This window comes from Lagopus leucura, unplaced genomic scaffold, assembly GCF_019238085.1.
Source record: "Lagopus leucura isolate 7727_CA_CO unplaced genomic scaffold, USGS_WTPT01 Super-Scaffold_100157, whole genome shotgun sequence".
Lineage (NCBI taxonomy): Eukaryota > Metazoa > Chordata > Aves > Galliformes > Phasianidae > Lagopus > Lagopus leucura.
In genome coordinates this window covers 18,086,462-18,158,550 of record NW_024962334.1, presented here as the reverse complement: position 1 = coordinate 18,158,550, position 72,089 = coordinate 18,086,462, and the positions used below count along the sequence as shown (strand labels likewise).

At 41.2% G+C, this 72,089-nt stretch overlaps 2 protein-coding genes and 1 long non-coding RNA gene across 5 annotated transcripts in view; 2 read left to right on the top strand and 1 right to left on the bottom strand.

Moving 5' to 3' along the window:
• Positions 1-8,500, top strand: part of CREB5 (cAMP responsive element binding protein 5) — a 245,531-nt gene extending 237,031 nt beyond the window's left edge. For all 3 annotated transcript variants that reach the window (XM_042888951.1, XM_042888952.1, XM_042888953.1), the window contains 3 exons: positions 1-180; positions 781-889; positions 1,858-8,500. The exon at positions 1-180 is cut by the window's left edge and continues 48 nt beyond it. In XM_042888951.1, the coding sequence (XP_042744885.1) occupies positions 1-180; positions 781-889; positions 1,858-2,021 (453 nt within the window). In that variant the 3' untranslated portion in view covers positions 2,022-8,500. The remainder of the gene's footprint in view (positions 181-780; positions 890-1,857) is intronic.
• Positions 8,501-33,854: 25,354 nt separating this feature from the next.
• On the top strand, positions 33,855-35,302 carry LOC122189725. The gene is made up of 2 exons (XR_006181942.1): positions 33,855-33,991; positions 34,631-35,302. It is a non-coding gene; the product is annotated as an uncharacterized LOC122189725 (long non-coding RNA).
• Positions 35,303-48,284: 12,982 nt separating this feature from the next.
• On the bottom strand, positions 48,285-52,802 carry TRIL (TLR4 interactor with leucine rich repeats). The gene has a single exon (XM_042888628.1). The coding sequence runs from the start codon at positions 52,800-52,802 to the stop codon at positions 50,529-50,531; it is 2,274 nt and encodes a 757-aa protein (XP_042744562.1). The 3' UTR covers positions 48,285-50,528.
• Positions 52,803-72,089: the final 19,287 nt, after the last annotated feature.

Sequence of the window (72,089 nt, the reverse complement as noted above, 5' to 3'; positions counted from 1 at the left end):
CCACAGCCCACTGGAGGCCGCCGGAGAAGGGTGGTGGATGAAGACCCTGATGAGAGGAGGAGGAAATTTCTGGAGAGGAACAGAGCCGCTGCCACACGCTGCAGACAGAAGAGGAAGGTCTGGGTGATGTCACTGGAAAAGAAAGCAGAAGAACTCACCCAGACAAACATGCAGCTTCAGGTGCGAGCCACTGTCTATGCCCCCAAGGACACAGAGGCCCTCTTTGTGCTTGCTGCTGCCCCGGCACTACCGCTGCTGCGTGGGAGCACGGCACTATCAAAGGCGGTTAGTTGAGGTGTCTGTGCTCCAATTAGAGGAATAATTTCATTTTGGCAGGATAAGCCAGGAAAAAGCTGTCTTGGGATTAGAAGCCTTCACTAGACAGAGCTGTATTTATTTTCTTTTCTTGTCACTGTTTTGTTTTTTAAGTGCCATTACCTTGGCTATAAAGCATTTCTTCAGAGCAGGGCACGTAGCTAATCCCTAACTCTAAGCCAGTGAGATGGGAGCATAAATCGAAGGGAAGAGAATGAATATAAATTTGAGATTAAAAGCACAGGAATGGTGTCCTTCTTACAGTGTGCACAGAAGTTAGTTTGTGTGTCATCTTATGGCATCAAATCTGGGAGCCAAGTTGCCCTCAAAAGGAGTTTGTTATAAAATAATGTCAAGAACATTCTTCCCAAGTTGTGGATCATTTTTTGTTTTCTTCGATCTCAACTTTGTGTAACAGTGCATTTTATGATTTGTGGCAAACCAAACTCTCTATTTCTCTTCTAGAATGAGGTCTCCATGCTGAAAAATGAGGTAGCACAGCTGAAACAGTTGTTGTTAACGCATAAAGACTGTCCGATAACAGCCATGCAGAAAGAATCACAAGGATATCTAAGTAAGTAGCTAGTATGCTTACTCTGTCTCCACACCACCCACAGGAAAACACAGTTTCTAGTTCTTCCCTCCAGAATCCCTTGGCCATATTACAACATGAACCTCTCTTCTCAAACATCATCCAAGCCGTCCCATCTCCTGCCCCTATTTATCCAGCCCTGCTTAAAATCCAAAAAGCCACAGTTTGCACCCAGCCCAGCACTGCTGGTCCCTCCCTGTCCCTCCACCCCACAAGGCGATGCGTACGGATGGATGCTGGCTCCCATGTGGAGGATCCCTGTGGAACTCAGAGCTCCAGACCTGCAAGAGTCCTCCTGGGCACAGCGCTGCCAGCACAGTAACATAACTCTCCAAAGGGAAGTTATAAAGGAAAGCATTACAGCCCACTCCAGCGAAAACGGTACTGTGCTCTGACTGTGGCACAGACCAAGCGCGGAGCAGGCTTTCAAGGTTTGTTCTTTTTAACTCTTATCTTGCCTTTTTCTTCTTTTTTAAATCACATCTGATGCCAACATTGAATCAATTCTGTCTAGCTGATGCATTTTACAAGTACGGTAATTTATGGACAAATTCTTTGCTTGGCTCTAGAGTGGCTCAGAAGAACCTCTGGGTTAATATTTGCTAGATTGCGGCCTTCTCTTAAAATAGAGCCCATTTCTGTCTCGTCCGCATCACTATGCATCTGTCTCTTTAACGGTACTCAAATTAAAAATACATAATTGCATTACATGCCTGTCAACTGTTGCTTGAATTAGATTTTCTGTGATGCAGTGCACTACACTGTAATTCTGATTTCTGCTGGAGCGAATAGAGAATTTAGGCTTTGTAAACCTTAAGATACTAGACGTTTTGTACTAGGTGTTGGTTTCATAGCCATTAAGGTTTTGGTGTTTTTTCAAGGTGCTGGCTCCTACCATTGCGTTACCATCAGATGACTGAATGTGCGCTCTGTCCCCCGTCCTTTTCCAGGTCCTGAGAGCAGTCCTCCTGCGAGCCCGGTCCCAGCATGCTCCCAGCAGCAAGTCATCCAGCACAACACCATCACCACCTCCTCCTCCGTCAGCGACGTTGTGGGCAGCTCCACTCTCACACAGCTTGCCAGCCACAGAACAGACATCAACCCCATCCTTTAAGACGGGTTGATCAGAAACTGCTAGGGGAAAGTGGTAGCATATCAAAACATCCTCTGTGCTAAGGACATTTTTGACCGTAACTCAAGCCTGGAAGATTCCTCAGTTCTTGAAAGACTCTGGCTTTCATTTTTATAGTTATTAAAATGTCTTTTATACTTAGTTACATAAAAGGGAGTTATGCAATTAATATGCTATCAGCTTGAGAAATGCTTTGGTGCTTTCTCCAGTTTTTTTGGTACCAGTTACTTGTTTATAAACCTAACTGTCTCTGTACATAGTCACGTTTTCTTCTCACCAATCTAGCCTGAAGCCTCAGAAATACGGAGTTGTGTTAAACTGCAGCTTGTTAGCCAATGTGAGGCATGAAATGTATTAAACAGAGTCATATGTAGGTAACTAGGAGTAATTAGGCTATAAATATAGAGAGAGGGCATCTGCTGACAGCATCATAAAATGAGTTAGAATTGTGCTATCACCAGAACCTCGTCTTTCAACACGGTTACACAGTGTGTGGCTATCGGAACAAACCCAAACCCCAGTAAAGTGCCCTTTTGCCCAGCCATCCTCTTCCAGCTCTCTCCCACCCTGTCCTTTTTGTCCTTCAGTTGTTCTCACAACTCACTTCTCCCTTCCCTAGCCCTCTGCCCTTCTCTTAGCCAGGCTTCCCTCTCCTCCTCCCCCTCTCAGAGAACAGCGATAAACAAGTAAAAACTTCAAGCCTACCTAAAAACTGCCAGCACGGCTGCTGCTTTCACTAGCTCTTCACCCGCAGCTGGGCTGCACCGAGCTTTTCTGTTTTGAAAAATAGAAATGCTCCTGATTTAGTGCTTTTAATAAACAGGGAAAGGCAAAAGCAGTGCAGTTGCAGGTGAAGCAAGATTGAAAGCCAGCTGTGTTGATGCTAGCAGCCGTGTAAGCTGTTGAGGTAAATGGCTGTGGCACAGTGCAGGCATAGCAAGTAACACCTGAGAATTACAGCAATTCTTTAGCGCTGCCAGTCGTTAACACAGCAAATCCATGTAGTATATAATTCAGAAAAGTTCTGTTCCCTAACCTGCTTACATTGTTCTAGCACTGAAAGCTAACAGCCTCAGATTTCACAGGCTATAAATGAAAAATAAATCAGCGTAACCATTCTGACCAGTTGGAAAAATGCCACTTTTAATTACCAAGGCAAGTCCTGGTCTCTGCAGGCATCCCCTTGGATGTACATGGACTGGCTTTGAGCTGGCAGACATCAGTGGAGCTTCGCTGACCATAATGGCACTTACTCCAGTTTACAGCGAGTAAGAAATTGTCTCATAATGACATTAAAAAAAGTTTTATCGAGTGTGCAGCCACTAAAAAGTGCTGCAAGAAAGGCAAATTCCACTGCACTCACTGGATAAAATTCAGTCCTGTAAAGGGGGTCTGTAAAGGGGCTTTATGCCACAATTAAGGGTTTTGTTTGGACTATGTGCCTGCCCCTCAACACCACGGATTTGCATCCCAGAGTAGTAGCAGTGATTGATGGGGAAATCAGAGGGAGATGATGCCAGTTAATTATGCTTGCCTTTCAGTATCCTGGGACCTGGTTTTGCTCTCAAGGCTGGCAGTGGTGACACCTCCTTCATCTGCCCCAGGGAACAGGACTGGGCTCTGAATTGGTGATGAACTTTCAGACATTTCAAACTGCATCTTTAATAGCAAAAGATAATTCGTGCTATTCCTAGCAAACACTCCAGCCCAAAATACGCTTCATTCTGAAGTGAGGTTCTTGTCCTCAGCTGCTGTTTCTTGGTTGCGAGAGGAGTCACAGGTTTTAGTAGGGTGACTCTTGTCAGAGCAGGAAAGAGTTAAGCGAGTGCAGTGAGAGGCACTGTCAGGAGCAGGGCCCTTTTGGAAGGAAAAGCAAAGTTCTGAGGATTGTTTCTGAATTAGTTCTTATCTTGGTAACTAACTTTTACAGTATTCTTGAACAGCTCTCTTTCCATTTATGCAAATACATTCAAAAAAAGATTTTTAATGTACAGTGTAAATCTTGACTTGATTATATAGTCTAAGAACCAAAAAAAAAATTAAGAAAAAATACAAATGTAAAGGATTTTCTATTATATTTTAGACAAACATATACTTTTAAAGTGTTTTAAATACTGAATCTATAATTTTTTTTTTAATCTCTGGTTGTAATAGCTAAGTGGTTTTGCTTCATCATGGCTCCCAAAGGAAATTCTTTCAAATATGCAGTCGAGCAAAATGTTCCAGCTGAATATCCACGATGTGAAAGACAAAACAAGCCTTTCCCCTGTGTCTGAATGTCATCCTTCACTGTGAAAAATAAAATGCCATCACAGGGTTAATTTGCAAACTTTCCCTCTATATGGGTAGCACTTAAATATGTTAAAAAAGTAAAAATCTAAGTAGTTGATAACATTAGGATACCCAGTTGAGCTGCACTGCACTAGAATTACAGTTTAGCTTCATTTTGTTCAGTCTCCTCAATTAAAATATTTAGCTGTTAAACTGAAAGCCTCTACTTTAAAAAGGGGGGAAAAAAAAAAAAAGGAAAAAAAAATACAAAAACCTTGCCTAAGTTTTGTTAAATTCAGCAACTTGACAGTTTGACTGATGTGTATTATATATAGCTCAATTATTTCTTTTTTTAATGCTAACTAGGCAAGCCAACCGCACATGTTGGCCTAAATGTGTAATTACAATGAAATGTCTCCTCTCTATACTATTGGCCTTTAGGTATAATCATTGCTAGTGATGTGGAAATCAGTAAAGGATGAAAAGCTATTTGCTATTGCTTCTTGTAACTCTGTCACAGGTTCACAGGCCAAGCCAACACACAGCATATTTGTATCAGCTCTATTAGTGAAAGGACCAACTGTGCCAGGCACCTTATATCGCTCATCATTTTCACTTCCACCTTACAGCACTCTTGTTTTGCAGGGCAGGGACCCTGCAGCCTTTCCCCAGGCCTTTGGCCGGCTGTGTGCTGGGGCAGCCTGAGGAAGGACTACAGGACAGACCCTGCGCCTCCACCCCACCGCAGCCTTCCTCTCAGCACATCGTCACCGCGCTCCCCGTGCTCTTTCGTTTGAGGAGAAACCCTGCTTTTCCACCAGCTGCTGCTGGAGTCTGATGTGCTTTTCTCCTTCCTCTCAAGCCCAGCCTGTTGGCAGACTCTGGGCCCCGTCCCACCGCCAGGGACTTGGTGGGGAGCTCCCCTGCTCAGCTTTGCTCGGCACAGGCTTCCTTTGCCGGGAAGAAGCCTGCTCACCTCAAAGATATTTCTGGGGATGGCATTTCTTGTTGCGTGACAGCGGAAGTACGTTGGAAATCTCAGCCACGGACAATTGCAATACTTTTATCAGAAAGAAACTATGCTGTGATCTAGTTCCTTCTCTCCCGGCCCCTTCCCTGGGTAACTTATGCAAGCCATATTCATGACACTGCCTGTGGGAGACAAGTAGTTTGTGTGCTATCATGGTGTGTTTTATAAGGACGATGAGGATGATTTATGGAGAATTTTGTGCTGTTTGGAGTTAATTCCTGCTACAAAGCTAAATGTATGCTGCCCATGTTCTGAATAGTGGAAAGTCAATGGTTCAGTGCCTCGGTGCGTGTGGATTTTGTGTGTTAACTGACTCCGTCCTATTAACTAACAAGCCAGCTGTAAGTGTTGTTAAATGCCCAACTTTTGAGAATTCATATTTTTTTAAGCGACAATATTTAGCGTTTAAAGGTAGCCTTTTAGTTTAGGCAAAATGTGCTTTTTAGCAGCTAATACCTTTTTTTAAAAAAAAGAAAAAAGCGTATAGAGTGAATTTATGAAAACTCATGAGGACCAAAGCAATTTTAAAACAGGAATCTATTAATTTAGTATTCACATAGAATTTTATAAAGTATTTATTAATAAATGTTATTTTAACACATTCCATTTGAACAGTATTCTTGTACAGAATCTGTTTGGTTTTGTTTTTATTTTTTTTTTCCTTTAAAGTTACAATATTAGTTTTGCAATAAAGTGCTCTAGGTGTGTGTGCATCTTAATCTTTCAGGGTCTCAAGCAGAAGACGTCCATCTAAGATGGAAAAGTTTGCTGAGGTCATTTGTACAGAAATTCCTAGAATTAAATGTTTTCCTTAAAGCAGCATCTGCTTTTTTTTTTTTTTTTTTAATTACAGCAAAGCAAATTACAAACCTTCAGTTGTTTCCTTTGTGTTGGGAAATATGCTCTCTTGTTTTAGAAAGCATGGGTCAACATATAACTGGAAAGCCTGCCTTTTGTTTTCTCTCTTTTTTTTTTTTAAGACTGATTATGCCATGGAAGATCTAACACCATTCTTGTTTCTCTTCTAATATCACATAGTGAGTTGCACTATACTGCCTTATCATTGCTCCTTCTGTCCTCTTACTAAGCAGCGTTTCTTAAATGCAGACCATTGAAACTCCATTATGCATCAGATAAAGTTACCGAAGGGGGAAGAAGAAAAAAAGATTGATCTGTAGACATGAAAACTAAACTGTGCCTATAAAACAAAACCAGTTCCAACTAATTAGTTCCTTATTTCTATGTTTCAATTATTTATATTATTTTAAAATTGCACTTTAGCTCTCGCTCTCTTGCTCTCCCTTGTTAAGTCATTTATAATTCTCTTGTAAGATGTTTGCACCAGATACATTTATATGCTTTCACTGGTGGCATATCTACAACTTGTCTCTCACACCTGCCCGAATGGAGAAGCTGAAAACAACCAAGTCTGCAGTGTGACTTAGACTTTACACCCTCTTCATGATAGCATATAAATGTTTAATTATGCAAAGTGTGTGAGGCAGCATCTAAGCTACGTTTTTAATCTCTCATCCTGAGAACCAAAGTGTCCTGTGCGTAATAGCGTAAGGTCAGGAGACTGGCTCTGCGGTGCATGATAATGCACTTTGACTGTTGTCCAACCCACGGCAGCTGTGACGCTGCAGTGATAACAGTGGCCATACTGTGTATTAAAAGTCAAAATCAATAAAATACGTTGCCTTATAACTTGACTAGGGACAGCACCTTTAAAAAAAAAAAAACCTAACAAAAGAGACTAAAAACTTCTAAGGACAAATAAAGCAATAAAATTTCAAGCGATCTAAACACCAAAAAAAAAAAGGAAATCATTCATTTTTTCATCATCTGAAGTCATCGTCTTATTGCAAAGACTGTTTATATCAGTAATGTTTTTTTAGAGCTTACAGTTATCTGTTTTATCAGTGGCTTTACATATAAAGCTAAATTGCTTACTGTTGTTGGTTTTACATAGCTTTCAAAACTACTTTATAGCAAATCTTGAAACTCTGTGAGGCCAAAAATGTCAGTGTTTGCATACACTCACAATAAGATTGATTCACTAAGTGGAAATCTGATCCTTTCCCAGGCTCTCCTTGGACTGGAATCAATAATTGCAACTTGCTATATTTAGGCTGATGTGAAATACCTGGTATTCAGGATCTCCAGTTCTATATTTATGCAAATTAAGTGTTACTTATGCTAAATTGCCCTGGGTGGAACTTTTCCTGACCCTCCCCCCAAAACAGCGTGCCAGCTTATGTTGCAAGACCATGAGACCCAAATCTCTTTTTGGCTAAAATATATGCAGCAGTTTTCTGAATGAAGACTGTAAGCTCATTCTGCCTTTACAGCGATTGTAGCCGAGTCAGGAAAGAAGGGATGGGGGGCTGATAGTGTATCTGAAGGGAAATGTTTTCCTTGCTGTATTCTAGGAAATTCCAGAGAATTTCTTCCCCCTCACCCATAGGAGCTGGGGTTGCAAAGATATCAGACACAGCCTTTACCATGCTTCCAAAACATTTTGCATGCAAGGTGTGCTCACTCTTCTGAGTAATTGGCACTGAGGGCTTTGCCAACAGCTTTATAATCTGAATCCAGTGTTTCCCAGCCCATGTTGGTGAGCTCTGTACTTTTGTCTGTAACAGCTCAATTTAAACACTGGGTAGCAATCATCCGTGAAAGTCACTTCTTTGGAATATTGTCATTGTCTTGGTTTTAAGGAACTTTTAGCACTGCTTGGAGTAAGCCTAAACTATCGAAGTTTATATATAAATATATATATATTATATTAAAAAAGGTGCTGTCACAGTAAGTTTTGGGCTTGAGGTTGTTTGTATTGTATGCAAAGGTTTTATGTTTGTTTGTCTGTTTTATTCTGTAAAGCAACCACCTTCCTTACCGGAGGGAGATAATTTTTTTTTTTGGTACATAAGTGTAAATACCTGCTGCAGCATTTAATATGTTTAATTTTATGTTAAGCTTTTTGTTGCATTGTGAACCCATTATTGTTGCAAATGGACAATGAGTTCATTGAGACTGTTCAACTAGGTCAGATTTTTACATCTCTTTCTAGCTAGAAGAGACAGGATTTTTGTGCATTTGTACAAATGTTAATAATATCACTGCAATTCCAATATAATAAAGCACTCAAATACAAATATTTCCAGTAGTTTGGCTGTGTCTGTAGCCCAGACATTTTATGATACAGATAACTCCTGCAAGTTAACCACGCTACTCGTCCATTGTTTCTATTCTTAAACAGATCTGGTGGCTCATGCCTTCTTTGTACTTGCCTGACCATGCGAAATCTCTGATCTTCCCCAAAACTGCTGCAGGATTGGGGTGCAGGGCAGCACCCATGTGGCTGCAGGAGCAAGGCCACCCTGCTGACCACACTGCACAGGGCCACCGCGTGTCTACCAGAAGACCTGGGGCCTTGCAGGAGCAAGGTCTCTGAAGGTTTTCCAAGTGCAGAGGCTGCAAAGCCTCAAACAAATAGATTGATGTGGTAGAGCCTAACATAAGGCCTCCGCATAAGGAAGAAACAAGCTGTTATTTTACTTTTCCTTGCAGCTGGAGTGTGCTTATATCAAAATACACTCTATGCTTGTTATCCTGCCAACCTTGCCTCTTGCCAAAAGCTGCCTGGAAATGGATTTCCTGCTGGGCTAATTAGCTCTAATTGTGGTGCCCCTGTTATCTTGCCAACCTCATTTCTCACTATAAATTGGTCCAATGCAGACCTTGGCACAATGAACAAATAGTAACCTGAAATTTGTCAGGCTGAACCCATCCTTAGGTTCACACGATGCTATGACTGTGCTGCCGTGCTGGGGCAATGACCTGATGGCTGTGACCATGACCCATAATGTGCAGTCTTGCTGCAGTGACAAGCCTGCCAAGAGAACCTGGTTGTGGTGTCAATCTGCAGGAGATGTCCTAGGCAGTCTGCAGGGATGCTCCTTGGAGGCCTGGCATGGGTGCAGGTCCTGCTGCTCTCCCTCTGGGTTTTCGAAAGGCTGGATCTGGCCAAGAGCACTTGCCCTCCTAAAATGGGTAGGAAAAAGGCAGAGCCATGCCACTGTTCCCATTCTCTCTTTGTAAGTGCCAGAAAATGAGGCTGTAGATGTACGTGGCTCCCTCTCCAAGGGGTTCCTGAAGCCATTTCCCCACACATCAAGGCACAGCATTATCTAGAGTAATTTCTGAGGCCATAAACATCTGAACTGCCTTTTAACAAAGCTGTCACACCACTGCCTAACTGTTTTTATACAGCAGAGCTTTTGCTCTGTGACCAAATACTGAAAGAGAATCATAATTACTATAAAAATAGATGCCTCCCATGAAGGCATATCACAGGACTTTGTTATTGTCCTCACAGTTATATTTACACCTGACTGTATGAGCTAAGCAAGATGTATTCAAGCTGAGGTAACACTGCCCTTTGCAGCTGATTCATGGTTTCCCAAACCTGGACACAGCATTTGTTGCTCTTCCAAGCAGTCTGCTGTTACTACTGCTCTCCCCAGGTTGCTCTGGACAGCAGTCATCAAAACAAAGTTATTATTAGAGGAAAATGGATTGGTGATAGCGAAAGCTTCAGCCCCCATCCTTCCTTTGTGGGGAGACAGGCAGATGGAGGATGCATGGGCTCAGTGAGATAGATGCCCTGACTTGCATCAGCCAGACATAGTCTTCCAGCATGAGGATAAAGCAGAAAGCAAACATTTGTGCTTTTTTAGCTGATTTGGGGCTGATTTAAAAAAAAAAAAAAAAAAAAAAGCTGAGATAGAGAAGAACATGCTTGTGGACGCCAAGTCCTCCAATAGCATGTAGACTCTCAGGCAGCTATAAAAGGGCCACGTCCACCCTAGTCATCCTCATGGGGAACCCCTGAACACAGTGCTTGGGAAGAGGGTAAGAAAGAGTGTGGCCAGATTTTCTCCCCCACCAGCAACCCTTGCCACCCATAACTCCGGCACTGCACTGCAGGCCCACCTTTAGACTTGTTGTATGCACCCAAGAGCTGGCACTGCTCAGCTGAAGGCACATTATGGGCTCACTTAGAGGGAAAAAGCTTTATTCCCTGCAAATAGCAACTAGCCACTGAGGTCCTGCTGCAGCTTGGGGGCTACTGCTGGAATTACTCTACTGCACACATTTTCATTGCAGAAAGGCAATGGGAAATGTTCTCAAGGTTTAAACTAAAGCTTCCTGAGAGGTAAGTTCAAGGAGTCAAAAAATTAAGCAAGGGAGAGTGGGAAAGGAAGGATCCAAGTTAAAACAGGACCATCAGCACCCTCTTGATCAGAGCTAGCCAGGGAGGCCTCGGGGCCTCCTGCTGAATTCTTTGGTCTGCTTTGTTATTGCAAGTGGCCTAACTTCTTGTGCCTGACCTACCAAAACAGGGGCATGGGTTTTACCAATGGTAAGCAGGGCATTAATGCTTGTCATTTGCTTAACCCCCCTTCCTGCAGCACTCTTTGCACCATTTTTCCTCCAGCCTGCTCTGTCCTCCAGTGCAACATAAAACCACGTTACGAGGCTGACCCCACAAAGCTGATAAAATATTTAAGAAGTGTGTGCTGATCGTGTTAGGTAAGCAAATACCCTGAGAGACCCACCATTAGTGAACCTAATCAGCCTGTTTCCCAGGGACGTGCTGCAGCACCACATGAGCAGCCTCAGCTTGAGCTGCCCTTCCTAAAGCAGGGGCATGAAAGGCTCTTCAGCAGAGAACTGAGGAATTTGCAACCTACCTGCTCTGCTACAAAAGCAAGTGATAAAGCTGTAGGCAAACAAAGGGATGATATGGATAGATATACAAGATGCGGCTGTATGAAGTAGATACACAGATGGTACAGATGTGTGTGTATATACAGCAGGTCAGCAGGTGTTTCCATAGGGTGTTGCATTCAGCTGACAGCAGAGCAAGTTAAAAGAAACGCAAATACTTGACATAACTTGTCAGTTCATGTAGGAAATTGAGTCAAGAAATAAAACAAATAAAGACAGAAACAGATTAATTTCAATCCAGGGCCCTTTGGATTATGGTGGATCTCCCAGGGAGGCAGGCGGCTTTGTGCAGAATGGCTCTACATCCTCCTTTTGCTTTCCTTTTGGCTTCACTAATCACTTTCATTCTGTGCCATGAGATCACACCAGACCAAGTCTCATACCGTAGCGCGGGCTGCTGCTCCAGATGAGTTTTCTTGTTTTGCTGTGGCTTTTCTTCAAGGAGGAGAGCACCGCATGCTGACAGCAGTGCTGCAGCCATACACAGCCCTGCTGCACCTCTCCAGCAGTGTCCCTGCTCCCCAGCTGGACCTGGCAAAGGGACACTTCCAGGACAGGCCGTTGGCTGATGAGGGACAGCAGCTGGCAGAGGAAGTCAAGGACAACTTCTAAATGCAAGCGGCATAGGGAGGAACAAAAAAATATAAATTTTAAATGGATCCAGGCTGGCCTTGGAACAAGGCAGGCAAATGTCCAAGCTTGTCAGAGGGAGTAATGAGGGCATTTAAATGAGATGTGTCACCCACCTGCGACTGTGCCCTGCTGCATGTCCCCGTCACCTCAGGGAGAATGCTATAATTACCCAGGGACGTAGGTAAACATAACCGTCTTCATTTTCCCCCAGCAGCATACAGAGAGGAATAGAGTGACAGAGCAAGGGACAGAAAACAGAAAATGTAAGCAGAGCCCCGCTTCATAGCCCCTTTTCCTGCCCTCAGTAACAGACAATCCGTCAGGGCCCAGCCAGAGGACTTCAGGCCATCTGAGCACCACTGCTGGAGGCACAAACATACAGCTCTGGCTAGACATCCCTGCCCCAAGGAGAAACGGGCTGGTTTGCTTCTTCAAAGCTCTAGCCAAGCTCATCCTCATTACAAGGTCTTTATAACAGTGAGGTTCTTCCTATTACGATTTCCTCTTGGATTAGATGGAGATACTTTTCACGCTATAAAAAGATTCTCCAGTTCTGACACATCTTTGTTACTTGTCCAGCCGAGAGCTCATGAGATATGTCACAGCAACGCAAAGCTGTATCAGCCTTCAAATAAATGCTACAGCCATGCACAGAGGTGCAGAAAGAGCCCTGCAGCATCATTACCCAAACCCACACATGTTTATAATCCAACTGGTGGGAGGGAAGCATTCCCTTGGCCGTGGATACCACCGATTTTCTCCTTAGGTTCCAATTCTGTAACTCCTATTCATCTGCAGATAAACAAGCTTTTCAGGCAGGGAAAGAGGGCTTTGGGAGCCGGCTCTAAGGCTTTTCATGTATTCAGTTGTCACTTGCCTTTTACATTCAAATTCTGATGGGTCAGGCTTCCTAGACGGTGTCTTTCAACACCTAATAACTCACCCTGCAAGCTCCGGCGCGAATGCACACATCTCCTTATCAAGCTTGAAACAGCTTTTTTTTTATTATTATTTTAAAGACACTGTTCGGTGTTCTCTCCCTCTGTATTTATACTGGTTCCTTCATGAGGATTATTTATGTGGAATTTCTTTCCCATTACGCTGCTGAAAATATCACCATCACCTGTTTCAGCAGCAGATTTCTGGGGTGAACGCAGAAACATTTTGAGGAATTCGATCATCGCCATTTGTTAATGGAAAATCTGGTAACTGAAGAGGGGGTTTTTTAAACCACAATAAATTTTATATTTGTTACTGCTGGATTCCCATTAAACACATTAATTACAGGAATGTTTAATGAAGCAAATAAAAAAAAAAAAAAAGCCAAAACCATTATGTATAGAGCACTGTGAAAAACAAGGTATTCAGCAGAGTGTGTTCTCATATACTCTTAATAAAAGACATTACCTTAAGGTAAAAACCCAATAAAACATACCATAATGTGCTATGGGACCCACCATTGATTTACAATGCATTACTCCTTTAGCAGTAAGCAACGTTTGCACAATACACAGCAAGTTTTTATGTATTTTTACATAAGACTTTCTTCTTCCTAACAAAGATTTATTGAATTTCCCCAGAGCATATTCATTTTCTAAAAAGTTCTTTGTTTTGCTCTAGTATATTAGTTGTAACAAATGCAAGGATTTCATTCTTTGTTGACACTTGTAGTATTAAAATTGCAAAAAATTGTGAGGGCCAATGTCACAGTATTTTCTATGGAAGTATTACTCTCTGTGTTCTGTAATATCAAATGCAAACAGTTTGGTCAATATCTGCAATTTAGCAAAGCCATAGCACAATGGCAAAGTCTAGAAATACACGGTCAAATTATAAAGTCCCAGTGTGTAATTCCTCTGAGGAACTATAAATGAGCAACTTTTAACGTAAGTTCCTACACCTCCAGTTACCCCCAATTTAAATGATGAATATGCAAAACCCGTACCAACCTAACCACTGAAAATGTTAAATTATGCATAACATGATGAACACGGGTTGAAATCCTTTAAGAAATAAAAGAGGATTCCCTGAAATGCGCTTGCCAGTCCTTCACATGTCATCAAAGACTGTTTTTCAAGCACGATGTAATGTCTCATGATATAATGGAACAGTTCTCGGTGTTCTGTGTTAGTCACACTGGCTGTTATAGTTGGCACAGGGTCCTCCCCACGTTCATTCCTCAGAAGGATTGAAAAGTTTCTGTTTGCTCTCTGATTCCCATTCACTCAACTGTGAAATCCCTCAGGACCCCAGCCTGGGTTTGGAAAAGCCCCCTTCTGCCTCAGCCTCACCTGTAATAACGAGAGGGCAACGTACAAGTCCCTCACCCTGCAGCTCCATGCACACACATGCAAGGGACCAATCCAATGAAGCCCTGAGGTTTGCCCCCATACAGACTGTCATTTGTGCAAAACTGTGGCCTCCTGTTGGAATGGTGCAAGAGATTTCCAAGGAATAAATGCCTCTCTCCTAGCTTTGGTCACCTGAGAAGCCTCTGCTTGGCAGACAGCAAGTTTCCCCTATGTTTGCACACCTTTGGCACAGCAGAGCAGGGCAGAACTATCTCCTTCGTTTTGCAGTGCCTAAGGTCAATCAAGGCATTTAGAAGCATGTGGGATGCCAGGACCCACACCACAGCAATGGGATTTCTGCATTTTGTTTTTCACTGGTGCTTTCTAGTGTTTGAGAAAGTAAATGCCCTCCTTGTGCCTGTCCACATGCACTTGGTTTGTGTGAAGGAGATCAGGGTCCATACTCAAAATCAGGTTTACATTAATGGTTACCGCAGCTTTTCAACACCCCTGATCAACTCCAGCAATTTGACATAAAACAACCTCTTATTTAGGCAAGCCAGAGGCTGGGGAATGGGAGGGGAGGGGGAAGGGAAGGGAAGGGAAGGGAAGGGAAGGGAAGGGAAGGGAAGGGGGGCTTTGCATTCCACATTCCTTCCATTTTTACTGGTGAACTCTACAAAAGGCTTTGCCCCCTACTCTCAAACCTGTGGCCTTAAATTAAGGTTGTCAGTGAGCTGAGCAAGGCTACCTCTTTCTCCCTTACCAAATAGGCAGATGGCAAGACACAAACTCACATGGTGCCACAGATGCCATCTCTCCTGGGTCAAGCCTGCACTAACCTGAGGTGCTGCTGGCTATGGGCTCCACTGGATGCAGCAGGACATGCTGCCAACATGGCAAGTATCAGCTCAGCTAAGTTGGCATGGACAAACTTAGCGTGGCTTAGCTTGGCAGAGCACAGCTTGGCTTAGCATGGCTCAGCACAGGACTGCTTGGCTCAGCATGGCATGGCATGGCTTAGCTTGGCTGGTGTTGGACTGGCTTAGCATGGCTTGGCATGGCTTGGCAAAGCATGGCTTGGTTGGGTATTGCATGGGTCCGCGTGGCAAGGCAAGGCTCTGGCGCAGCACAGCTCATCTCGACAGATCTTGGACCGGCGTTTAGCATAGTTCAGCATAGTTTGGCGCAGCACGGCTAGCCTGGTCTTGGCCGGACTGAATATGGCTCGGCACGGCTCAGCACAGCACTGCGCGTTCCCTGTCCGGCCGTGCCCCCCTGTGGCGCTCCCGGGAAGCTCAGCCCGCTGCGGGGGCACCTGGGCTTCGCTGAGCCACATCCCAGGATGCTGGAGTGATGCTCTGATTTGCGTCGTGATTTGATATATTTTTATTTCCTCTGGACTTCTCTTCAGTTTGATGGAGAACACCGACGAGCCTCGTGTGTTCATGGGCTCAAATCTCACCCTTCCCTCAGCGCTACCCAAACGGATGGCAAATAGAAAAGTCGACAAGAAAATGCACAGATGAAGGAAGGCTGCCGAGCACCCATCACAGCAGGAGGAAACCTGCCACCTCTCCAAAGGGTATGGGGTGGGCCAAGTGTAACCTGCGTGGGAAATGAGAGAGATGTTGATGGGACCTGGCAGAGGTGTCAGACTTAGGCTGAGCTCTGGGAATTGGGAGGAAAGCTGTGTGCTTCAGTGTTTAATTCTTTTTGCTTTGTTTTTCCCACTGCCCTAATCAGCAGTGAGAAATTTGTGTTAATTGGCAATAAATAACAAAGTAAAAATTCCACAAATTGAGACTGTTTCACCCGTGTCACCCCAAGCACATTATATTGGCTGATGTGAAGAAGGAGGCCATCCCCCCCCAGCACCCGTGCCCACCATAAATCTACCCCAGTGCCACACGCCCTGCACTCACCGTCCTGAAAACTCCATTATTCACCACAAAAATTACTCATGCATTTGCAAGGATATAATTCATCTTTCTCCAATCTCTGACAGGGATCTGGTGAGTTATCATTTGGGTTATCAATGCTCGAGGCATCAGTGGGAAGTGCAGGCAGTAGAAATCCAAGTATTTTTGTCATATGGGACTTCTGAAAGCAACCAGATGAGTTTTGACTACAAAGATTTGAAGGTTCTCAGAGCATTTCCAAAGCAGTGTTCATTTCGGTAAAAGCACTGAGACAAGAGGTTTAGAATGCAAGAGAAATCTCAAATATCTGAAAAAAAGTCTGAGGCTGCACTTGTCTTGCAGACAAATCATCTAAGGAAATAAAAGAGACAAATATTGTATTTTTTCACCAGTTAATTGGCTTTCTCCATTTTGCTGAGTTCCAGAAATTTGCTTTTATCGAAGGGATCATTTTTAAGAAAACAATGAAGATATCCTTCCTTATACCCTTCTTTAGAGTGAACGTCCAATGCAGACAGAGCCCAAACAGTTAGAGCAGCCCAGATAGTCATGCTGCTGAAAGTAGGTTCTGCTGCAAACCTGCAAACTGCTTTGAAAAAAGTAGTTATTTGCTCAAAAGCAAAGCTGAAATTCTCCTTCTTCGTACCAATACTCCAATATGACACAAAAGCTACCTGTGCATGACACTGATTTTTTTATGCCTTCGCTTAACTTTTATTGCTGTGGGACTATTTATGGTAGTGGAGATAAGCACATAAGTCATAAGTGTTTGCAGGAACCAGGCTTATCTCAAGGCTGCATTAGCAGGATTCAGGGCACTCAGCAGACAGGAGTTGCTTTCTCTCAGGAACCAGAGGGTGAGCAGCCTCTGAGCTTCAGATCTCCTTTTCCACTCAAACTTTAAAGTTAAAACTTCAAAAGTTTCCACTAAGAACCTTCAGGGATTAATGTAATTCATTCTTTCCTGTCCAAGTTTTACATTGTGAGGCTGTTACGCTGCTCACCGCAACTGCAAGCTCTTGGCCAGAACCAAATGGTTCAGTTTATTTTATCAGCGTGTTTACCTTATTAAAGTAATAACAAAGAAGGATGATTGCATTAATTACTACATCAGACTAGCTGCCACGGCACTCCCCCTCCAACCCTCAAATCAATTAGTTGCATCTGGAACTAAAGTGACCGAAGGGTTTTTCATTGTTATTCTTTATCCCTCTTTGTAAAAAAATCCATTTTGCCATTAACAGTGTCACTTCGAGTGAAAGCCATTGTTCATCACGGAAAGATTTAGATGGTTTCCTAACGTGTGGTAAGAGGTTCAAGGCTTGATTCATGGTTACTCAGAACCTTCTGTAGTGATATATGCCCCGCAAAGTGATTTTAAAATACCTCTATTTTCAACTGATAGCAGTTTAAGCTCCCTTTACCCTGGTGCAATTGGTTACAGGGGTGCCAGCAGCATTAAGCCTTGGAGGCTGCCCCATCTTTGTGAACAAGTGATACTACTGGTGTCAGAAAGATGTAGATCCAGCATTAAGAAGATGACCACAAATAGCAGTCTTGTTTTTATTTTCAGTTCTAGCTTCCAGAAGAAATTATGGTTATGTATTTTATGCAGGGGAGGGACAATACGTCTTCTAGCTAATAACTTTTCGTCCATTGGACAATTTCAGAAATGAACAGGCAGCTGTTACAAAGCTCACACAAGTTTTATAATAGGAAGCAGCTGGAGAAATAAGAGGATGAATGCTTGCCCATCAGTCAGGTGGAAAATGAAGATGTGAGCAGAGTCCCCCCATTCCAGCCTGTGGCTCAAACTCACGGTTCTCCAGTCCCAGGAAAGCATGGACTAAATGCAATTTATGTGGCACTGAGGACACTGAGAGCTTCTTTATTAGAAGCTGCATGCAGAGATTGCAGCAAGAAGAGCACAGTCTCCTGCAGGGATAAACAGCAGCTCCGTGGGTATTCCCGGCAGTACCCTACCTCTGTCAGTGGCAGCAGTAGGGTCAGAGGATGGCAGTGGAGCTGACTGGTGCTTTCCAGCTGTGGCTTCATCTGAACCATATCATGAGTAGTTCAAAAAGAAAAGGCCTTGAGGCTTCTCTAAGCTAAACCAGATGTTTATGAAGAACTCACAAGGGCAGAGGACAGCAATACTGAGCCTGTCATCTCCTGTCTTCAGTATTCTGCCTACCACCAGCTGCAGCAGCCACTGGGGCTAGAGATTTCCCAACAACTGAATAAATTGCATCGTGTGAAGATCGATCTCACTCTGGTCCCATTGTTCTAACAGTACAAAATGTGTCAGTGCAGCAGAGAATCTATCTGGCTATTCATATCTCTCACAACTTCTAATAGGTATCAGCAAGAAAATGTACTGCTTGTTCCCTTTTCTTGAGAGTGCATACTCCCAAAGACATTCAGTAAGGTTTTTGAGGGAAGATAACATTGCATATTGAACTTAGGTTGGTTGAGATGGGAAAATGCAGGAGAGACCTCTACCCTATGCAGCAGGGGAGATCTTCACTGCAAAATTATTAAGGTGAGGAAGATTACTATCTGATGTAAGTAACAACCTCAGTGCCACCGTTGCATTCAATTAACAGGAGTAGGAAATTCACTCGTATCTCTGGGTCAAATACCGTTAGAGGATGCTTTCCATTTCCCTCATTTGGGCCTCATACTCTAAGGGTGGTATTTTACCCCAGAAGAGAAATCGGCACTTCTGTTACAAGCAGAAGCACTTGGTATGCCTCATGTGGGATTTCATTCCTGGATGGAAAAATCTGGGGGGATCAACAGGGTTTCTTTGTTGCCCAGTGATTTAAGGTGTGTTGATTTGCATGACTTCATCTTCCACCTTCCAACACACACGAGTCTTTACTGAATTAACCCAAAGGAAGGAGAGGCAGCAGAGGATTCGGAGAATGGGTCCATCTCATACGAGTTGTCCATGTATGCTGGTATTTACAATATTGGGGAGTTTGTGTGTTTAGCAAGAAAAAGAAAGGAGCCCACCCACCATCGCTGCACCCTGGTGCATGGGGTATTACACCATGCAAGTAGAAGAGGGTATGTTTGTGTTTAAAAGAGTGTTTCAAAGCCAAATGTGGTAAAGAAAATACCTAGTGTGATAATAAATCACTTAAGATGTTTACAATCTTACAAAATGGGGATGGTTGAGGATTTTTAAGTTTCACTCCATGTTTTCTTTCAAAGGGACAGGAGGAAAATTTTTAATTTGTTGTGGAGACATGTAATTTTCATGTTCATTTTGTGTCCTTAATTATGTTATTTAGAGCACTTTTAGCAGAATTTTCTTCCATTGCAATACCTTCTAAAATGAAGAATTAGATTCCATGCTGGTTTCTAATGCTAGAAGCATTTTTATCTTAAAGAAAAATTGTGTTCATGCCAGAGCATTTCACTGGGACTCAGGACATGTAAGGAAGAACTCAAGTGCCTAAGCACAGGCACTTAATGAAACAGATGCAAAGTAACCTCTGATGTTCTGATGTTTGAAGACACATCCTCGAGGCTGAAAAATGTGACTATGTCATCCTATAGCACTTTTGCAGCTACTGGAAATGTATGTGAAGGGTAGACTGGGTGTCTAAAATGGCACTGCTTACTATGCCTTGGCAATAATGCTGCACACTATTTTCATAGATGACTGCGTAGGACTGAAATTCTTCTGGCTCTAGATTAAATGAGAAACACAAGAAAATATGTATGCATGTCTTGCTTATTTTATCCTAGTCTGTTTCTTGCCATAAACTAAGTTCTGATACAGACCAGTATCTCTTTTGTAGTACTACTACAGTAAGGAATAGTAAATTTTATAGCAATCTTCAGCTCAGTGATTCATCACAAAGCTGTAGATTACATCCTTTAATACAGGCAAGTAATCTTATAAAGTCTTAGATACTCTTCAGGTACTCAGATTTTTTCTTTTCCCCAGTACTGCATGGTATATGACACTGATGGCTATGTGATCAATAAGTGTTCATTCAGAGGCTACAAGGGCAAAACCCTTTGAAAGCAGAGATTAACAGCAGATTGACCAAAAAAACCTAAATTGAGTTGGTAAGTGTTTGGTGACATGAACATACACTTCAAAAAGATAAATATACAAAAAAAATTATGAAAAACCATGGAAAGAAGCAGGTAACTCACACTACTGGCAGGCCAGGAGTGAGTGCAATACTGGTTGGGAACACCAGTTGATATAAAATGGGAGAGGAGACGGCATCTCTATGAAGAAACAGATATCAAGTAGATTGGAGAGTATTTTTTTTTCAGTCCCATTGACACTGGACTAAACGTATGCGAGTGAAGCAAAAATGCTGAGTCACAGCCTGAACCAGTAATTGAGCACCTGGTGGGAAGGCAGGGCCAACCCTGGGGGGAGCTCAGCTCAAGCAAGGGATCCACCCCTTCCCAGACCTCATTTAAGGGTTGGCAATGGAGGTGAGGCTGTCTCTTTTGGAGATCCCTGCTTACTTAAGGCTTTTTCAAAGGTAAGTAGTTCCTGAGTTTTTCTTCTTCCTCTTTCTTTCTGTGACCATGGCTGCTGTATTTGGGCTTGTCCTTGTTTGCTGCAGCCAAAGGCTCTGCTGCTCTGCTGTTATTGTTGTACTTTCCATCGTGTTATAGTGAGCAAGGGGTACTTTCTTCTATTTTGTTGCTGAGACAGATTCATCAGGTGGGAAACTCGGAGGAAAAACCAGGGAAGGAAAGGATGTTTAAAGGCATAAAGATATATTCCAGGAGCATTGGCTTCATGTAACTTAGCTCATGTAACTAGGATATTCCATTTGAGAAGAGTCATTGATCTTCTCTTCTCAATGGTTTTAGAATAGTTACCCCAGGGAAACCCAAGATTAATCAAACTTACGTTCTTGCAAAGGAAAGAAAAACATCTTCAAACAAAATCCATTAGGAACAATTTCATAGACTTTCCTTGTTTTATTTGTTTATTTGGCCTAGGAATCGGACTTTTAAATGGAGCAAATGGAGCTTTACTACTTCTTGGACACTGCAAAGAAGAGGACTAAATTTTCCAAAATCATGCAAACTAGAGCTCCTTTGGCTGGCCAGAGTGGTACCATTTCCTATGGTGCCATTTGGAGAAGAACTGTTTAAAGGCTAAATTGTACCTATTACTGGAAGCATGCAGTTCTTGCCAGTGTCACTAGAAATTCCACGTACCAACACAAGTAGTAAATTGTGCTTCATACTTAAAGTGAAAACTGGTGGTAGGGAGGAACTGATTTGTCAGGAACTTGTGCTTTTGTGAGAATGATTGATACCATCATGCATAAAGCAATGAATATTTAAATGGGCTGGGGAATCATCAGCTGATTACTTGATGTTAAGATGTCACTTCAGAACTCTGAGTACTCTTTCAAAGAATTTTCTAACTTTCTTATTCTCTCTGGAGTCATTAATTATACAATTTTGAGACTCAGTCAAGGGACATGCTCAGTATTTTCTCAAATAGGCAGCAAAATCCAGTTCAAAGTAGTCTACCTAATCTCTCAGCAAATTAATAGACTGGCATATGGGCTTCCTTGGCTAACAGTTTTCACCTGTGACAACTGCAGATAATTATTTTGCCCAAGTGAAACTGATTCTGGGCATTCTCAATGAGAAACCCTCTTTTCCAGGTTCAATAGAACTTGGTATATGTTTCACCCTGGGAACTTAGGTCTTTCATTAAAAAGTTGTATGGCAGTAAGAGCTGACTCTCTGCATTTGAATATTTGTCTCCAAAGAGACAGTGATGGTGGGAGCAAAAGGGCTAATGCTATTCTTTAAAGATGAGCTAAGTTATGTTCTGCCCAAACTTAAGAGCAAAATGAATTTGTGACACTTAGTTCCACTATAACAAGACTACTTGCTATAGCTGGGGGAAAAAAAAAAATAGCTGTGCCATGAGATGCTTTTTTTTTTTTTTTTTTTTTTTGATAAAGGTTGAGGAAATGTTGAACAGTTCTCCTATTTCAGATAGAACTGGCTACAAACTGGCCCTGAAATCTAAAGGCCAATAGAGCTTTGGCGAAATCCACTGTTTTAAAACTGGTGATAGTTGCCCAAATGATAAATCATTGTCAAATGTAAAGTTAGAGCAACATCAAATGAGATCTCATGTTTTTTTCAGGTAAATCTTGGTAAACATGTGTTCTCTTTTGCAAATATAATTAAAAAACGACAAAGAAAAAGCTACGGGTTCAAAACTGAAACCAAAGTAAGTGATTTCTGTGGGTTATGTTCATAACCCACCCAGTAGATCAGGTAGGTAATGCCCCCTCCCTGTGCTATGCTCTTTAGGTTGCTGTCATATGTTTTTCTCGATCTGGTCCTGATAACGCACCTCAAGTGCTAGTGATGAGACTTTCCTGTATGGGTTCAGCTGTAATTTCTGAGTCGTGTCTCTTTCAGTATCGCTCAACTCTTTGCATTCAAACAAATGTTAGAAGCAAGGAGACAATGACTATGCTGAACTCCTCTTATGTTTTAAGCTACTAACCTTTCGTATTCACTTGAATGATCTGAGACTTAATAAACAGTATACGAAGGAGACAGAACTATAATTGTGGTATTCTGGTAATTTGTTTGATTAACCTGAAGTACAAATGAAAGCTGGCAGATGTTAGGTTATCATCAACAAAAATTCAAACAACACTGAAGTAAGCCTGAGGTGAATGCAGGAGTTATTCCCTAGTTCTCTAAAAGCTTTTCCCAACTGAACTCTACAAATGAGCAAACAGTGAATTTATTTCACTGGATATTGAGTGTGGTAATATTTACTTTGTTATTACAAGTTACCTTTATTGGGCACTGTTGCATCAGCTAATCATTAGCAGGTTTGCACTAAGGACATCTTGTTTAGCAAACCAAAACTATATCTCCTTTATAATGTAAAACAATTGACATGAAGGATTATGGCTATTATATGAGCGTTTGGATTTTGAAAGGAGGAACTGGAATGTGAGAGGCCAGCTGTTGTGCCATCTATGCAAAAGCTAGGGAGGATCAAAGACTGCTTAATCATGGGGGTGCTGCCTTGAATACCTAAGGCAGGAGGACCCACAGTCCAGACTCTCACTGCCACAGGAGGAAGGGAAGAGGAGCACCACAAGGAAACAGGCTCTAGATTCCATCCATTTTGCTTTTCATGTTCCACCAAAGAATTAATAGAAAAATTAGCAGGTTGGGCACATGCAAAGCTAGTTTCTTGTTTTTGTCATCCTCTTTTTTTTTTAAAAGAAGTTGTCACTTACATAAACTCTATTATATATTTTGTGTGGTCCAAGACAGTCCTTCATTCAAAGCAGCCCTTGCAAGCCAGTATGTTGGAAAGTCAGGTTTTGGAGGAATGGTTGTTTCTGAAACATTTCAGGGCAATGCTGCAATTAGGGAGGGTGCTCATGAAATCAATTTGCCCTATTATATGTTAAGATATTTATGCTCTTGGAAGAAGTGACAATTTTAATCCTTGTTTGATTTGGGCAATAATGAGATTATTTCACATTGGAGTAGAGAGCCTTTTTAAAAGTTATTTTTTAACCAAATGCACTTGTTGGTGCACATTTAAAGTCACTAATGACTCTTCTTTCTACACATGTGCTGTAGCATTGCCCTTCTATGTCTACAACCATAGTCCCAACATACTCCCCAAAACAGCATGTAATTGCAGCTCAGTTAGTTGGGTGCCCAGATTTTCTGGGTCTATTAGCTCAATACGGATGGTTTACAGAGGTTGTCACCTTGCAGGTGGACAAGGCAGATTTGATAGCCAGTATTTTCCCCATTCATGTGCAGTTCAAGAGGCAGCAGTTGGCTGCTGTTATATGCTTAATCTATCCACACTGAAATCGGTATCTAAAGCCAGAAAAGAGTTATTTTGCCTCTCGTTATGTCCACTGCAGTGCTGCTGTTGACTTCAGAGAGGCTGTGAGGTCACCTCATACCTCTTATGTGAGATAAGTACATAGCATGATACCTCTGCTCCCTATGGACAATTTGATATGTGTGTTTCTAAGTTTTGAGAGTAACTGGTTTTTCATTAATTTGGCAGCTAAAGGCAGTAGGATTTGCAAAATAAAAATCTTCATTGCAATCACTTGACAAAAACAAAAGGAAAAATATATCCTTCAGCCTGATAGGAGAGGAGGAAATATATAGGCTTTCAGTTTTATTTACAATTAAATCAGTATTTAGAGAAGTTTGACAAGGTGTCCAGATAAGCCTAATACTCCATGTGGAATCACAGACCTCCTACTATAAACTTCCCCAGTTTTACTGAGCCACACTTTATTTAACCTCATTTGTATAAATAACACATAGGACTTCATTGCTTTCCACCAAGCAAATATTAGATAAATATTACTGAAATACAACCTGAATTTTGTGCTTTTATTTACGCTACCTTGACAACAACAGCTACTTATAAACAAATGTTCTTCAGTACAGAGGTTTAATGTCTGAAAATGTATTTAGTCATGGAGCTTCCAGAGCAATGGGGAAATAATCAGCAAAATACAGCACAATTAAACAAACCATTGAATGTAATTTAATAATTCGTATTGCCCCAGATGTTGACTAGATGCTCACCAGATCTCACTTGTGGTGAAGGATTAAAAGGCTGGCTGCAACTTCAATATAAGAAATGCATGTTAGGTCCTAAGGCAAGTTGCTGCCTTGGTCTGCTATCCAAGGATTCAATACTTTTTCTGCTTTTCAAATATGTCTCACATAACACCTCAGTTTTAGAATAACCTAAAACCCAGTGACTTGTGTATGCAAAAGGTACATTTTGTGAAATCAGATTTCCAAAATTGAAACGCTTGCACTTGAAGAAAGTTAAACAGTATTATTGGGTGGCCCAAACTTTGGCACTGTTCTTCTGATAAACAGAAACATCTTCCCAAAAATCATGTGTTGTGTTCAGTTGGCGTTTTGTAAGATCTTCTAAGGAAAGCCTATTCAATTATTGGAAAGTGCCAGATTACATTTTTATGATGCTTTTCCGGATAGCTCTACTATTCCTTGCCATGCTGCTCCTCAGTAGGGGTCTAACTCATAAGAATCTTCTACTGGCCTCATCGAGTTTTTAAGGCAAGTCCAAGGATAAAACAATCAAAAGACCGTGGTTAAAATAAGAGCTTTGTTTAGTAAATACAAATTCAAAGAGGCTTCTGAATCTGGGTGCACCATGCTGGCCTACTTTTCAGAAATGCTCAGCACCTGCAGTTCCCCTTGCAAAAGAGACTGGAGAATGAAACATTCCACACCTCAATTAGCGTACTGAGAGCACAAAAGACTTAATTAACATAAAATCCAATGCAGGGATTTATGCAGATTAACCTTATTTACAGAGTTGAGCTTTAACAGGTGTTTTGTTGTCCTCCCTCCAAGTTCAATAATGTTTAAATTTTTCAGTTAAGCAATCAAACTCAAACAGAAACGAAGTGAAATAAATACAAGGCTCTACTTTCACTGCTCTCACTTCACGAGCATCATTAAATCACACAAAACTGGCTGTCATCATAACAAAAAAAAAAGGATGTTTTATAACAAAGGAGAAAAAAATTATGAATAATCATGCATGTGTAAGAATGCTTTCCAGGGGAGACTGAATACTGAAGGAACTCTTGCAGTCCTTGAAGGAAAGCTTAACGTATTGTACCTTCACTCTTGGATTGTCAGCATTAGTCCTTGCCAAATCGTAATTAACATCTGCTGTAGCTAAAGCACCTGATGCCAGATGCAAACTGCTAAGGTCCTTTTAAAATCTTGCCCCACAGGTGCAAACAAGAATTTTCCAAGTGAGGGAGGGAGAAGCTCAGGACATGCTCTACAGAACGTCTCGCTTAGAAGTTATATATAGTGTTATTTAGCTATGTTGTATATATAATTCTGAAAAGTAATGTTTCTAGATTTTGAAAAGAAGGGATGACAAATCAGGTGGTGTGGGCACACCAGGCCATCGTGCACCACCACAGTGACTTGGCTTTGTGTCTTCATCTGCATCTGGCACCTTCAGTCAGAGAGGGTGTTTGGCCTATGTCTTACCCAGAGGAAAGGCTTTGTGTTCATTTGGCCTATTTGGTCATTAAATAAGGAGTTTTTTAGGATCACCTGTGAAACATTTTAGATGGTGACACACAAAGCCTGTAAACAGCTGTAAGAAAATAACCTGGAGATCTCCAGTCAAAAATAATTTTCATATTCAGTGAATGGGAAGGTGATCTTAAAGGTGGCAAGAACCAGAACCTCCTCCAAAATTAAAATTCACTGTGGTATAAGCAAGCAAAGCTGTGTGTGTGCATACAAAATTAACACTGTCTGTGAAAATAAATAGCCTTGGCAGCAACACTCCAGAGCTAGAGCGTAATTGGCCTGCATTTTACTCCTGTCTTTTTTCCTTGTAATTTCTTTGTGCTGTGTTTCTTTGTGTAAAGAAGCGCCCATTCAAAGGATTTATAGCCTTTCAGAGAGGAAATTAAACATTCAGTGTCTCTACATCAGTAAGAAAGAGATTTGATTTTTAAAATAAATTATGGTTGTTACTAGCGAACACGGTTTATCTGCATATCTTCAGACAATTCTAGTTATTCTTGCATGAGAGCCTGACATACAGCCGCTACTGAGCATGGCAGGATGGAGATTAAAATAGGAAGCCTTTTCTTTCCCCTCCAAGGCATATTCAGCATGTGGGGTTCATGTGAACAACGATGAGACAGCACACATTTGTACCTTCCCCCTCACACTCTCACGGATCAGCCTGATGAGGGGACCAGTTCTGGGTTCATAGCATTCCTGCCCCTGCTCCTCCCAACACTTGATAAAGATGAAACTTAGTGAACTGATTATGGACGTGCTTTTTTTTTTTTTTTTTTTTTTCCTTCCAGACATTGAAACTTCAGGAAAAAGTGTATTCTAAATGGGGCCTTAAAAAGCAAGATGAGAGGTTATTCATCACCTCCTGCAAACCGAACTGCATTGAGTGCCTGGTCCTCAAATAGATCTGATCCTGAAAGAGGGAAGGCCTGGGTCCCACAATGGGCTCTGTGTGGCAGCGCCCCTTGCCAACACAAAATCCCATTGATGGCAGTCAAACAATCTTCTCCACTGATGGACATGTAGAGGCCTACCCTGCACTAGCTGTGCCACAAGGTTTTCCAAGAATAGCTACAGTTATTCATCCAAATGGCCCAGAAAGGCGGGGAACAGCTCACATATTCTTGTTGAACATTATAGGCGCAAACATACACTCACTGAGCTAGCTGCAGGCTGAAGAGAGAAAAAACGTGAAGTGCCTAGCTTGATTCTGCCCATTTAGATCCATTTTCTCTGAAAAGTGTGAGAATTAGCCTGGTGATATATAATCATCGCCTCTCTTCTGAAGGTTGCAGTAAATGGAAACAATGAGAAGTGCTAAAGCTAAACCTGACCCGTGGGTAAATTACATAAGCTTCCCCAGTGCCAAAATGTTGTCTGAGGAATTCCTCAGTTTTACACTAACCTGCTGTAATTTTTTTAGGTGTCCCTCAGCTCTCATACCCCTCCCACAGGCAAGTGAGAGCAGGCTTTTTTACTGGGCTTAAGCATTGGGACTGCCCTGACAGCAAAAAAGAGAACATAGGGAAAAAAGGGCATATTTGTTATGAAACAAAACCAGGACTATTTTTCAATATGAACAACTTAAAGAATGTCACTGTCTCATTTATTGTACAAGCCTTACACAGAATAAAAATAGCTGCTCTCCTTTCCCTGTTGACCATGGCCAGATTTTACTCCTGTTTCATCTTGCCTCATTAGTGCAAGTCAGCCAACCATTAGTTCACCAATGGGCCTTTCTCTTTTCATTTGAAAAATCTAATTAACAGAAAAGACTCTCTGGTTTAAACTCAGCCAAATACTGCCTTATATTTTAAACTAATATACCTGTTTGGGCATATATGTATCTATTTCACATAGCAACATTCCAAGTGCTACAGTAGTAGGGTATTATATTAATAGGATACTTACAGGCTGAATACAAAGGCATTTATTCTGAAGAAACACTGAAGATGACCTGAGCAAGACTGAAGAAGGGAAGGGAACTCATCACTTCTCCTAAAAAGAAAGAGAACAGAACAGAAGAACAGAGTGGGCCCACAAATATTCCAGGAAGTTCCCAGTCTTTTCAAGCCACAAAAGGCTTCGAGGTAGACTCAGTAGTTATGTATAAGGAACATTGTAATCAGCTAAATAATTCCACAGGGAAGAAAAGTCCTTCATGAATGTATTAGAATTCATTAAATGAACCAGTCAGACCACAGCCAAGCAAGGTACAGTTGTTTGAATTTCTGAGATACATTAGACAAGCTTTTTCATCAAAGACTGGAGAAGAAGTTCAGGTGACACTGAGCAAGAGGGAAGGTCTGTTCAGAAAGCAGCAATGAACGTTTCTCAATAGAAAGAGACCATCCAGCACTCTGGTAAAACACTGCTGAGAGCCATGCTGTCCAAGAAATCCTTATAAATGTAGACAGGCTGATAGGCAGTGAGGTAACAAAACTGTTGAGGACGATAAGAGTAAGACACAATTGGGAATGGTGCAGAAACATCAGAGGGTTCTCACACAAAATTCACAGGGAATGTGGTCAGGAAAACCAGCCATTGCTTGTATATTATGTACATGGTGGGGGCTTCTGAACAATTCAAGACCACTTAGGAAAGAGTTTTTGAAGTTAAAATGGCTCTATGAAAATGTTCCAGTTAAGAAAGGCAGGCTGTATTATATAAAATAGCAGAGGGAGAAAGAGTAAAATGGAGAATGTTTCAGAGCTGCATCTACAAAATTGATATTGTGCCGTTCTGATTCTGCTCCAACCGAGAAGACATAGATGACCCAGAAAAAGTACAGAGAAGGCAATCCTTATGATTGATGATAAGGTACAGCTGTCGTATCAGGGATGATTAGGGAAATGGATCCTCTGGACCTGATCACAGAGTGGTATGATACAGCCTAATGAGATCATTTGTGCTAAGAATAAGGTAAATAGAAAAAGAAAGATTGCTAATTGTCTTCCAGTCCAAGAACTAAAAGCCACTCTAAAGATATAAGCAACATCAGGTTCAGATAAACAAGAGGAAATAATCTTTCATTCAATGTATTCTTAAGCCATAGAACTGTGCCATAGGTCACTGTGGAGTTCAGATTCATGGAGAAAAATCTGCAGACAGTATCTGAGGCAGTTCCCAATCATGTATAACCACATGTTGGGAGAATATGTCAGGGAAGCATCACTATGTGTCTGTACAGCTAAAACTCTCTCCTAGACCTCTACTTTTGACAAATGTCAGGGACATAATCTAGACACCCATATTTGAATTAAACAACAACAACAAAATCTCATGTGCTAGATTTGCAGGAAAATCAGGACTTCATGTTCTGGAGGAGCATCTTAGCAGACAACTAAAAAGAGACACTGAAGAGGTGTATAAGATAATTCATTATTCATGAAAGAGTTCAAAAGAGAAGTTCCTAATCCCTCTCACAACATGAACTCGAGGCATTCAGTCAACGCTAAGTGTTGACAAAACCATAAGCTGGCTGAAGAAAACACCTTTCCACACAATGTGCAAGCAGGCTTCAGAATTTACCGCAATAGGAAGCTGTCCAAGCCGTGAACTTAGTGAGCATCAAAAACTAACCAAACATTCATGTGGGTAAGTCATTGCTAATGATTATAACTTTGGACAAGACATTAAAATTCACACTTCCGAGGTTAAGCCTACCCTTACAGCCTAAGGTAAAACCCTAATTTGGGAAGTAAGTCATCTAATGCCTGCATATGCAGGATTCTTATGCATCCCTTCCTTGTCTTGGACAGACACAGGCATACTTAGGCTGTTGGATGAAACAACAGGCTCCAGATCAGGAACAGTTTTGTGTCTTGCCCTTTTTCTGTGCCAGCTGTCATTTCAAAACTGATTTTTTAAGTATTTTTCCTCTTTTCAGTAAGAATTATAAATAATATTGTATGACAACTTTATGTCCTCTGTGTACCTTGAGGAAACTGGGTGGGAAAGGCAAGGAGGATCCAAAATGATTTATGACCATTTGTATTGGCCTGGAAGTTGATTTATTCTCCATGTCACCGCATCTTTGGTAATAACCATTGCATCCAACCTGTGAGAAAGGGATAGAAATATCATGCCATATAAGAAGGGAAAACAGAAAGGGTCAAAGCAATAAGGAACAGAGCTATTACAGAGTCTGTAAAGTAATACAGTTATGGTACTCGTAAACAGGACTGTGATGCTAACAACAGGCAGCACCAAATGAATACATCCAATTAACAAAAAAATACAGTAGCATAAAGACCCGGGGGGGGGCAATAAAATTAGCTTATTGAATTTGTTGTTTTATAAGCACAAGCCTGGATAGTCATACCTCCACAATTAATAATCTATCTAGTAAAGATTCTCCAGGCTGTGAATGGTGAAAATCATTTCAAAGCAATCAACACAGGTTAAATTTACTCACAAAACTTATTCACACAAAAGTGAAGTCAGTTTAAACCCATACCCCATAGATATGCTTCCAAGTTAAAAATTAAAACAAAATTGATCTCTCCAGAAAGCACCATGTGAAAAGTATTTTGCAACCCAGCAACAATAAATCATTCTGTGAGATGAACTACACAAAGAGTTCAAGTAAATCCGATTAATGTATTCATATAAGCAAAAACGGAAAAACAAAATCCAGTAAATCTAAGCAATTAAAATGGTTTTATATTTTAAAGAGTTTCAAAAAATCACTGTTAATGGCAGCAACAGGCATAATTCACATCCTTTTTTTTTTTTTCCATATAAGTTGAACATGAGCACTAATTTAGTCAGCTGCATGACCTTCTGACCCAAAGCTGTCAGATTTCATTATCTGCAAACTTAGAAAAGCTGAAATTTGTGGCAAAGGACACCTGCATCACTCCCACTGCCACCAGCCAGTCCCAAGGGCAGGACTCGTGAGCAAGTGGGTGAGGGAGGTGGAAGGAGAAGGACACAGCTAGACAGGACATGGTGAGAGAAGGGAGGTGTCTTCCCAGGAAGGGCTATGGAAAGAGACTTCATCAATGATTCTGGAGTAATAAACTTCAGTCCTATCCTCGTTCTCCATCCCTTCCCAAGTTATCACACCCATGACGTTCATAAAGGTGGCCGGAGGCCACATCTGTGAAGTGCCTTAAAATTATGTCATATTATTAAATGTGCATTGTACACGCCAAAAGGACTCAAATCCTGCAGCTCTAGCTTGTCCAAAATGGTTCAGCTAGGACCAGTGGGAATAATAATATCTGGGTGAGAAGGAAAGAATTTTCTTAAGGAAGAGCATGTGCCCAACACCAGGGCAACTGTTGTGAGAGGAAAGGAAAACTCTTATTTTATGCATTTTATGACAGCTATTGCACAAATCTGCCCTCACTTGCTTACTCCCATGGGGTGATACCCTTCTTAGTGATAGTGCATCTTACCACTTTTATTAGCCATTTATCAGCCATCATCTCAAGCTCTTTTTTCATAGAAGTGTAAAGAAATCATACAGGGAGCTCTTACAGCAGCCACCCTTGCCTAGCCATCATTGATGACATTTAGTGCAATCAATCTTATTTCCATCAGTGAAGCAAGGAACTGGGTAACCTTCAGTGCACATAGTTACCAAAATAAGCATTTATAAATGAATATACAATGGACTTATTTAAAAGCAGCACAAAGAGGATTTGAGAGGGTACTGGACTTTATGACTCCAGTATGTGGTTAAAACAGATGGACAAAGAGGTGGGGGGAGACATGAAAGAGTTAGGGAGTTGTAAGGATGGAGTTTTAAGGAGGTTTTCTGGCATGGAAATCAACACGAAGGAAAGAACAAAAAGATCCCTTTGGTCCTTCATTACTAGATTTAAGCCATTTTTATAAAGAATGGAGAAAGGAAAACCTATCCTGCATACATCTGGAGGTCTGGTGATGATTCAGTATTCTCATTTCTTTGTGCTAATATGGAAGAAAAAAGTTTTCAACCCCTCATTCTTCTTCATGCTTCCTGTGCTTACCACCTCTCTTGTGCCAAGGTGCCTATGAGGAACTGACCCAGGTGGAAGCAGCTGCCTCAGGTATCTTCTTGATTTACCCATCAAGCCACTCAGCTCTCAGATCTGGTCTCCTGTAAGAATATTTATGCCCACGGTGGCTGGCAAAGTAGGTAAACTACAACCGAACAATTAAGGGACAGTCAGTGGGAAGGACTGATCCACAGTAACAGGTGAAGACCAGCTGTGCATTACTGTGAGTTAGGAATTTTAAAAGGGAAACAAAATCCCCAAACACTAAAATTGTAAAATTTCACAAGTACTTGATAGTAATTTGCAACTGAAAATATTATTCCAAAAAGCATAGAAAATAATCATAGAATCACTGGGGTTGGAAAAGATCACTAAGATCATCTAGTCCATCTGTCAACCCATCCCCACCATAACCATTAATCATGTTCCTCAGGGCAACATCTCCAGGGTTCTTGAACACCTCCAGGAATGGTGACTGCACCACCTCCCAGGGCAGCCTGTTCCAAAAATACAATACAATACATACAGAGTCATGTTCCCACATTCCTAGTTGCCACCTGATTAGAGGCTGAACAGGTTAACTGCCTGGATTTACACTGCCAAAAGAGTGGAAGAGCTGGAAGAGCATCTTCCACAAAGTAGTTTTTAAGCGAGTCTCTTACTAACTCTCAGTTTAGTCTGTTTCTGCTGGGAATGTGCTTTGTGAAGCACTTCTGAAGCGTTCTCTTTAAAGTATCGAGATCCCCTGCTGAAGTTAAAGCTCTAAAATGGCTGTCGCTATCTATAGCACAGAACACAGGAGAAAAGCAAAGAAGTTATTGACGTTCTTAGAGGAATCAATAGAATTTGGAAGGTTGAAAGGAAAAGGGTACTATAAATTGCATACTTGAATGAATGTAGAATCTATAGCATATATAATTTTGCTAAACTATTGGGGAAAAGAAAGGAAATAAAAAAATTATAAGAAAGTTATAGGTGGGGAAATTCTGTCAGATCATGTAACCCCGTACCCTGATGCTGCACAAAGACCTCAGGTGCTTTCTCTGCCACCCTGCAGACCCCACACCTTCAACAGTCTCAGATATTTTAGACTGCAGTGAGTGCTTTGCTGAAATCAATTGTATTGCCTCTGTCATTATCAGTATTTTATACTCTGCAAAATGATGTTACAAAAGCGGAAGGAAAAAAAATCACGTATTTTTCACGGTCTATTGTGCATTTCATTCTTAGTTCAACTTTGTTTCTGGTTTCATTTTCATTGTCATTTTCATTGTTCACATACCCAAGTGTATGGGAACTGCTGAATCATGGCCTGAACCTCTGATTGATCACCTGAGGTGAGAAATGAGTCAGCCAGAAGAGCACAGCTGAAGGCAATTCACCTGTGCTGCCAGAAGGGGTGGAGCCAGGCTGCACCTCTCCTAGACCTATTTAAGAGCTGGCTACCAGTGGGGAAGGATCTCTTTTGGAGATCTGCTCTGCTGGTGTTCTGTGGGTGAGTTCAGGCTAGGGGTAAGCTTTCTATTTATTTTCTTTTGTTGTCATAATCTGCTTTGCCTAAGGTTTTGTTTTGTTTTGTTTTTTTGTGATTATAATATCCTAATATTCTTTGATTATACACCAAGTTAATCATACAATGAATGCATCAGGTTGCAGGGTTGTTTTTTTTTTTTTGTTATTTTTGCTGTTTTGATTTTTTTTTAATAGTTTCCCAAAAATCTACTACCAGCTTCAAGTTTTTATTTTCAGAATCTACGTATGAATTGAATAATTATACTTTGAGTACATGTTCCTTCATCCATGACACTGAAAAAGGGTGGAACAGGTTCAGACTTCATGTGAAAGCTTCATGTAAACATGCTGCAGAATTCAACTCTGTGAATTTAATCAGGTAATGCCACTACTGATAATGTGGCAACTACAATGTGTGATCATCTACATCTTTCTTTCATTTTTGCAATATTTAACAGTTCTCTCTATTCTTTATAACCCTATTGGGGGAGGGGGAAAGAGGGTGGGGAGGAAGGGGAAGATTCCATTAAGGTTGGAAAAGACCTCTAAGATCATCTAGTCCAGTCATCATCAACCCATTAAACCTTGCCAGCTAAACCATGTCCCTAAGTGCCACATCTCCACGTTTTCTGAACACCACCAGACCCCCTACTGCCACCACCACAGGAACAGTACTTGTGTGATGGTGTGCTTCCCACACCCCTTCTTTCCTTCTCCCAATTTCCTCCTCCGGTCTGGCCTTGCAAGAGAAGCCAGAGAGCAGCTGTACGGGTAATGCTCTTTAATACAGATTAATGAACACAAATCTATCTGAAGCTGGGGGGCTGAAAGAAGGGATAGCAGACAGCAGAGTGCCAATTGAGCATGCAAGCACCTGAAGCTCTGAAGTTAGCACACACATGTTGTTTTGTGGAAATGCTGGCAGAACACATGCAAAGCAGCTTGGATCACCCCAAATCCAAGCAGTTTGTATCCAAAGGAGGCAGTGCCACATTTCTGACTGCTTTCGTCCTTCTAGCACTTTGAGGAGCAGCAGAGGTCACTTCATTATAGCTGTTACTGGCCTCGTTTCTCTGTGCTTCTTCACTACCAAGAAAAACATCGCACCGTAGGAGATACAAGCTTATTTCATTGGCGAGGGGATTCCCACAGCTGTAATAACCGTCAGCACCACTGGGTGGTAGTCGCTTTCTTCAGATGGAGAGCAGAGCCGAGCGGGGGGACTTAGAGCCGGAGACTCCGCCAGAGGCCCTCCTCGGCGCTCCACACCTCATACGAACCGCAGATTTTGTGGGATCCGCACTTTGCCGCAGTCTCAGCTCGTTCAGAGGGCTGTGTGTACCTTGCATCTCTTTTTCAGTGAGTCTACTACTAAGGCGAAGAGCAACGCTAGCTATGCGGAGTCCGGACAGCCCACTCCCCGGCACCTGCAAGCAGGTGGTGTCAGTGTTTTGTTCGTGAGCAGAAACACTGGTGGTGTCCTGGCAGGGTCAGCAACTGTGTCTTTCTGCTTCTAAGGTGGAGAAATACGGTGAATATAGAATGACTGGGGATAGCTAAACATGAGAGTAATGCTTATCCTTCTAAGCCCTCTAAACAGGCCGGTGAGTCTTAGTGCAGCCTGTAAAGGAACGTCTAGTGCTGTCAGCTCTAAAGTGTGTCACATTAAAGTCTTACAAGCTAGAGGAGATGTATTGAGATGCCTTCAGTTCTCTCATGCTGCTGGAGTGCTGAGCATGTTCCAGCAGTCTGACCACACTGTGACTCAAGCAAGGGGCATATTTTTTATACTGCAGGTCAAGATTGGCCCAAAGAGGTTTTTTAGCCCCCTACATCTGGGCCTAGAGTCAGCAGCTCCCTTCCTGTGAGCTGGCAGCAGAATTGGAGCTGGAGGTTTCCAGCACATCAACTTGTGTGCATTTGTGTGATTTGGCTTCTGTGCCATCTCCCCTTCTGCTCGCACTCCCTGAGAAAAGGGCTGTAATTAACGATGCTCCGTGCTCTGTGGATATCTTTATTTAATTAGCATTGTTAAAATAGATGGCAAAAAGCGATCCCTACTCTCCTTTCATGCACACAAAGGGTCCCACAGACAGCAGAACCAGCATTTTCCTGGGAAGCAAACTTTTATGACATGAGGCAGGAATCGTGCATTCCTCAAACACCACAGACAGTCTCTGTGAGTCCGTGTGTGACTGCAGGCAGAAGCAAGAGCCTGAATGCCATTAAGCTGTTGCTCCTCTTGCTGAGCTAGGTCTAGTGTGCTGTTGATTTCTTTCAGCCCCATTGCTGGATTACTACTGTATTGAACAAGGATTGTTTGTTCCTTTTTTTTTTTTTTTTCTCCTCATTGCGTTCATTTCCGAATCACAACGTTAGTCTGGACAATGTATGGAGCTGTCATTGTCAAGGGTCCAATTAGCATGGCAGCAGGAGACCTATCATTCAAAGCAATGTGGAGGAAGTAATTCTGGGGCACATTTTAAGATTTAAGTGATCTGGAAACATGATCTCACAAACATCTTCCACTTCCCAGGAATGGAGGTTTCAGTACTTTATTGTAGTCACCCATTTGCTTGGTACCCAAGTAAAGTAACTTACCTGCAAGCATTTAACTACTGGAGCTGAATGCTTTATTACCTTTGTTTCCTTTACATCAAACTGATCTTCTCTAAGAGCCATATATCACTCCCTGGTTAAAAGTACTGATTCTGCTTCAGCACATCAAGGCATTCTATTCTGTAACACAGTTGTACAATACAAGGAAATGAGAGGGGGGATGTCTCCATCTGGCAGATGATCCTCAGAAGTGGAAAAGAAGATGTGCAGGCTTATGCTATTAAACTTTTTGAGCTCAAATGGAATCCAGCTGTGTAGGATCCACTGCATTCTTGCAGTTAACTACTCGCAGGATGTATATTTTCAAACCCTTTATTTTTGTTTTCTTTAATTGTTGGGGCCTGAGATCATAAACGCCTCAGTGTTTCAAAAGTGAAGTGCAGCTCTTGGTAATTTGTTCTAATCGACTGCCATAAGACATGTCTGCTCCATAACCTTGAATGCTTTTTCTCTCCCCTAACAACAGAATATACTTATTGCAAAAAATAAACATCTGGTTTGAATTGAACATCAAATTGCAGTTAGCTTCAAGTGCCAACTATTAAATTACCTCAAATGTGTTATGTTTGAACATGATTTTTCAAGACAGCTAAATTTTTTAACTGTAGCACAAATGCGTGTGTAAAATTACTTTAGGAGATTGATTCCCTTGAAGACCCCCCCCCCTTTCCCCCTTTTTTTTTTTTTTTCATGTGTGTGGCTTGGTCCCTGTTTGCAGTTGCAGTTTCCAGAAAACACTAATCACAAAGTTTCTTACATAGCCAAATATGCCTCATCAGGTGTTAACAGGAAGAAAAGCTCTGTGTAGACCAACATACATCAACATGCAGAGGGATTGTCACAGCAGTCCAAAACCCAATAAGTCGGACCAGAAAATCATGTGTAGCAAGATTACATCTGCAATTTGGTCAGGAAGCAAAACATTAAAATTGATATCTTCATTTGAAAAAACCCAATCTCTAACAGTATCGGGATGAATATTACAGTCTTATTTGCATTATGCCATTTCAGTCTTACAGCTTTATACAAATTTTGCTTTTTTCATTGAAGTCTCTCTTCATTAAGCTCTCTTTTTGTAAGAGAAATTTCACTTTTTTTTTGCTTTTCTTTTTTTGTTTAAGTATGTTTCCAGCCCCCTCAGTCAGATATATATATATATATATATTTGAACTATTGAAAGCAAATTCAAACAAAGACCAAATCCGCTGTTTTGTTAATGCTCATAATTTTGGTGGGATCGCGACTGACAGAGTTGCTGTGGCTTCTTTATGTTCTGAGGAGGAGGAAAAAAAGTGAATATTTTATTCACTGTGAGAGGGCTGTAAAAGGGGAAGTGTAAATGAAAACCATTTCTACACAGCTCTCCTCCAGACCAAAACAGAGTAGCTGCAAGTGAAGTGCAGACCAATGCTATTATTGTTTACTTCTTCTTCCCAGACACTGATCAAAGTGAAACTACAAGGAGAATTGAAGAAAAAATAAAACTAAAAGCACAGATGACTGCAGCTGGGCAAATTGCTGGCAATTACTCTGATGAATTCTAAATTGGACGTGACCCAGTGTCAGTTGTTGTCTATGCTGTGTTCTCATGGGAAGTGATTGTAATTGTTGTGATGCTCAAGCAAGATTAGTCCAAGGAGGAAGCAGCAATTATAAAGGTGGGGCCATCTGATCTGAAGTTTAAATGTTACTGAACGTTGTTGATGACACTGACTGGTTTTAACTACAACATTTGAGTACTAAAACACAAATTAGGGTTACTGAGAAGTAAGAAGAAAGTTTAATCATAACAAAAATCTACAGAATTACTTCATGTACAGCATGGGAAAAACACTGTTGGCATGTGGACAGTAAATATATGAAGAATGACTTCACTGGCCACACATGTTGTTGGCTTGAGTGACAAGCACAAATCCAACAAAGAATACCAAATGGACACTTTTCATTCAAAAAAAACAAAATCCTTACTAGCCAACTTCATCACTGCTAGACATTCAAAGTGTCCAGGAAGTGGACATATCTGAGCAGCACTCATACTCCAAAATATGTGAGTAGGAGGAAGAAAACAGCATCTTTAACCAGCACTTCTGCTTGTATGACTTTTCCTTGACCATCACTTAGAGAAGTCACCAGATTATAGTCCACGGTAGAATAGCTTCTCAGTTGCTAATATTAAGTAATACACGTCTAGGGCTGAAAGCTGTCAACTCCTTGCTAATTCTATTCTTTAACTTTAGTTTGACAGAGTTATTTCAGTTCATGTTACTTGTTGGCAAACGTGCTGATATAAAATGCAGTGAAAGCCATTTGGTTTCTTTAAGTACTTTGGAAGAGCTGACACTGGTATTTGTGTTCTTGAGGATAACTGAATGAGGGTGTAACATGAAAGTCACTGCCCCAGAAACAGCACAATTGCAAGGAAAAAACAGTAGGTAGGTCAGTCCAGGTGGCAGTGCCCCTTCCCATCAGGAAGGTCATGGGGCACTAAGAAATGAAGGAGTGTTCTGGGACCAGATGTGATGATTAGGCTGTGGGTAACCAAACAGGCACATAGCTGGTACTATTTGCAGTTACACACCCTGACATATAGAAAATGCATTCCAAACATCTGTTCAACTATCAAAGCCAGTTTTAAAAGCAACGTTATTTATTTGCCTTCAATTTTTCCCCCAAAATTCACCTTCCTGTTTATTATTAAATAATTAATATTAATTAATTTATTAAAAATATTAATAGTGAAAGTAAAAAATGGAAGATTCAAAAACCTTAAACTCCTAATTTTCAGCTCAGATGTGTTACATTACATAGAAAGCTGTTCCAAAGTAAGTCCCAAATTCCAGAGGATTCTTTCTACTGCAACATGGAGCAGCTGCTTCTGCTGAAGCTCACGCAAGCAGGCAGATTCTAAGGATCTAAGGTAGGCTAACATCTTTTCTTGCTGAAAGAATTTCTGGAAATCTATTCCAAGTGGTGTTACAACAAAATGATAGAATAGAATTTAATATCTAAGCAGGATTATTTCATTACTTTGCAACACGGTATCTACATCTATTCTTTAACATAATCTACTGAACTGGATATGCCTTGAGCAACAGGGATGTTGAAACCTAATAAAGCAACTGTTTTTTATGTCTGTGAAAGTTGTTGGAGACCACAAATTACTCATTTCTGAATAAATATACTTTCAAATTCTATGAAGGAGATGTATAACCTCACTCACCAATTCAAACAAGGATGTTTGGACAAAAGAAAAGAATGAGAAAGCATGTCTTTGCCTTGGGAAAGAGGATCCAAGTAAAACAGGGAGAAAAGTGTCAAAGAAAACTATCTGCCCTAGAAATGCTCCACAATCTTCTGCAGGAACAATAGGTAGTGGGAAAAGGACTGAAGTCATGGATGTTGCAGACTGCTAGGGAAACTCAGGCAGAGAATGTGTGTGCAGAGCTTTGTATAAACATTATCAAACTGTGGAGCTCTTAGAGCAGGTCCAGAGGAGGGCCACTAAGATGATCAGAGGGCTGGAGCACCTCTCCTATGAGGAAAGGTTGAGGGAACTGGGCTTGTTTAGCTTAGAGAAGTGAAGGCTCCGGGAAGACCTCATTGTGGCCTTCCAGTACTTGAAGGGAGCATATAAACAGGGGGGGGAATGGCTGTTTGCAAGGATGGATAGTGATAGGACAAGGGGGAATGGTTTTAAACTGAGACAGGGGAGATTTAGGTTAGATATTGGGAGGAAGTTTATCACACGGAGGGTGGTGATGCACTGGGACACACTGCCCAAGGAGGTAAATTGTTTGTCCCCAGGGATGAACTTCTGAAGAAACATTCTTGAACCAAAACTTTTCAAGGGGCTTAAATGAGATGGCTGGTAACCCTCTTATTTTCTGAAGCAAGAAGAGAGAAATTGTGTGCAGGAAACTGTTTAGATTTCCTGTGAAAAAAAACCAAAACAGTATAGGTGCTGGCAATCCTCAAAATGTAGTCTATATTTTTTTGTTTGTTTTGTTTTGTTTTTGTTTTGTTTTGTTTTTCCCCAATAAAATATGAAAACAGAGGAGGAAGAATGAAAGTAAAAGAGTGAAGGAAAGATAGAGAAGGAAATTTTAAATTGAAAGTACAGTCAGTAGAAGAAAACAAAAAAATTATATAAAAGAAACCAAATAAAGCATTAATGGTTGCATTTTACAAAATGCATATAAGTTTGTGCATGTATTTCTTCTTCCCTGAAAATGAGCAGGGCTCCCTTCTCTCTATCCCTAGTTCCAAAAGTCCAAAACTGCCAAAAGTTCAGCTACTATTCTGGACATCCAGTAGTGCATGGAGACCAACTTGGCTGTGGTGTCTCTCCTTCCAGCTGCCCCAGGGCCAGGAAGGGCCTGGGATCATACCAAAATTGCTTACTGCTGAACAATGTAGCTCTGCTGCTGGAGGCAGAAACCTACTGTGCAGATGGGCCATTTTTTCCAAGAAATATCTGTCACCAGAGATCTCTGGCCACTTAGCTGGAAGAGGAGTGGTAGGGAGAGTGTTGAAACAGTGATAAAAATAAAAAAATAAAAATAAAAAAAAAAGAGAGAGAGAGAAAGAGATCTCTCTCTCCTGAATGTCAGACAGGGATATAGGAGTGGTATGATTCTGCAGAATGAAGCAATCCTATGGGATCTTCTGGCCTTGACTTTTTATAATGTGGTCACAGATGCTGCATGCTTCAACCCTCCTCCTTCCCCAAGCCCATGTTGGCTGTCCTTCTTGTCCTCACTGCAGTTTTATCTTCAGGAAAAGTCTCTCTGTTATTTTCCCGTTCTTGCCTCCTGGCTCCACAACTGATCCCAAGAATACAGTTTGTCCTCTGGGCTCCTCACCCACACAGCTGTGGTGGAAATCTGGGGGTGCTGCTGCCTGTCTGTTTCCCTGCAGTTGCTCGTCCCTGGCAAGCAGAGGGAGGCTGTCCTTCACATCCCATCCAGCCGGGAGCAGTCTGCAGGGACTGAGTGCTTGCACACAGGGAAGGACTCTTAAGATCCAAGCAGGAGCAATGGGAAGCAGCAGCAGCAATGAGCAGGCATGCTGCCAGCGTGATACTGAAGGGCCAATTTGAGCCCAACAGCCTCTAGCACCCTGAAGGTCTGAAGCTGAGGCTCCTTAGTGAAGGCTTAATTGTATGGACATACAGCATCATCATCCCAGTCATCATGGCAGCTCAACGTGTGTCTTCCCTTCTATGATGCCTGATTGTTTGCTCACCTTTTAGAGTGGGATGCCATTTGATACAAGCCTGTTATTTACCCAGTAGAAATTTGTTTCTATCATTTAGGCTTTGTCATTCACAGGTTATCTGGACAGAGAGCAACAGTGTGTACTGCCAGCAGTGCCAATCTCTAGTGCATGTGAGATGGAAGGACAGAAGGAATCAGCGTGCACCAGCAAGCACAGCTGTTACACTAATAGCACTTGTTCTAGCCTAAACTCAGTGTGAAAGTACAGCTTGTTTTCCTCCCACAGCTTTATTCAGCACACCAGTAAACAAGGGAATCACAACCTTACACCTGCACAGGGAACACTGAAATCCTACAGTGTATATGGAAAAAATGCTCAAAGTCAACATGCATCAACGTGCAATAGAATGCTGGCACAAAACTGCAGTCCACTGGGGATATTTTCTGCTTAAGGAATAGTTTTGGAAGGAAAAACGTGTCCCCTATAATGCCTTTTGGTCATTTGTTTTTCTTCATCCTTGCCTATTTTTCTGCTGCTTGAGATGACCCTTGTTGGGAGAATCTAGACAGACTGCTAGAAGTGCCACATTACAAAGAATTCAGGTTTGTCACAGTTAGTTGCTCTTTCTGCTGAATTTTTTTAAAGCAAAAGGGATTGAGTTAATATGTTTTTACTGTATCAGTTCCTCTGCTCTACTGTTTCCCATGGCCTAGCAGAGGAAGTCTGACTGCCAAGTGTTTTCTCATGTTGTTTAATCTGATACAAAAGGTCACCTCAAGTGTCCTTTTGGAATTTGCTCTAGAGCTGAGTATAATAGGTGGCAGCCCAGAGAAGAATGTATGTTGCTAAACTTTAGAAATGTTTGGGGTTTTAGATACAAACAGATGTTTCCTTTTGGTAGCTTCATTTTCCGTGTAATATTCCAACAAGTATAACAGGCGTAGCTGAATCACAGATGAACATTTTCCAAAAATTAATTAGCTTCACACACTGTGTCACCAGTAATGAGAATATGACTTCACAGTTGGGTGAAAGAAATCAGTAATTGTTTTGTTTAATCAGACCCCAGTTTAAATAGACAACCAATTCTTCTTAATATCCAGAACTAATTTTTGCAGTGAAAGCAGGAAGACAGAAAGACTGACTCATGTTCACGTTTGATGCAAATTGAAATTAGCAAAAATTGGGCTGCCTTGGGATTCACCATGCTACTCCAATTTGTATGCTGTATTTATGTTGATAAACTAAATATAGGAAAAACAAATTAATCTGAATAAACTAGTAAGCAACTAAGTTTTTATGCTGTAAATCTGCAGTAACATTTCTTAGTAACATATAATAAGCAGTTTTAACTACATTGTCACATTTCTCCAAAATGTCACATTTCTCCAAAATAATCCTTCTCTCCAAAGTGATACTTAGCTTTACGTAACTGCACATGGATAGCCAATAAAATCTTTCTGGATATATGGAGAGGGTTTCTGTCCTCTCAGGACAAACTATTCCGTACTACCTTTTCAGATGCAAAGCACTTGATCTTAAGAAGTTTATATGTGTGAGTCAGTCATAATGACTTCCAAGGAAAGGATGAGTCAGCAATATCCAGAATTTGAGGATACAATAAGGACTGTAGAAATATTAAACAAAAGCTATTAAAAACGCTTCAGCTTTACAACTAAGCACACAGAGCATCAACTCCAGCTACTGATCTCAAAACACACAGAGGTCATTCCATCTCTCTTTGGAGTTCTGATGTAATGACCCACTGGCTGTAGTTATGCTTAAATACTTAAGACAAAGGAAAAAGGGGCCAATTACACAGCAGGAAACAAATAAAGCGAGAAACAAACAAAGAAATAAATAAAAACAAAAGCCATCCCCCAAGGGGACCTGAGAAATACAGGCTAAAGCCAGCAGCATGCAGAGGAGAAGGATGTGCAAAATGAGAACAGTGTTTTGGAGAAGTACGTTGGTTTTGTAGATCCTCTGTGTGATGTATGTATTACTCCTGTCTTGATTATTCAGATTTATGAATAAAACCTCAGTTTCTGACTATTCCTGTCTGATTCTGACTGTTTTAGGTCGAAAAAGGACTGTCTGAAAAACAGGAAGCTATGCAATCCCTTTGATGTGCAAACCCATGCAGGCAATAAAAGCCCCCAACGCTGTCCAGGATGTCAGCATTTTACGGCCTTCTGTAAAGAAACTTAGGAAACTAGGTTCATCCAAAACAGAAAGATCAAATACACAGAACAGGGGAGCTCTGACAGCTATTCCCCTCTCAGGAGAGAGGCAGCAGACTTTCAGAAGAATCAGACCAAATTAGAAATCACTGGGGCTGTCTGCCAGGATTATTGTCAGCTGAATGGTAAAGCTTTAGGCAAGGAACACATTTTCTAAATTCATAATCCTTTCCTCTTGTACTTTGTTCATATGACATAATAACAGCACACATTACAAGTACTGGTTGTTCTGGACAGAAGTGCAGACTGAGTGGTTACAGTAGACAGATCAGGTTAAAACTGAGAGTGGGAGATTCAGCTCTTGACAGCTCCTTGCAGATAACAAAGAAGAACAAAAGGCATCAAATAATTATTAGGAGTTAAATGGGGATGGTCACACATGAATTTGGGCAGCTATCTATGTAATGGATAAAACACTGAACTTGAATGCCTCCATCAGCCCACCTTTTGTGCATTTTTAAGGCATCATGTTTTCTATGCACCTGCAGCTTCTCAGACTGGCTGCTCAGCATACCTTAAATACATATTTCAGTTGCTTTTGCTGTGTTACTGCAGAAACTTCCAGCCAAACAGAGAAGAAGGTAATAGCATGGGGGAGAAAACAAAGAATACTCTGGAAAAAGAAAACAAAACAAGCAAACAAACTGATATGCCCTACAGGTAAAAAGTCAGTACTGGTGATGTTTTGCACATACTCAAGTTGTGCAGTGTTCCCAACCTCAATAGCCAAATGAATATTCCACTGAATACACACAGTCGGATCCTGCCACTGCTGTTTGCCGTTTACAAAGTTCTAATCTAGAAGTTCTTTATTGCAACAATAATAAACAAGTTTTTTAAAAGAAGAAATAAAAAACAACGACTAATCAACCAACCAAAAAAAGTCTCCAACACTTGTTTCAGGTGTTAGAGACTGGCACTGCCTGAGGACTAGGAAACCTTTTATTTTTCCTTTTCCATAGGTGACTGACTGCATAGTGCAAATCCTTGTAGATTAAGATGATTTTCTATCATGATAGAAGTGAAAAGCTTAGAAGTACAAAGCTGTATGTGAGAACATCAGCAGTTTTCCAGGTACCGCTGTGCTAACTGGAATGGTTTTCATTTTTAGCGGATTGCATGAAGATGCACCATCGAACTGAAGCCCAGTATGCCTGAGGTGCACTTGCAAGGGTAAATTTAGCCAACAAATGCCTCCAAAATACATGTGTGTTTGTATCGTTACAAGGTAGCAGCTTGGAATTCATCACCATTTTCTGGATGGGACGTGCTCTAAGTACCTCTAAGTAAGATCTTTTTGATGCTGCCTTTAGTGTAAAACCTATTTATAGCTTTACAGTTGTAAAGCCAGCTTAGGTCAATATATATGTGTTACAGAATAAATACATCTTCTCACAGAATCACACAGTCACAGAATCACAGAATGGCCAGGGTTGGAAGGGACCTCAAGGATCATGAATCTCTAACCCCCTTGCCACATGCAGGGCCACCAACCTCCCCATTTAATACTAGCCATCCTAGGAGAAGGATTCTGACCCTGAATGTCTTTTCCATGTGAGCCATGAGAGTGAAAGGAAGGGATGTCTTGAGCTCCTGCTGGGACTCTGCAGTCTCAGTTCTTAGGGATATATCCGGGCCGGAAAACCAGAAGCCTCTGCGCTTGCCTTTGTGCCAGCAGAATCCTATCAGCGAGGTCACAGTGAGTCATTCCAATCACAAACTGCTTCTGAATAAAATAACTTCAATTTAAGCAGAAATTATTTAAAATTCATGTATTCCTTCTTCCTCTTTCTGAGAGCAGACTCCATTTAAAACAGGTGTTATCTCTATTTCAAATCAGACAAAACAAACAAAAATATCTAGAAGAATCCTATCCTCTACTTCTTCCTAACGCAGAGCCTGCTCTACGTCCTCCTCTCCATGCCCACAGTCAAAATTTATGATAGAATTACGTGGGCTAACCAGGAAAAAAAAACAAAACCTCCATTATGCTGAGCTTTAAAAACAAGCTAAGAAAAAACAAATAACTGAAAAGATACCAGGCTAAATAGAATATCCCTAATCTGTTTTGCTGAAGGAGAAAGCACAACACTGCTTTTTAAGATGTTCAGAGTTAGGGTTTGGAATTAACAATGATCATGAAAGATTCCCTCTTTTAGATAATTATCACCTGAGAAAGGTGTCTCCATGCCAGTTAACACTCAAGCTCATCACTTCAAGCTGTATTTTTTCTTTTTTTCTTTCCTTTAGAGAAAGAGAGATTATTACACATGGATTATCAAATTAAAAATAAATATACCTTGAAGATCCAACACTGCGATATACACCAGATTGTAAATTATCATACATTCTCTTCAAATTCTTAGATTGTTCCTTGTTAATAAACATCCTTTCTGTGTTTTCAGGCAGTTTTTTCCAGCTATTTATTTATACTTTATTATCCATTTAAATTCCTATAGCCTTGTTTGTGAAAACAAATGAAATATAGATGTATTTATAAAAACATACCAAAGAGCATTTATGTAAATAAACGTCCCTGCAACGATAGTAAGATAAATATTTGTGTTCGAAGACAATTGACTATTTTTCTACAGGAATTTAATTTCTATGGGAATTAAAACGTGTTTTTGAGAAAAGTCAACTTTTTATGGATAAAAACACAACAACAGTATTGGGACAGGCAGCCAAAACTACGATATATTTAGAATAGAGCAAAAAGAACAAATCCAGCATCCAACATACACAGTTTCCTAACATTTAGACCATATTTCTACATAACAATTATCAGATTATAGATAACATCTATAGCAGCATCTCTCAAAAGAGTAGCCCAGATGAAAAATCAAGTATCTCACCATATATACACAGTTTGGCTACTTGGTTTTAAAACTCAGTTTTTTAAAGCAAAGTTGCACTTGTGGACCTTGCACACCATACATACATCCTTGTTGGTCAAATAAATATGGCTTTAGGAAGTGAGAGAGTATTTCTCTTACTCAGTGAAGTTCTTTTCTGCAACTACATTGTACTGTGGAAAGAAACTGCAATTTAAATGTAGGTTTACTAATTAAATAATTATCCTGACAGAACTGAAGTAGACTCCTCTTCTTCCTATCAGTTCCTCACCTTCTCAGTCTCTCCCAGGAAACAGTAAGAAGGGAAAGGTAGGTTCAGTTTGCAGGCCATTAACAATGTTCCAGTAAAGGTATGAACTCCTCCATATAGGATTTTAGTCTAATGAGAATAGTCTAGCTTTTCTTGGATTGAGGACACGTGGGATGCCAAGAGTATCTGAGACTCTTTAAGCAGCTTCCTGTCTCTGGCTGCATTTTTCCTGCCTCTGCACTGCACCCCTGCATATTGCCACTACCACTTGTGCAAATTGAGCAGGATCAAAGAAACTGAGCTGGCCGAAAAAAATCAGGGAGAAGAGGGGTACTGGGAAAGGTTATTTTCCTGGAGGATTAATTTTGGAGTTCACCTTCCAGCTGCACAAACAGCACTAGCTGACAGCAGAGAAGGGCCAGGGACTGTGAGAGTGAGCAGGAGGTGGGCAGAGGCAGCTGAAACAGCCAGGGCTGCTGGAGGGAAACCCTCCTACCACTTGAGAATCTCCTGCAGTAGTCCACTGAATTGGATAGGACATGATTTTCAGCCTGTGATAGATAACCTGCCCAGTGATTGCTTACTGGCAGAAGGGTGCTCCGTTCGCTCTTCCTCAGGTTTCCTAGACTCCTGCAGGAGACATGGCAGTAAAACTTTCTGATAGAAGGAACATTCTGGTCACAAACTGATAGCATACACACCCATTCAGAAAGGGCTATTTTTTACAGTCATTCTATTAAAAGGACCTTACTTTAAAAATGACACAGGTACATCAAAATACTACTGGTGAAAATAGAGCCATGTAACATTAATAACATTCAGTTGCCAAATGTCACTGACATTTCTATTTTCCTTGACCACCTGCTAGTCCAGACACCCCTGCCAAAAAAAAAAAAAGAAAAAAAAAAAAGAGCTGTAACATCTGTGCATACAGCTTAAGTATTCCTAAAGTTACAGTACATGTGACTTCTATGATGTCACCACATCAACTTTTTTTTTTGTTAGGAAGATCTACATATTTACTTGTCCCAGGCTGGAACAACCAGCCATTTCATTCCTGAGAGGTTTGTATAAATTCAGAAAAAATCAATGAATTCTTAACTAGAACAACAGATACATGCTCAATATGACATATTTGTATCAGTAGCCTGATAATACTGAATTGATATTATCTCAAACACTCATAATTTCCTATTTTGTTTAGAAAGGATCATTAGTTCTTAAATGTAACAGCATCTGATTATTCTGCCTTGGGCCAGTGGTTTATCTGTCACAGAAATTATCATTTTAATTATTTTAGTGTTTGTACTATCCTAACGTAGTACAACCCAAATAAACAACATGATGTATGGTGGAAAGGTGTGAGAGAATGAACTAAGAGAAACTCTGAAGAGCTGCAATCATAAAAATAAGCAGTCCTAGTAATACCAGGAAGTTACAGCTAGTCCATATATCTCAGATCACTCTTCAATCAATATAACACACCAGTTTTCCTTCAGCAAATGGATTTATTGATGTAACTTTTTATAACCATGTACAGCATCTATGCATCTCCCATTGGAAGAATATCCAGCGATAGAGCTAATGTTAGTGTAACACACAGCTTTACCCAACAATTCTCATTACATTTCTAACAACAAACAGTGGTGTACTCCACAGATGGTCATAAATGGCCAAAGCACCCAGATGATCAAAAGAATAGAAATGTAAGACTCTGATCAAAAAATAAAGAATGATTCTGGATTCCTTCGCTTTAAATTTTGTTCAGTGCTGTGTTCTGTAAGCGCTATGAATTTTATTCCACATACCAACAACTGATCTTGGCCTTTGATATTCACCAAAACTGCTGCCTGTCAAAATGAAAATCTGAAGGGCTTTTTGCTGCTGACTCGGGAATCAAACTAAAGTTAACTCTGAATTTTTCTCTCCGTTTAATAGGCAAAGGTCAAGACAAACTATCTAGTTCCTTTCCACTCCCCCTGATTGAATAAAAATCCCTCCAAACTTTAAAGTCTTGTTCTCTCCATTCAGCCACTGAATTCCAATTGAAGTTAGCAGTTACCAGGGTCTTTTGTAAACAGTTGATCATCTCAAAAGAAAGAAAAACTCCAAATTGTCTACTTGCAATTATGGTAATAAAGAACTTGTAGTCACAAACATCTCATGTCAGTGATGAACGTGTGAGATGAATGTTTCCAAAGACCACCAATTACCTCCTTCCAGCCATTCAGTTCAATGAGAGTTCATCTGAGGTTGCACATTAAATTCAAAGGAGAACAAGTAGTATCAGTGGTCTCAACAATTTACCAAACTCCATCTAGAACATTTGCATTTAAAGTGTAACCACAGTTTGGACATTTTTAATTAGTTCATTTTTAGACCACACAGAGAGAATTATTTATGTAAACTAAGCCACCATATCTAATAGTAACATAACAACATTCTGTAAATATTTAAGAAAGTAAAACTCCAAGAAAGTAGAGAGCAATTGATCATAAAATGATTAGCATTGCTCTACTAAGAGAAACAAAATTCCAATCAAAAGGAAAAACAAAAACAAGGCACACATACAGCTTAAACTTAATATACTACTGCACAAGAGTTTAACTTTAATACTGCTCACTCAGCTACACAACACACAGAATCTAGATTAATATACAAAAATGTTTTATTTCACAGTGAGGTACATAAAGCTTCTAACTTTAGTAGGCTAAGGCTAAGAAAAGATTGCCTGTTATGATAAAGAGTTTCACATTTCTGACATATCCATAACAATTACTGTGAAGAAAGGCACCAATATTATTTATTCATTGACAGTTTGCTTCTGCATCCACTCCTTGAGAAATGAAGATGGATTATCTGAGGGTCAGTGACCTACTGACCATCATGGACCCAGAGAACTAAAACACACATTCATGTGTACAAGTACCCAACAGCATTTATTAAAAAAAAAAAATAATAATAATAATCAAAAAATAGCTCGTTTGTAAACATATTACAAAATTCTGTTAGTTTTTTCCTAGTGGTGTCAGCAATATATTCCTGTAAAACTAACCAGCTGTATTATTGTTTCCCGTTTACAAACAAATAAGAGAACACGCTTATGCACATTAAATTGCCTCACATTTGAGTTAAAAAGGCACAGCATCCAAACCATCCAGCATGATACGGGCATTCCCAGCCCTCCGACTGACCTCCCAGCTGTATGGTTCGAGAGTAACAACATAGAAGAAAGACATTTAGTACAAATTGTTTATTAAGAAGGGCTTGCGCCTTGAAATGTCAGTTCAGACCATCCTTGTGCAGGGATGGGATGCTGTCAACTGCAGTCTGGGAAAACCACCTGTAAAATGTGACACTTAAATGTATGTTGGCATACATTTGGCAGAAGAATTGGCACAGTTGCTGTCGGTGGTAGTTCCCTCACACCAAGGCACGGGTAAGGTCACAGATGAGTTGTTTTAATGGGTTAGTGATGGTTTGCAAGGAAACAGACCTCGAAGGTGAGTAAACAAGCCCTCCACTGCCAATAGTCCCCTGCTTGGGCTATGGGCCTGGTGGTGGGTGAAGGCAGCAGCAACACCATAGCTCTCCCTCTTGCAGGCCGTGACCTTAGGGAGATGCATCACCCCCTCACCGACCAATGGTTGCCTCATCCACTGCAGCTCCAGGTAGGCCAGCTGGGAGGCAGGCTTTCAGGCACAGGGCAGCTGGGAGCTGTAATTCAGCAGCTCAGTCAGTGAAGCGCTGCAGCAGGTGGTCATCACCGTGCCGGGTGCTGCCACTGTCTACAAAGCGCTCGCAAGGGAACTCTATGAGGTCGGCCTCGCTAAGTGCACAAGCAGCACCACGGGGTGGACGGTGGGACTGGAAGCCCGAGAAGTCGGCAGACACACCGGTGCCCATGGAGCGGAGCGGCCGGCGGGTAGAGTAGAGCTGCCGTACATGAACGGGAGCCGCCTTCCGCCGCCGCCGCCCCAGCACCTTCTTCCGAAGCAGGCGGGAGGCCCAGGCGGCCAGCGCAGCAAAGAGCAGCAGCGCGTTGACCGCCAGCAGCACCAACGTGAGGAGTTGCTGGTCGGGGCCGCGGGGCCCGCCCGCCGCCGCCGCACCGCCCTCGGGCAGGGTGACCAGCCCCGCACAGTGGTCCCGCGGCGCCACTGGGCACACGCGGCCGCCGAGCACACCCTCGACGCACACAAGGTAGGGGGTGTCCGGGCGCAGCTCTCGCAGCGTGGCGGCTGGCTCGCCGCGCTCCGGCAGATAGACAAAGCGCTGGAACTTGACGGCCGCGCCGAAGCGGTCGAAGAGCAGGCGGAAGCGCGCGGGGCCCAGCAGGCGGGGGCTACGGTGAGGCCGCACGGCCCAGCGCACCGTCACCGAGCTGGAGCCCACCGCCTCCACCGACAGGTTGCAGAGGAACAGCTTGTTGAATTCGCACGGGTCAGACACCAGTGGTGGCACGCCGGAGGATGGCACAGAGCGGGGCTTGCCGCCGCGCCGTGGCCAGGCCACGCTGGGTGGTACCGGCCCCCAGGCCTTTGGGCGAGCAGGCGGCGGCGTGGGGCTGGGAGCCTCCGCCGCGCCCTGCGATGCCGCAGTCTCGTCTTCAGGTGCCTCCAGCAGGCGGGCAGTGGAGGCAGACGGAGGAGGCGCGCCCGGGGGCCCACGAGCCAACCCCATGGCCCTGCTGCTATTGGCACCCAGCCCCTCAGCGGCCGGCGGTGGGGATGCGGAGGGAGAGGCGCCGTCGAGGCAGGCGCTGCCGTCGGGCGGCGGCGGCAGCTGGCTGTCCTGCAGGTAGTCGAGGTACTTGCCAGCCAAGGCAGGCGGCAGGTGGCACTGCACGAAGACGGTGAGCAGCCGGCCCTGCGAGTGCCAGGCCCCCAGCCAGTGCTTGAGGCCGCGGAGGCGGCAGTCGCAGCTCCAGACGTTCCCTTCCAGCTCCAGGCGGTAGAGAGCCGGGCTGGAGGCGAAGACCTCACCGGGGAGTGTGGCCAGTGCGTTGTCTCGCAGGCTGAGCTCCCGCAGGTGGCCGAGATGGCCAAAAGTGGTGGGGTGCAAGGCGGTCAGCGCGTTGCGGCTCAGATCCAGCGCCTCCAGGCTGCTGAGCGGCTCCAGAAGTGTGGCAGGAATATGGCTCAGCTGGTTACCCTCGAGGCGCAGCTCTTTCAGCGAGCCCAGCCCCGTGAAGGTGTCTGGTGCCAGGTGAGCCAGTCGGTTGCCACTGAGTGAGAGCTTGGCCAAGGCAGATAGGTGCCGAAAAAGCCCCCCTGCCAGCTGCTGCAGGCTGTTGCTGGCCAGCAGCAGGGTGTGCAGGGAACGCAGCGGGCCAAAGAGTTCTGGGTGACGAAGGGAGCTCTGCTGGTTCCCAGAGAGGTTAAGGAAGCGCAGCCTGGCCAGGCCAGTGAACGCCCCACGGCTCAGCCAGCGGATCCGGTTGGACTCCAGATGCAGGTAGAGCAAATTGGGCAGCCCCGAGAAGGTGGAGTCACCCAGCGAGCCCAGCTCGTTGCCGTCCAGGCGCAGCTTGACCAGGCTGCTGAGGCCAGAGAAGGAGGCGGCGCTGAGGCGGCCAATCTCGTTGGCATTCACGTAGAGGATGCGCAGCTTGGCCAGTGCACTGAGCGTGCCAGGGGCAAGTGCAGGCAGCAGATTGTTGCCCAGGTAGAGCTCCTCCAGCCGGCCCAAGCGCTCAAAGGCCTTGGGATGCAGCGAGCGGATCCGGTTGTACTGCAGGTCCAGGCGCTGGAGCCCGGCCAAGCGATGGAAGTCAAAGGCAGAGATGTTTGCGATGAAGTTGCCTCCCAGGCTGTAGGTGAGGACATCCTGGGGCTCGGCGGCCTTGGGCACGGAGCGCAGGCCCCGGTTGGTGCACAGGAGGTGCTGGTGCTGCTGGCAGTCGCACGGCTCGGGGCAGATGGGCTCGGCCGCGGGCAGCAGCAGGAGGAAGAGCGCGACGGAGACCCACGGCACCATCAGGCGGAGCCGGCGCCGCGCCCCCATCCCGGGACGAGCTGAGGGCTGCTTCCCCCGGCGGCTTTGTGCCCCTCCGGCATCCCACCGCTCCCCGGCGGCTGCTAATCGGCCCCTCCTCTGCTCCGCTCAGGACCGGGCTCCGCGCTGGGCGGGCGGGCGCCGCGGCCGGTGCGGGTCGCGGTGCTCGACACCATGGGCTCCCGTCACCGGAGCCGGCCGGGGCGGGGAGCGGCGGGAGGGCGGCGGGTGCCGGGCTCTGCCAGGGGCCGGTGCCGCAGAACGGAGCCGAGCGGCCGCCCGCTGCTCCGCCGGCTCTACCGGGGGCGGAGGGGGCGGGCGGAGCGCGGGGATGGGGCGGGCGGGGCGGGGGGAGCCGGAGAAAGACGAGCTCAGAAAGTGACCGAGAAAAACTCAGCGGAAATTCGTACTTCCCACACTGTGCCCTGGGGGAGCGGAGGATCGGATGGAGCGGGGGAGATGGAGCGCGGCAGGGAGGGAAGGGAAGGGGGCGGGAGCCCGCGGCCCGTCCTGGCTCGGCCCGGCCCCGGCAGCGAGCTGGGGCCAAAGTGGGAAAGTGGGAATTGGAACCGGCTGCGGCCGCCTAACGCCACATGGGCTGCAGACAGAGCTGCGCATCGGGAGGGGGAAGGGAGGAGGAGCACGCGAGCCACCCCCACCGCCCTTTCCCTTTTGCAGGTCGCATTTAGGAACCTGCCAAAAGCAATAGTTACGGTTTGCCCCAGATTAAGGGCTAGGTTTTGTTTCAGCAGATGGGCAGTCGGAAGAAGCAGCCACCCGTAGCACCTCAAGGAATGAGTTTTCCTTCATCCTCTGCACCAGCCTGCTCGGGAGGTTCCCGGCACAGCGGCCAATGAAGTTGTAGCTCAGCATCTTCAGCTCCATGAGGCTCTTTGGATGCTCTGTTGAAATAAACTCAGTTTTTCAAAAATCTCTCTCAGCAGTATCGAAACTCCAAGTGAAAGGAAAGTGTCAGAAAGCATGCTGAAAAGCAAGGAGGCTATGTACCCGTCCATTCACTGCCTTGCTTTTCTTTCCTGTTGGCATGGGTTTTGTTTCCTAAGATACTGCCAGCGGGGTAAATGAGTGTGTATGGGCAGGAGGAAATGAGTATGTATGCAAGCTGTTTAAAGCTGTCACATACAACAAGAGAAGGGAGATAATGCCCAAAGTGCCATGTTGGAAATCCCATAAATACTTTGGAAACTGTGAAGTTGTGCCCAACCGTATACATTTGAATACACTTCTGGATCATGCCTGTTCTCACACCAGAAAGAAGGCTTCATATAGTGGTGGCTGTGTTTGTAGTGGCAGTATCAATGTGAGCAGATAGTGTGGTACAGGACTTTGTGCTGAGGCCTTGTTGCCCACGATTATGGAGAGGAACTACTTGGAGCTAACTCTGACTTAATTCTTCGGTCTTGTGGTTGGAGGTTAAAAATCACACTCCAAATCTGCTCCAAGGATGAAGCAAAGTATTCTACGTGGAGACTGTCATCAGATTTGTTTCAAAAGCACAGTATCAAGCAGAAGAAATCTTGAAGAAAAGTCATGAATCAGTCAATGAACTATCTCTATGAGCATCTTGATTCTTAGCTCCTTTAGTTACATGAGGCTTTATGAAGGGGAATAATTTTGTAGTGGTTACTGTGTTGTGCTGCTATGGGAAGTCATGTTTAGGACAGGAGAGGACATTTTAGATAACCTGGGCAAATTCTGCAAATCAAGTGAGCAGCTATGAATTATGATGTGCTCTGTGGGAAAACCCAGTGTGAATAACAGTTTACTGGAATATAGTTATGGCAAGGTGGGTTGGTTAAAGGGAGTTTGAATTTAAAGCTAGAGAGGTGTGTGTTTTGTTGGTGTGTTTTGTTTTGTTTTGTTTTTGTGAGAAATGACAATTACACCAGACAGTTTTGATAGTTTAGAAGAGTAAGCAAAAAATATCCTAACTGTACCCCAAACTCTACTCAGAGGCAAAGATGCCATAGCATATTGCCATCAAAAATGAAAAATTTCTAGTTAAAAATAGTGGTGATCAGAGTTGTCAGATTCCAAATCCTGTTGACTCCTGGAGATATTTCTGCTATCTTGTCATCAAACAAGCATGTTCTTAGATATTTTATTTAGAATTGTGGAATTGTGTAGTAAATTGTTGCTGCATTGTTTTCTGGGGATAAGCAGAAGTTTATTTGTTGAGTTTCTGGCTTGACTGTACATGCTTCATTTTGAGCAGTATGATCAGTTAGGCATTTTTTCCTACAGTGAGTCTAAGCAAGTTTCACATGATGAATTTTTTGCTTTCCTTTTTTTTCTTCTTTTTCTGTTACAAAAGATTTTCTCCCAGCATTTGTTCGTCATACTGATGCCCATGGATAAGAATCCAGAGCTTTTAGCTCTTATTTACTGAATATGTATCGCTTGCCTGGTTTTTTCTTTTCAGTGTCTGTCATATCGAGTCTAATATTAAGGACAAAGTAGAGCGTTCTCCTTGCTACAAAGACTGTATTTCTTTTCTCACTTTCAAAACTACTATAGTACTGGGGAAGACACCCTCTCTTAAGTTTTGTTTAATTGCAAGTAAAGCATAATCAAGAAACAATTTTTTTTTCCTCCAACAAATTTGGTTAACTGTGGTGTGCTTTAAAAAGTGAAATTTGAGGAAACCATTCTGTGTAACGGTATGCTTATTTTCAATTCCTTTGGGTTTCTTTTTTTGAAACACACTTGAAAGTTCAAGGGCAATTTATGAACTGTCCTTCCTGTAGAAGCACTGTAGATCTTTTTCTGTTCGTGTGTCATTGCAAATACTTCAGATTTAAGTCAAATTATGTCTTTTGCAGTGGCATTGCTTTTGATTTATGCATTCTAACACTTAGCCAACATTGTTGTTTTCACTGGGTTTTGGGGAATTGTGTATGTCAGAATTTTTGTTGAAAAATCAGTGGTGATGCTTAGGAAGAAGAATCATCATGTGCTTGTTCTTTCTCTGAAAATATCTTAAATCAGCAGCAGAATGCACAAATACACAGTGCTTTTATTCTGATTATTTTTTTTTAATTCAGGTAGGAAATTGTTATTCAAAGTATATTAGGAACACAGCTGTTCTGAAAAAAAATGCCACATTTGTTTTCCTACTTTGGAATAGAACTTTGTAACTGCAGGAGTTCTTGTTTCTTTATGCAAGCACACAGTAACATTTTAAATGTGTGATTGAGAAATAGTAATCATTTACCACAAACTGAAAAAATAATCTGACTACAAAAAACGGTTGGAAGATAACTACAAAAGCAGTGTCTTTTTAAGTTTATCTCAAAGTACACCTTCATTATTAAAATTTAAAGCATGAGGACTTCTAAGAGGCATGAATAAATTGCAAAACCAGAAGTGCTCTCTTTCCTCTGATATATATCTATACCCGTAATGACTGTGAGAAAACTGACCTTAAATCAGGATTTCTTTCATGACTAAATAGTATCCATATGGTTGTTGTACCAAAGACTTTGGGACTTTTTTGTTGTTTTGTTTTTAATTTTTGAGAGATGTTATCTGCGTACTGATTAGAGGGGCTGGTGGTTAAACATGGTGAATACATATTTGTAGGAGGAATACAAAATGGAGTGAAAGGAGCAGCATAGCGTGCCCTATCCCAGCATATACTCTCCGTGTGGCAATACCCTTTGAAGAAGGAAGAATTGCTTTCTCTTGATTCTGTAACAGGAGAATACTTGGTGCCAAACTGGTAAGTTTAAGGTCGATAGCTCATAAATTTGTGTAGTTATTGGGCATGATAATGAGAGCTTTATCTCTCAGAAGAGCAATTTTCCATTAGGTCTGTTCAGTTCCACTGCCCACTAAACATCAAGGGTGTTCTCATTTGAATTTATACAAAACATTTCTAGAAGTGTTAGCTTTAGACTTTGTTTCTTACTGAGCTGAGTGGCTTAACAACACAGTTAAACAATTTGACTTAAGAGTCACAATTCTCATATAAAACAAGACAGAAAGCTTTTATAAATTGGTATATGGAATGCACATGTTTTGTTGGTTACAATAAAAAAAAGCCTAACTTGCAGTTATTTGACTTCCAGTGTCACTGGAGATTGTGGTATACATCCTAACTCAGTCGACATAAATACATAACCTGTGAATTTTCAGATGAAATGTAGAGGTGCAATCAGAATTTTTGTTAATGTATCTTTACCATAAGCCCCATCTTAAAAGGTAGAAATACCTTTCACTTCACGGCTACGCTTTATTCATGTCATAACTTTTTGGCAGTACACACATTTGTGAACAGCCATTTTCAAGGATGAAGCACAGGAAGAGTAAAATTTAATCAGAAATCTCTGACAAACACCTTGGAAGCTCACAAAGAATGGCAACCACTGCCATCAAACCGGCCTGATGCGTTGCTTCCACAAAATCAAGGTCACATATCCCGCTAGTTTTATGGTTTTGTTGCTTTCTTTCTTTGTATGTTTTAATTACAAATAAAAAAAAAGTTTTGATGCTTATGTACATAGATTATACATTTTATGTATAATGCTCTGCTCTGAAAGTCATGCCTCCTATTTTATGATGTTGTCCAGTGATGTCAGAGGTGGATTTTGGTGTACAGCATCACAGATTGAACCTTCTAACCAATATTCCGTTATATGTTGTTGCCATGTGACAGATGGCAGCGGAGGGGCAGTCTGACAAAATAGCATCTGATACGGAAACAGAGATGAAGCAAAGGTGTGGAATGGAATTCATTCATTTGAGAAAAAAATTGCTCCCACTGACATTCACTGGTGCTTGTTGAATGTTTCTGGAGACCAAATAGTAGATGTCAGCACAGTAGGGCAGCGGTGATGCATTTCAGCAGTGGCAGTGGTGACTGTGCCAGCAGGTCCTCTCTGCTGGTACAGATTGTTTCAAGCGTGGTACGCAGGCTCTTGTTCATCCCTAGTGAAAATGCGCAGTGAAAATCCCTAGTGAAAATGATGGAGACCACATTGAAAAAACAGAGTTTTGTAGCTAAGAATTTGATCTGTTAAATGGTGTTATTGTGTGCTTTGTTTCTGTTGTAGTTTCCATTGAAATAATTAAAGGTATTCAGAGCAACCTTTGTAGAAAAGCCCTAGAAAATTCATTTTCACTCAGTGCTGTCCAGGCAAGCCAAATTGGACATGGATTAAATCATCTTTTAAGTGGTCACCATTTAGGTACTATTCTGTACATCAGTGCCAGTAATGCAAATACCATAGTGTAGGAAAACATGAGAATTGAAGTGATAAATGTGGTAATATTTTTACCTTTAAAATTGCACAAACAGTTGATGTGTAATGTGTTATGTAATTTACACTGGTTGCACTTAGAGTTGTAATTCACATTTTAAATAAAACTTCTTCCTGATATGGTGGTTTGTGCTCATTCATAATGAAATGTCACTTGTGACATCCAGTTCTTCAGAAATAAAGCATGACTCCCAGAGCAACAGTTATTATTATATGCTTGTTCTGCTCCATGGAAGGAAAGCCACCAGATGTTTAATAGATATCTACTCCCATTATCCATAGAGGCCTGTGGGCTATAAGGCTCTGCTAGTTGCAAATACCATTAAATCTTTACTGAACTAAACATCTGAGTGAACTGTTTGTGTTTTATGGCAAGACGCTAGTCTAGATGTGCTTTTAGCATCGAGGGTGTGTTCAGTCAAACAACCAAAACCCAGTGAGAATTTCACACAGTGTAGGCTATTCCTCTTGGACTTGCTCTGGGCAGGTAGTTCCAGGATTTTGTATTAACTATAGTAATTGATTACTTCATGTATATTAAATTGCCCAAGAGGTTTCAAATCTGGCTTTGGGGTTTCCCTGTATAGGCGGTGTTAAACAAATTGCACGTTTGTATGTTCTGTCTCTGCAAGTGAAAATAAGCTAGCTCCGTTTATACAGTTAGATGCAAATCAAGAGAAGGGTGCTGTTGCTAGTGTTAGTACTTCATAACAATGAAGAAAGTGTTAGAAATCTGAATTCTGATGTGTAGCAATCTCTTCTGGTATGGATCTTTTATCACTGGCTTTCATCCAGTAAATAGGGTGAGTCATAGTTGCAAAAGTCCAACCAATTATGTAGCTAATGCATTAGCCAACGCTTACTTCTTGAGAGAGAAACTCTTTAACAGAAGTACTTATTTTTGTGTAGTTCTACATCTGTGACAGGAAGAAAGGAGAGAACCCTATTTGTGTCAGGATAAGAGTGGTGTAATTCATGTGAAACAAATGCTTATGTAGCTTTTGTAGGGCTAATTAGCAGTGTCTGCAATTCTTTCGTATTATTATCTGTTTATATACTGAATCTTTGCAGTACTGTTAGACCAGTTTTTCCATAACTGGGTAACAAATCAGGCAAGTGTTCTTGCAAACATTTTCTTCTTCTCTTTCTCCATAAAAGGATATGTGTACTTAACAGCAATCTCATTTATAATGGGTAATGCTCTCTTGCCGTGCTATTAATGTGATAGATACTCTTTTCTATTCCAATCATCCCATTATTTGGAGAGTCTGTAGACAAAAACTGTAACACAAAATAGCACTTGGAGCAGGACTCCGTTTACCAACTGGTAAAAAATGTTCTGATAGACATGTACATAAACAGAAAATATTCACCGTTTACTGTTAATTGACTTTTACAGTGTATCAGGTTAGAAGGGATCTTTCAGTGTCATTTAGACCAGCCTCCCAGCTATATCTAGTTGCTCTGAGCTCTGTCAGGTCTCCTCAAGTCATCCTCAAGGGATGGAGGTATTGGAGTGCCTCTGATCAGCCAATTTATGATGAAAAAATTGTTGCTCTATGTGGTCACAATTTTCCATGTTACAACTTCTGTTGATAGCTTCTTGTCCTGCTCCCATGGCCTCTGAGAACAGTGTGATTTAGTCTCCTTTTTACCTTCCTTTGCTTACGGCTAAGCAAATTCTTTTCTTCGAGCTCCTCCTCATACACTGACATGTATACTGGGCTAGCTTCAATATGTCAATGTCTTTCTTGTACTGAGGTAGCCAAAACCCAGGGGTCAGTAAGGCAGTCATGAGACTGGAGCATCTCTCATGAAGAAACGCTGAGAGAGCTAGGACTGTTGAGCATGGAGAAGAGGAGGCTCCGGGGATCTCATCAGTGTGCATAAATATCTAAAGGGAGAGTATAAAGAAAATGGAGCATGACTTTTTTGTGGTTTTCAGTGCCAGGACAACAGGCAAACTGGGCTCAAACTGGAACAAAGGAGGTTCTGTTTGAACATCAGGAAACAGTTCTTTACTGTACAGGTGACTGAGCACTGGCACAGGCTGCCCAGAGAGGCTGTGGATTCTCCTTGGAGATCTTCAGAAGTCACCTGGGCATGGTTCTGGGCATCCTGCTCTGTGTGACCCTGTAGGGGATGTGGACCTGATGACCAGAGGTCTCTTCCAACCTCAGTCGTTACACCATTCAAAAACTGAGCACAGTATTTCCATGTGTTTACAAGGGTCCTTTATGTGCTCAGAAATGACATCCAGGAGGATCAGAGGCAATGCTAACTTCCATGTAGTGGTTTGGATCCTCATTGTTCTCCTTGAAAATGGCATTTTGCCAATCATCAGGAACCCCTCTTAATTCCTATGATCATATGAAGTTAGTAGTGAGCAGCCTTGTGATGAAATCAATCAAAATGCAGCTTGTTTGGAACCTTGAATTTGCATATGTGCAATTATCTTTAGTGGTCCTTGACTTGATCATCTATGCTGTGGGCAATGCTTCACTCCCACATGTCCTGCTACTAAGATGAAGGAGCTGGGAGACCTAAGGAAAATCCTTACCAGTAAAATGGTAAAATAAAATGGAGGTGCAAAGGCATTAGGTAGTTTTTATTTTTCCATCTCCTTTACCATTAGGTCCCTGCTCCGTTGAGCAGTGGTTTCACCTTTTCACTATGTAGTTATTGTTTTGCTGCCAGTATTGAAGCCTTCCTCACTTTTGTTTTTCACATCTGTAGCCAGTTTCAGCTCCAGCCGAGCTTTGACTTTTTATGTCTGCATCCTGCATACTTAAGCAATGTCTTTCTTTCTCAAGATAGTCTGATTCTTCACCCATCTCGGTCATTCTCTGCCATACTTGCTTGGCTTCCTCAGTGTCTGAACTTGTGCTTTGAGGAGGGTGTCCTTGAAAATCTGCCAGCTTTTCTGTGTTACTTTGTCCTTCACTGCATTATCCCATGAGTCCTGCCAAGCAGCTCTCTGAACAAAGCAAGGTCTGCTTTCATGAAGATCAGGACTGTAACTGATACGACTGGTCTTTCTCACTCAACTCAGGATTTTAAACTCTGCAGCATTATGGTTATTGCAACTAAGGTTCCCTTCGACATCCACATCCCCACATGGTTCTTGTCTATTCAGGGAAGCAGGTCTAACAAACTCAGTTTGTCAGTCACCTGTATCAAGAAGTTGGCATTAACATGCTTCATCCACATGTGCCCACAATACCTGATTTTAGTGTAAAAGAATCTTAAGTAGTTGAAAACTACATTAGACTTTATGTGTCTGACCCACTAGTTTCGTTTTTGTTGTTCTCTTTTTATGTTTTAATTAATATATGTATCTAGAGATATATGTGTATATATATATATGTGGCTATTTACGAGGGTGGATAGCAATAGGAGAAGGAGAAATGGTTTTAAACTGAGATGGGAGGTTAGGTTAGATATTAAAAGGAAGTTTTTCACACAGAGGGTGGTGACACACTGGAAGAGGTTGCCCAAGGAAATTGTGGATTCCCAATCCCTGGAAGCATTCAAGGCCAGGCTGGATGTGGCTCTGGGCAGCCTGGTCTGCTGGTTGGCAATCCTACCCATGGCAGGGGGATTGACACTAGATGACCTTTGATGTCCTTTTCAACCCAGGCCATTCTATGATTCTATGATATAAAAGTTTTGTTAACTCTGTTATACATTTTATAGGCAGTCCAAGATATTTCTTTTCACTTAATGCAGCCCAGGCAAACCAAGAGATTGGATCCTCATGTTAGATTCTGGAGTTACTCAGCATACCTTTGATATCAATAGAGCCACGAGGTCATGTGATTTCACCAAGGATATGTCCTCAAGGGATTTTAAAGAAAGTATTTAAACATATGACTAAGTTAGAAACACTGTTAGAAACACTAGTGACAGTTAGAAACACTGTCTTGATCATTGGGTTTAGTTATCTGTTATCAGAGTAAAGAGCAACAAGAGTCCTTTTACATCTTTTCAAGAAATTGCCTTGTTGTTTTTTTTCGTTGTTGTTGTTGTTCCTTTTGCTGCTACTGGAAGCATCTCAGAACTTTCTGACAGTGGCAGGCAACTTTCCAGTTTTTGATATAACTTCCTCCTGTTTAGTATTCATCCTCTTGAGGATCTAAATTGTCCTTTAAATTAAAATGCTCCGCTTTTCTCCTGACATTTTAGTGTTCTGATATTTATAGAGGACCCAGTTCTCTCCCTTCTGGCTCTTTTGCTGTGATAAACAATGCAACCTGGCTTAAGCTGCTGTGAACAGATAGACTCAATTCCCCTGTGGATGCCAGTGTGTTTTGTCCCCATCTGAGTTACTCTGTGTTAGATATAAATGATGGAAATCTACATGCAGCTCCAGTTAAAGTCTCTGTTGTGCCTGAAAAAAGTTTTTTATGCTTAAAATTATGATTGGTTTGCTATCACTGAAGGCCATTTCATTCTTCCCTCTTCACTAACATGTCCATTTGTAGTGATATTTAAATGGTGACTTTGCTACATTTAATTGAAAAATCGACGACATTGTCAGCGCTTCTTAGTTCCACATCTTTGCTGTATATGGCTGTGTGTGGTACTATGTGTAATCATTTTTAGTGAAAATTAATTTAGTAAGACTGCATTAAATCATCATTTACTCTTAAGCACCAAACATTTCTGTATAAATTGATCTGTGGAATATATGTGTATTTAGAGTGGCAGATGTAAGCATTCTTTCTTTAACTTAACACTGGAGGCAATAAAGAGCAGGGAAAAACATATTTTTGATCTCGTATTGCAAATGGCTCTGTGCAAACACTTTCATTTGTGTAAGTGCCTTGGTAAAGTGTTTGCAGAATTTTTCAAAATGTTTATTAATTAAATTGAGAGAATCTATAAAAACAAAGTAAAAGCAAAAGCATTGCAGTTCTTATATTCTTTCTATTTGTATAAATATTTTTCTTCTGATTACACTGTACTTAATACCACATGATTAAATGTTGTTTTGGATCAAAGCTGTTGCTAATGCTGTAGCTGAGACTTGTTTAAAGTGGTCAATTTATTGGTAATATCCAGTTAGACATCACAGTATTGGGTAACAAGTTACTTCAGTTAAATATGTTCAGTTAGTTCAAAAGAGGAATAAATAATGCTGTATAGTATTAGGGACAGAAAAAGATACTTGCCATGACAAGTAGCTTAATGTGTAGAGCTGGTGAGTAAAGGTTTGTAAGAATACCTAGTATAAATTATACGGTACTCTGATACTCTTAGAGTCTAGAAACGTGGGCTAGGTGATAACAGTGTAAGGTGAAGTGTATGGGAACTGTTGATCACGGCCTGAGCCTCTGATTGACCACCTGAGGCAAGCACTGAGTCAGCCATGGAGCACAGGTGAAGGTGATTCAGCTGTGTGACCGGAAGGGGTGGAGCCTGGCTGCACCTCTCCTAGACCCCATTTAAGGGCTGACTGCCCCTAGGAAGGACCTCTTCTGGAGATTGCTCCTTGTGGAGTTTACATTGCTGTAGACTGGTGGCACTATATTTTTCTTAATGTACTATATAAAGAGCACACCCAGATCTAAAATATTTTTTATTTTCTGTATCCTCCTAGGTATCACCTGATGCTTGTGCTTGAGAGTCACTGCCTTCTGGTAACTCTGGAGTTACTTGGGCAGTGGATGCTGAGTGATGTTCTAAACTGAGTATTCTTTCTGATTTGGAAGTTCTACTTATTTCTCATGTAGCACATTGCTGTTAGAATATAAATTACTGTAGTCATATAAGATATCATTTCTGTTTCTTGCATAACATAAGTAGAATACCATGGAGTAGTGTCTTGACAGGGCTTGTGCAGCAAGTCTGCTTCAATTAGACCTAGTAAAACTAATTGTCAGGAAAAAACCATAAACTAATGCTGGATATGTAGATATCTTCATCAGTATTGTTCTGTTAGGGTTGTTTTAACTCTTTTTTTTTTTTTTTTTTTTTTTTTTTCATTCCCATCTGTTTTTTTTACCATGATGGATAGCATTTGTGCACAAATTCAGTAAAATAATCCTGTATGAAAATTAACATCCTGGAAGTAATAAAACTTAATAGAAGCCATGTCTGTGATGGATTGCTTATTAACAGCTATCTGTAGAATCAGTGCAAACATATCATGTTACAGATATCTTGTTCTTCATATAGGCTTCAGATGCAGAGGAAGGGAATAAGGGCAGAAGGTAGAGCTGCAGACATAAAATCTTTTTGGTGTATGTATTTTCTGGTATTTTCAGGATTCTTACAGTCACTCTCAGCTGATGGTTTTTATACCGTAGTTTATTACTGTAATTGGCTGTAATTGCTGCAATAGCTTGGAGGTAACTGGGCAGCTTTAGTTACTATATTCATAGTATATAAACGCTGCTTTCTTGAATTCATTCTTATAAAAGAAAGGAAAGGTGTATGAGTAATGCCAGCAGAGTACTTGTTTAACACAATCTGGTGCTATCCAGCCTCGTCTGATTTACATATAATATACTGATCTAAGTGGAATCCCTTCAATATACTTGTGTCTAAGGTATGACACACACATACTTTTCTTAAGGGAAAATTACTAATTGATTTGCAATAAGTGCAGAATGCTGGATTTGTATTGATTTCTCTGCCTCAGTGAGTCACCAGGTAAACCAAAATTTACAGCCAGATCTTTCAGAGGTGTTGTTTATCAGGGTGCTACAGGCTCCTCCTTACACTGGTTGAAATGCTGGCACTTCAACAGGCTACGTTTTTACTCATTTGCTCTGTAAGCATTTTAAAATCTTTCCTAACCTGAAGAGCTATGGATGTGGCTGAATTACCATGAAAGATAAGACTTTTTTTTTTTTAATATATGTGTTTATTTCTCACTGGTATCAATGAGACATTCAAAATCTGAAATATAATAGGAATGGAGGAAGAGAATGGTCACAACTTTTCAGTTGTACCATCAATATTGTTTGTGCTGTAAAACAAATGAGAATGTGAAATAGGTCATTCATTAAGACTTTCTGGGGACTTAACCACGTATAGTAACCATGTTACAAGGCATTTAATATTCAGCATGAATTATAGTGATAGCAGCTTTTGTCTTTAACAGAGCTCTATTGAAATAACCAAAAACTTTACCTGAAATTATGATGAAATCATGAAATCCATGGAATTGTTATTTTCATACTTGGAAGTATCACATGAAGTATAGTTTGTGCATTGAAGAATTGCTGAGAGATGATCCTGCAGATAACAAAAATATTTTATGGCATAATTAATATGAATGCAATACATTTAGGAATTTACAAGCTAAAATAAGCAAACTCAAATATCACTTATCAAAAGAAAAACTCTATTAATAGATCAGAAATAACTGAAACAGAAATAGTGGAAGAATTCCTACTGTTTGTCATTCAATACAGCATAAAGGCTGTAGGGTTTTTTTTCATGTCAGGAACCTTCAAACCTCCCTGTCTCAATGAAAACTCATTTTTTTTCCCATTTCAGGAAGAAGTTTTCAACTGCATTGGTGGAATAAACACAAAATGGGGTGCAAATGGAACTGTTCCTTCTCTTTAGGAATCTCAAGTAGGAAATACCAATGACAGTGAGCTTAGACCACACTGTGTCTCTTCATCAAGTAAGAAAGATTCTTGGACCTTGCTCTTATTTTAAAGACATGCATCTAGTGGGGGGAAAAAAACCGCAGAAAACAAAAATGTAGTAGATTGAAAAAAAATACGTACTAAGGTCAGTGTTATGTTTGTGTTTGCAATAGATGCATATGTTAAAATTGAGTAAAAAAATACAAGGACTTCAATTGATAAACACGGAGGTAATGTCCAAGTTTCTGAAGGAAGAAATATCACAAGGAATGAGGTTGTCTTTAAGCAGAAAGATCTTCAGGTTACAATTTCAACTGAAATAGGCATTAAATAATGAAACATTGTAAGCTGTACTTGGATAAGGAAGTACAAGAGTAGAGATTTCTGTGTTCTGTCTGGCCTTAATTGCCCTCAGGAGTCACAGCAATGCCAATATGTAAGGAGAAAATGGCTTCTGAGGTAAATCCAACGCTATGTTTAAGTATTTTACAGTAGGGCTGTTGTTGTTGCTCAGATTTGACTGACAGACAGGAGGATCTACTGTGTCAAAATACTGAGGTGACAAAAACAAACTGAAAACATTAGAGAGGAAGATGCAGAGTACCCTATTCTACTGCATTTGTGAATGCCTTCTTTTATTTGCTGGTGTCCACAAGCTTTCCTTTTTCCTTTTCTTCCTCCTTTTTCTCCCTTTTCTTTTTTCTTATTTTTTTTTCCCCTTATTCCTCTTCTTGTCCTTCATCTTTCTCTCCCAGAACAAGATTTAGAGTGATCCATTAAAATGTCAGATACGCTTATTTTTGACACCCCTCTTAATTCTTTCCTTGTATTTAGATATGCATTCTCATTTTCTGGAAAGTTAACTTAATTCTATGGTAAAGGAAGATTAATATGTTCTTTATGTACCACCACTTTCGGTTCACTATAAAGCTGCAGCCTGATCAGCTATTTCTGTTGGCACAAAACAGAGCTGGACTTTTGCCTAGAGTAGCACAATCTTTTTATTTGCTGGAGAAACAGCTAGTCACTGCCTCAGCTATATGATACTCTGCCTACTGCTATGCAGGGATGTACTTGCTCACTGTCTGTGCTTGTGCCCACACCTCTAAAGCTCGGTGATGTCCACACATTATCATTTCATTTCTTCTGCAACACTTCTTTGTATTTCTGGGGTTTTTTTTTAATGCGTTTCTGTTGGTTTCTTTCCACTTCGTGCTCTCAGCTGGTGCCTGACTTGACTACTTGCTTGCAGTTGTCATGCCAACTCCCAAGCCTGGAAACTCAAGTAGAAAGAGGATTTATCTTTTTTCTTTTTTCTTTTTTTTGTGTCAAGTACTTACTTCAGTTACTAGGCTGCATGAACTGAATGCGTAAGTACTGGCAAACAGCTCTGTGACTTTGGTCTGACACTTAAATTTCTAAATATTCATTTCTGCTTCAGGAGGATGTTTTTTCATCCTTTCCTTAATCCTTACTGCTTGCCCACATGCTGAAAATCAGGAAAATTAGAAATAGATCTTTCAAGTAGGGAAAAGATTTTATAGTCTGGACATTGCATTTTTCTTATTTAAACAGAACTACAGACATATTTTAAATGCCCTGCATATTAATGATTTTTGAAAAATCCACAGGCCTGCTCAGTCTTTCTGAAAAAATTACAGAATTTGATTTGCTTTACATGCTGAGTCAGTCCAGGTTTATACATATCAGCTCTCCAAATAACCCAGTGAAAAATACAAGAGAGGCACAGGAAATTAAAAATGCAAACACTTAACTCCTTATACAGAACGTGTATGTAGTTGCTATGCCTTGTTATTAATGCCTGTAACAAAGATGTAGCTCTGTGAAATAACTGCTGTCCAGAATAAACAGTACTTTTAATAGCTTTGCTGTAATTGACAGCTACATTCACATGTGAATTTTATATTGGAAAACATAATGTGCTTAAAGGGAATTGGTATAAAGAGGAAGAAACATGGAAACTTCATCTCTGACAATATTGTTCTTTGGAGATTCCTGTAGGTAAGTTTGTTCTAGGTTTCACAGGAACCACCTGTATGAATCATGTAGTATTACATATAATATGTGTCCTGAGTTTCTCAAATTCAATAGTTGTGATTTATCTTTGAAGAAATTTAATGTATAAATACTTACTGTAACTCATTACAGTTCACACATGAAAATTGAGCTTTCCTGTCTGCAAACTTTTTTTGAGAATGTGCATTTATTTTTCATGAAGGATTTCAGAGACTAAAATAAACTAGCTCAGTTTTGTCACAGTTGGTTAACAGTAATTTCCTCTTCTTCTACTGTATCAGGCAAGTCTGTTTGTTTTAACTGAGCCTGGTCTGAAGTGGAAGACTTTTAAGCCGCTCTGAAAAAGGCAAGAAACCTTAAATACCTGAAGAAGTTTTAATCTAGCGGGCAGCTGTTTGAATCAGCATCCTAAAGCTATATTACACATTGTCTTACACTTGGGCCACCTTGCAATAATCTCAGATATTTCAGTCCTAATATTGGAGACTGTTGTTTATCTAAAGCATTGGGTGTTTTTGTTTTTTTTTTTTGAGGTAAGAAAATATCAGTCTTCAACTTGCTCTGGGCCTGGGTAAGAGAGGAGTAGGGAGTCATATGGTCAGTAACTCCAGGCCTTAGTGATTATAACCACACAATAGACTCTTAATCTAACAGCATCTAGAGACCATCTCTTACCAACACAGACTACAGAAGTTTGCAAAATGGGCCAATTTATAAACTGCTGTAAGAAAGCATTGAAAATATTGAGATGTTGTGGTAGCACAATCTTTAGTCAACTGTTTCTTCTGGATCTTAAGAAGTATAGAATGCACACTACAGTGGAAGACAAAATCCTCCAAGGACTTGTTTTTCTGATCCTAATTCAGGTGAGTTTTTAAGTTGTGTGGACAAGGTGAAACAGGATGTTCTTGAGAGATTTTAGTATTTTGAGGAGCATCAGCACAACCTAACTTCTTAATTTCTCCCTATGCTTTCCATCCTAATACTTGATGATAAGGCAGAGGATTTAAAAAATGTACAAAAGCATGACCAAGCCTTATGATGTCCTAAGTTGTTTACATTCTGTATCTGTCAAGAGGAAATAAACCCTTGATCTTCTATGATAGGAATGTCGCTTGAAAAGCAGCACAACTTTCACATCATTGGTACTTACTTGATGTTGCATTTTATGCGGCTTTTCCTAACTAGATTTACTGTGAGAAGATCCTGGAATGGGAGGAGAAAAGGTCAATTAGAAGAGTTAATCAGCTGGAATGCTGAGAACCATTGCTCTGAAGGCCTCTCATCTGCATGGCTCCGTCAAATACACTTTGCTGAGGAAAGGACATCTTGTTTGTTTTGGCCATGATTCGTGTGAGCAGAGATAGCAAAAAGCCGGGGAATCCGACTGGATAAAGAACATCTGCAAATGATGTTCTGTTAATGCGCATTTTATCCAAAGAAGCCTCAGCTCCAGCTTCGGCCACACATGTTGCTTCATCAGGTTCATTCAGAACCAGCTTTGGTTCCCCTTAAACAAAGAGGTTGCAGGGTCATCATGCTATTTCATAGTAATACCTGCAGCTGTTTAGTGGAAATCTAGTTGAGATTTATTTGAAATCTGTTCTTGAAATATCTTAAACTGATTGTGGATTTAGTCAAGTCTCTTGCTGCTTGATTCTTGCTTATATTTCTTTGTTTTTCTTTTGCTCAAAATGATAGGCTGAATTCAGTTTGGACAATTTCATGTTCTGCAGAGATACTCTGCATGGACTCATAGGTGATATCCAAGAAGGTATTGGTACAATATGCTGTATGAATCTTCTGTCTCAAGGATTGAGCTCTAGGTTTAGGTTATCTTTTTTGCAAGCTTATTTTGGTGAAGAGAAAAAGAGATTAATTATGGAGCAGCCTGTGACACTTGTGGCGTATATTTTTTATGGCATATTATCCAACAAGGTAAGTAATACATTTATGACCAGTTTCGTTAGCAGATGTTTATATCTACAGTGTTCCTTCATTGGAATTTGGATTATGATAATAGTAAGTTAAGGTAATAGTAAGATAATATTTATTTTACTGTAATTTAGTTCATTCTTAAAGATATTTAACATTTGCAGAGTTGTTTCAAATCAATTTTTATGAATCAAAGAGTTTAACATGAATTATTACTGGCATAATAAACCATAGTGAAATAATCAAGTAGGCTTTCTTAATTTCAGAGCTTTCTGAGTTGTTGAGTAAATGCAAACCTTTTTTTCCTCTTTTATGGTTGCTTCTGTGTAAGGAATCCCCGTGACCTGGTTTAGAGCAAATGTTTATTGGTTCTTTTTTTGTCTCCTGTGATGTTCTTTCATCTCCTTTTATTAATCTTACTGTGTTAAATTGATAGGGGAAAAAAACATGTTCTTTCTTGGCACTCATCTGCTGTTCACTAAGACCTGAGCACCATATTTCTATACTATAAAGAACATAAAAGAACACAGTGAGATTTCCAATATCTTTTCATTTTTTGTGTGATTTCTGTTCTCTTTATAACTCTAGTGTATCAAACTGACTTGTCAGCGGTCTGGATCATTTGGGGAAAAGAAAGGTTAACACTGAGATTTAGCTCTTTGTACATATATATCACAAGTGTGTAAAAATGTCGTTTTGTAAAAACACAGTTCTAAATTATTTTGTCAAAATTGTCCGATATCCTCAAAAGCTGGTCCTCTGTCAGCTGAGAGCTCTGGTTGTCCTTTAGTTGAATATAGAGACTGTTTTCCACTTAAGAAACATGGAGAATCTAGAAATTGTGCAGAATGGACCTTATTACACATTTGCCACCTGGTACCCCTTGCCTTTACCTGCACAGGACTACAGTAAGGGAATCTGCAACAACTGTCCACAAAACCTAAACTCAGTTGCCTTTCCCAGACCTGTTGTGACTACAGCTCACCAGTCATTATCAACTGAAAGTATGGCCTTACAATCTCTGAAATTTCTTTTTCAGGATAAAATACCTTATGAATGTCAAAATGATGTGCAGTCAACTCTCTGCAGCACCTCTAAACACATCATGCTGAAGTCCCCATCTTTAGGAACCCAAACTCTTCCATCCATCCTGGTCTGACTTCTACACCTGTTGTGCATCCCTTAGTATGGGAGAATACCACAAATCTTTCACTGTCTGGGAGGTGTCAGTAACTCAGTGTCCCCACATCAGGCAGAGGCAGAATCCTTTGATTCCACAGGTAGTTTTCCCTGCTGAGCTGCCTTTTAATGCCTGTTACTGAACATGCCTTTGCAACCTGCTGAAATGCAGAGAAAGTTTTGCTTACCTCTAAAACGTGGCACAAAAAAAAAGTATAGGCTGAAGTTTCTGAATTCCTTTGTTTAGTTAGAAGAGTGTTTACAGCTAATAATTATGGAATATGGTATCAAATGCCTTTAAATAATGCACAAACAATGAATAATACAAAGAAAGTCTATGATGTTAGTGGCTTTAAAATTTTTTTCCTCATATACTTAAAGGACTTCTGTATCACTGAAAAAGTCCTACCCTTAAGCAAATAGATTATTATTATGAAAATTAATTATGCCCCATAATTTGCTTTGCTAAGTTTGTTTTAATGTGGTAATCATGTCAAAAAGTGAGTATGATTAACTCAGTACATGCTACATTGCATTCAGCTTCAGCAAAGTTAAATGCATCAAGTGTCAAATGACTTCTGAATGATTCTTCCATCTATATATAAACATGAGCAAAGGAATCCTTCTGTTACCTAATCTTTATTGTTTAAAGGCAAGTAAGATCCTCTAAGGAAGAATAAAAGAGAGTCTGATTTACATTAGAGAATGCTAGCCTTCCTTTAACTTCTCTACGATGTTCTTGTATAGCAGTGCGTATGTTAACTCCCATGTCATTAGTTTTGTTGTATTTAGATTAATCATGGAAAGGCTTGGGTTGGAAGGGACGTTTAAAAATCATCCAGTTCTGACCCCCTGCCATGGACAGGGCTGTTACCTACCAATTCAGGTTTTCTAGGGCCCCTCCAACCAGATCTTGAGCACCTCCAGGGATGGGGCATCCACAGTTTCTCTGGGTAGCTGTGCCAGTGCCTCACTACCCTCTCTGTGAAAAATTTCCCTCTGATTTCTGATCTAAATCTTCCCTCTTATAGTTTAAAAGCATTCCTCCTTATCCTATCACTATCTAATTCAAATTCATTAAGTATACATTTAATATATATATCTTTTATCCAGCTAATTTTTACTTGTTCAATTAAATTCTCGAAATTCTGAAATAATATCTGACTTTCTAAGGTAAAGATTTTCTTTTCTGGAGTGATGCTTAAAAGGAATATTTATTTCCATGGGAATATAAGATGTATTTTAAGATCTCCAGG

Bases quoted from the DNA above. Each gene is read 5' to 3' on its own strand.
- TRIL (XM_042888628.1), bottom strand. From the start codon at position 52,802: ATGGGGGCGCGGCGCCGGCTCCGCCTGATGGTGCCGTGGGTCTCCGTC.